The following is a 72,089-nucleotide window of genomic DNA, read 5'->3' on the forward strand; positions in this document are numbered from 1 at the left end:
AGGGCTAATTACTTTGGCCTGTAATTCTCCAAGTCCTCCTCTCACTTCTCTTAAAGATAGGCATGAAGCTACCCTTTTTCTAGTTTCTTTCCAGAAAACCAAAGAATTTTTCAGACAGAGTAGCCTGGCACTCACCTCAGCCTGCTCTTTCAGTGTCCTCGGGTCATAGCATATGGCCAGGGGGAAATTATCCTGAAACCATTGTCACTGTAAAGAGCACTAAATTAAATATATCTCTTAGTAAACTTATGCAACTGCCCAGATCTACAGTTGTTTATACGCAATGATTAATTTTATTTTAACTATTGATAAGATAAGGATGTGAATATTAAAAGACTATTAATTAGAACACTTCATTCTCACAACTTCTTTAATAAAATATCAGTGGTATGCATTTCTTTGAATAGTAAACCAAATAACATTAACGCTTTCAAAAATACAGAATGAAATTAAAAATTAATGTGATTAAAAATATTTTGAAGAAATTAAATCTAATACTTAACAGAAAGTGAAAAAAAAAAAAAAAGACAAATGATGTGATTGCTTCAGAATGCATTAAAAAACTCCCTTTCAACATAGGCTTAGAGGAATGAGTAAAGAAATCCTGGAAAAAGTCTCTCATAGCAATAAAGACTAAACCAAAACCACCATGGCTAATCTTTAACATCCTAGGACACTCCCTTTGAATGAATACTGTGTACTACTGTACGTCAAGGGTTTAATTCACAATGCTGATTTTATACCCAAGCTAAGTAAAATGGGATTTATGTGTCCTTTTTTTCTGAAAAGCCAAAAAGAAAATAGATTTCTACAATTATTCAATCTTTCTGGAGTTAAAGTGAAAAGGGATTGTTCCATTCCTAACTTATTATCTCTGGATCTGGCCTCACAAACGAGATAATCCCAGTGAGGTTTAGCTTTGAAAGCAAACGTGAATGATTTGATTTCATTTACTGTGTGAGTCAGTATTACCTAGCAATTAAAGAATTACGCTAGTAGTCCAGAGATAGTGGGTTTGTTCTTAGCTTCGCAACTAATGTATTTTGGTAATCCGATGCAAATAATTGAACCCACTTCTTTTCAGTTTACTCCTGCATAAGGTGACACACTTAAGGGTTTTGCAGGTGTATTAAGTACATGCCTGTACATGTAGTTTAGAATTCTCTGTGAGGTGTTTGAATGGAAGCCAATATGAAAAGACAGAGTAACAATAATATTAATCTCTACAGCTATGCTTACTCCAGTGCTAGTAAAACATGGCATAGTCGGGACACTGTATCTACATGATTCTAAAGTTACATCTATGGGTAACAATAAAAACAGGTCCTTTTTAAAATATTTACATAATTGTGCTTATGGTCTGAGGGCAATCTTAAATATAAGGATAAAGTTGTATCTCTTGCTCTGATTCACCAGGTCCTTTGTGTAATGAATTGACGCTCTTGTTCCCCATAGTTAGTCTGAGGAAATTCCCTAATGTGGGATGAGACAGAATTCTCTGAAGTTGGGCAAATCTGGAGTAAAAGATGGTATGGAAGGGAGAAGAGGACATGAAGAAATAGTGTAAAGAAAATAGACTTGTACTAGAGTATGATTCTTCATTCCTCATTGTCTAGCCTAGAACATCCACTGGGTTGCATATTTTATTTACAATTTACTTTTAAAAAATACTACAGATGTTTTTATTTACTATAAGCAACACTGCCATAATTGCCACAACTTTTAGGTTCAGCCTGCCTCCACTGCACAAAATTTGGAATTTGATAAATTCAATTCCATGAGCTGAGGGCTTAATATTTGTGTGATAAACCTCTGAGAACTAACCCCAGCTCCTTTCTAAATCTCCAGACCTTCTGGTGCTCTGGGAAGCATTCATTTTAGGGATGCAGTGAGAGAAAAACTTCAACTCTACAAAAGCAATATCTGACCTTCTTCTTTGATAGCCAGGACCAGGCTATCAAGGTATGAACATACCCAACTTCTCCTTATTTAGTCACAAAAGCTTCCCACATATTCATGATAATTCCTAAATCATAACTACTGATAAACATCAAACTCCACAGCATACTAAAACTTTGGTTTTGTCACTACATAAAATACACAAAAATAGAAGGAAGAGTAATGAGTGATGCAATGTCTTGAGGAGGAGAGACTGCTTTAGTGTGGCTGCTCAAAAAAATACCAATATATTGATTCATTGTGGGTTCTAATAGCACCCAAATTTATTATTTTATTTTACCCCAAAGTAACAAAATTATAGTCTTATTAGCTGTGTTTTAGAAGGCAGACTCTGTAACACAATTGTATGTGTTTCTTTGCTGAACGTACAATGTGATTGGGTACCTGAAAATTATATGTTTTGTTGAATTCTAAGGGAAATAAAATTAAAAAAAAGGAAACTCAAATAATGTTTAAAAGGCTTCTTTACCTTCTAGTTGCTGAGCCTGTAAAAAAGATCTGTATAATTAACACCAGTTTAAATAATTACAATACATGATTATTACTAATAATATCATGAATTGTTAAGATCAGTTACCTTAATGATATCTTTTTATTCTGTAATGCAGTCAAAATTATTGTGCTAGATAAAAGCTATTGGGAAATATATTGTTTTCTTCACCCTTCAAAATTCTGAAAATCAAATATATTTTTAGAGCAATCTACATTTAAATATCGCATTGAAAACCTGACATTATAGAAAAGAATACTGATTATAAGTCTTCAAATATTCTAGCTTGTTTATACATTTGGATTATAGTAGCCTGATTCTTTAAAAATTCTGCCCATGCTTGGGCTCACTGCTAAGTGAGGTTACTGGAGCTCTGAGCTGTCGTGCCAGAGCAAGATCTGGGGATGGATAACACTAACTGCAAAGGATAACACTAACTACATTTAACAGGAAAGAGAAGAACAAACAAACAAAATGTGAGAAATAGGAATTTGGGAAAAACACAGCTGAACCTAAACAGATGAATGGGAAGTTGAAACCCAGGAGGTAAGACTCAGGGGAACTGGGACAAATGTACCAAGTCCAAGAAGTGGGGTACGGAATGAAGATATTTTAAGAGAGAAAGAGAGAAGAGATAGGACAAGGTAAAGAATTATTAAAAAAATAAAAATAAAAAAAAAGGAGAGAGAGAGAGGAGAGAGACAGGACATTCATTGATAAAAGTAGACTGGAGGGGATAAATGAGGTTGGACCAAGTATGTCAGAAATTACAAATGTTGATAGGTCATGTTTTCCTTTGTAGAAAGGAACAAATTGTCTTCTCCTCAGTAGTCCTTTGCTGCCGTCTAATATCTGTAAAGTCTTCTGACAAAGTATGCCATCTTCCTTCAAGTCCTAATAGCAGAGGATAACATTTATCTTCATAGGCTTAGAGACAGCAAGTAGCGCAATGGATCTAAAAATTTCACCCCTGCCACATGTGAGCATGATATGATATCACAGAGCACAGGATGAAAGCTTTCATTTTGCAGTTTACTTTTTAAATATCTAATAAATAACAGGAAAACTGTTTTTAAAAATAATAATAATTTAAAATAATATTCCTGACTAGCAAAGTAATGAATCACATATCCTTAGGAGAATATAAAAAACAGAATCTAGCAATGCAGTCACTGATTCAGAGACTTGGCAGAGGGGACCCATTCTTTAGACATGAGTTTTAGTGTAAATCTCCTTGTTAGTTGCAGTAGCTACACCTGAGGATTATAACAGGTGAGCTGTTAATCTCTGTTCAGATTAAAAAAAAAAAAAAAAGCATATTCTACCTGGAATTTGTGCTATCAGTATCACAAGATCAAAAGCTGAGTAGTTCAAAAAGAAAAAAATGTCTCATTTGACCCACTTGACCCTCGCTAAATAAGAATGTAATCTACAGATACGTTTTTGGTAACAAATCTTAATTCACCATCATACATAGAATTTTTCTGTTGACACATAAAGTCTGTCAGCAACTATGGATCTCAGCATGGTATTTCCCTGCATTCTACAATTTTTGAGATATGGAAGAGAAAAAAGCATTAATTAATGGCTCTTGTCCACACTTTCATAATGATTAAACTAATGAAATATATTAACAATTTGGAAAACATCCAAAGTCCTAGGTAAACAATACACATTTTTATTGCATTCCATTTTCCACAAACAATATTTGTACAGCAAAATCAAGATGAAAGAGGTTGTGTTTAAATAACATTACATTTTTCATGTCCACTTTTAAAAAGCCAAATTAGGGATGACAATCCAACCTTAATGCATGTCCTGTCCTCAGTCCTTCCCACCCCCAAGGTTATGACTAAGGAGTAAAGTGTCATTCATAAAACCTTGCAAGCATGATGAATTGTTTCAGATCCTAACCACAGCTATTCATTTCATTTGTCTATGATTTACCCAAAATTGCCTTTTCAAACTTTTTCTTCATCATTTCGTATCTGGAAATAGCAGCAGCTACTCCTTTAAAATCTTCAGATGGTGTGTAATACAACTGTAAATAGAAATTAATGCACTTTACTGACAGAGTGGTCATAGTCTTACTAGGTTTCACACAAAACATTGAGTTTTACTTTCCTATTCCAGGGAGAAATGATGTTACTGAATGTCTTTTTTTTTTTTTTTTTTTTTTTTTATAAGGGAGAGACAAGTCATGAAACCCCATCTTTGTAAGTGGATGTTTGTATTCAGATTGGAGTCCTATTAAAGACAGGCTGTGACATGGTGATACATTCAAGCAATCAGTTACAGGTATGATCAGTGCCTAAAATTACTTCTGGGACCAGATTTCTCCAGCTTCTCTGGATATATTATGTTTTGAAGAACAGAACTGGTCCCTATGCCACACTAGTATTAATTCACATAAGAAGAACTTACTGTATCATCAATGTAAGGAAAAAAGTTAATTCTTACACTGCAAACAGGGTATGGTATTTGGTTGCAGAAAAAAAGGTTGCAGAAAATTCTTCCAGACTCAAATTCTGGGCAAATATATCCAGTTGCCTTTGTCTGCACACTCTGGATGTGTACATTACTGATTTCCTGTTTAGTATTTGTTCATAGACTCCTAAATCTAGAGCCAAGATTCATCCTGCAGGACTGAAGGTATCCAAGTTAGAAGCTAGTATCCCTAAGCTCTTTAGACAGTCTGTCTTGGAAGATACTAGGAAGAGACTAGCAAGTGGACTGTGGAATCCACTACAGATACTCACATCCCTGCAGGAGTTAGTGACTCCAGGATAAATCAATATCTGGGTAAGAGCAAACAGTTAGGTAATATGACTCCATTTTTAGTATCCATTGCAGTTTTCTTAACAGATAGAGTCAATTCTTTCAGGATGAGATATGAACAAGTCAAAGGAAGATAATTTTGTGTTCATACATTTTACCTGTACCCAATGTATCAAGTCTTTCCCAGCTGTTTCAACCATCAAGGCCCTTCTTCCTCTGGCCTACATTAACTTCAATTCTGACTTCAGCAGTCTTCCTCCTCTCCAGTTTTGTTACAAGCCACTCAAAACTGTATTGACCAATTCATCAAATACATTTTTTAAGCCTTCTTCAGCTTCACAACTGACTCAGATATAGACTCTTTGAATGTATACACTATCACAGCCCAATGTTCCCTGCCTATGTGATTTCATATTGCATTGAAACATCAAAGGTCTCCTTTACCCTTCTGGTGATACCACATTCAATCACATTGTGCTCTGCTTTCACCTGAATGCTACTACACTCTTCTACTGTGAAAACAACCAGTCTTCGGCTACCTTTACTTAAATGTATCCTTTCTGTATTAATTCTTCAGTGGTCTCCTCACTTGCTTCCTCTCCACCACATATTGAGCAAGTGTCAAGCTAAGATATTTTACAAACTCTGTTCATTCACATTCAAGTTTGTCCTGTCTTCACACATATACTCCACTGATCTGGTCCAGTCTGCCAGAAATGCAAACTGTGAGCTCAAAAGGGCAGGAAATGTCTTTTGCTCTGGGGTAATGAAGTCCTGATCCATTACCATAATTTTAGAGATTAACAACAAGATCAGACAGCTGCAATGTCAGTAAGTTGAAAGAGAGATTCAACCTGCTACATACTACATCTGTTTCTGTTAATCAGGCCACAGCTTGAGAATGATAGCAACTGTCTGGCTATTAATGGGTCAATTAAAGTAGAGAAGATTTGTACCATTTTACCAGAAAAGTGTATAGATACTGTTTCAGCTCAATATCTAGCTTTTTGTGGTTTCTAGAGCATCTTCCAGCATCTTGCTTGCTGAGTCATGTTTGTTGGACAGTAACACCTTAATTCAACATCCAAGGATTAATACTGACTTCCAATAAATTTTCTAGTAAAATACAGGTCTGTATTGTTAAAACCTATAACATGTCCATCAGTAATGCTAAATCATCAGAGCGGCTGTCTTTTCATGCATGATAATGTGAAAAATGATTATCACAGGCACTCAGAATCCAGAGTTAAAACAAATAAAACTATTTCCATAGGGGCACACTGAATTAAAATGCACATTTTCATAATTTCTGCTAGCACAAAGGGCATTGGATTTGTTATATAGGGAGGTATATTAAAAGATTTAGATTTTCAAAGTTTAGCATAATTGGTGTGGGCATAAGGAGATATATATGCCTTCTGATAGGGCTAATAGATCAGACGAGCTATTTATTATTTTTTGGGTCTTGATCCCAATCTTCATGATCATCTAGAATCATATTACAGACGTTTCTGAAGAAAAACAATTATGTAAATATTTGCAGAGAGGCTTGAAGGTGTAGCCATCAGTGCTCAGTATCGGTATGTATCTTGTGAGCAAAAAAAAAATGTGACAAAAAGTGAAATGAAAAGGTACGATCTAAATTGAAAAAGGTATGAAATCTAAAACACTGATCTAAGTACCTAATTTGTTCTGAAAACTGTCCTAGAATTATTTCAAATCATAGTTAATTGAGTTAATTATGAATAATTTGCAAACATTATTAAAAGAGAAAATTCAATATTTTAATAAAGGTAAGGGGAGAAAAACAGGAAACAAAACAGCAATGGGAAAAAATAAAATAAAATAAAATAAAATAAAATAAAATAAAATAAAATAAAATAAAATAAAATTAAAATAAAATAAAATAAAATAAAATAAAATAAAATAAAATAAAATAAAATAAAATAAAATAAAATAAAATAAAATAAAATAAAAAAATAAGCAGCTTGACAAGAGAATTCACCTTTGCTAAAAGTCTTCATTTGCTGCTACAACGCTCCAGCTGGTTGTAATCCTGGCTTTAGTGCTTCCTTTAAGGATCCAGAGGCAGGTACACCTCCTCTAAATCTTTTATGTCGTATTTTACATCTCTTTGCACAGCAATATTGACTCAGCAACCTTCTCCCTTTACTTTCTCGCTTCTCGTTTCAGTTTTCTTTGTAGTTTGTCTCCTGCAACAGTGTGAAACTAGAGATGTGAGCAGGAGTGTCTTTCTGAAAAGACCCTAGTGAAGGGCTGCTCTATCTTCCTCTAAAAGCCAGTTTCTCACATAACGAGAAATTCATGTAAAGATTGACACAGAGTTGACGATTTCACATTTCACTCTTCATTTGTTTCATTATCTGAAGTATTTGTATTTCCCCGATAACTTTGCACCTTGTGGTCACACACTTCTGCTAGCATATGCTCTTAATTTATACCTCCATGTCTTCAAACGAAATGCTTGCCACCTCAATTAAAGGGAGCTCAAATAAGTTACATCCCTTTGCAGGTCGATTATATTTATTTATTTATTTATTTATTTTCTATGCAGCCTTTTCGCTTAACAGTTAGCATTTAGAGCTCTCCAAATTAACGTTATCTAAGGATGCTCTCTAGTAAACATTTCTCCTAGCAGATGCTTTACAGCTCCCTTTTAATTCATTCACCGGGTGAACGACATGCCTGATAGATAAGCACATCTCCGTTTGCTAAGAAACCTTACTAAGAATACATGTAGAAGCAGTCTTCCTGCAATTTGCCTCTCTCCTTAGCCCTGGGCATGCCATTCCCCCCCTCCAGCAGTCACCACGCCTAGCAGCGGTGACGGTGGCGGTGTGATCAGAGGAGGAGAGGCTCGCACTGGCCCCCAAAACAGTTGGGGAAGGACGGTGCCCCCCCGAGGGGCTGCGTTACCTGTGCTGCCGCGGCCGCCGCCGGCCGGGCGCGCCTCCCCGGAGCTGTCCAATGTATCCGGGCTGCTCCGCATCGCTCCGCATCGCTCCGCATCGCCTGCCGGACATAGCACACGGAACTGGCAGGGAGGCTGGGGGGTCGTTACGGCGGCACTTTTCCCAGGGAAAACAAACAAACAAACAAAAGGGTATTTGGGATTGTCGCCGCGGTGTAAACGACGGCGGATCCTGGTCTGCCATCGGCAATGTTTGCGGTCCTGTAGGCAAACAGAAAGGGTTTTGGCGGAGGTTGATCCTTCGGCAGCCCCCACCCGTCTGCTTTCATCTGATGGGCTTTGAAATCCCCTTAGAAATTAGAAACTATTTTCTAATTAACTAATTAACTAATTTCACTCTAAAGTGAGAGTGGCAACAATGCATGACAGGGCTTACGAAGGCAGGGCAAGAGTAACGAGCAGCACCTCCTAAACGCGCGGTGCGCACAGATCGTGTGCCAAGGAAAATCGATCCAGTTTAACCTGGGTGCGACTAACCCTGCCAGGCTGTTTGCTTGGAGATAGTCTGTGATGTGGTGGGGTAAAGATACAACCCCTAACCTCTCCCAGCTTCCCAAGACAAAAAAGCAAACCAATCCCCCACGTCCGTCCCCAAGGAAACCCTGATCAAAGAAAGGTATTCGGCGGTGTCGGGTGTGCGGGTGTGTTGATGTGCATTTCACGGTATTTTGCGCCGTGTATCCAGCGTTATCAGGGCGTGGAGTCAGGTTGATTCATCCGTGCACCGCCGGTGACCGGGACGGCTCTGCGAGGGGTGTGGGTGAGAGCAGCCGCTGCCCTGAATAGGAGCAGCTTATCCTCGTCTCCTGGGCAGAAGGAAGGGGTTTCAAAGCGAATGCTTTGAGATCGCCCGAACCGAAATGAGCTTTACGAAGCAGCCTTTTAGTGCCACGCTGGAAAGATGTTTGAACTCTAGTTGAAGGGGATTTAGGGGGAATGGAGAGGACGATGCCAACAGTTACTACCGGGAATGCAATATCGGGTCCCCTACAATGCTTACTTAGGCTAATGGAGGTCCTGTCATTCAGCTCCCATTGCGCTGGGATACAGGGTAAACATTCCCCGGTGACCCTCTGCATGCAGGTCCCCTCTTCGGGACATCATTAAAAGCATACATGCACTTGCCTGACATCAATTGTCCGGCCGGCTCTCAGGGCTCAGAGATCCCGACAGAAAGCAGGAAAGCAAGCCCAGTGGAGACCCGGCTCTGCTGCTGTGGGCTTTAAAGAGGCTGAAAATCGTTTGGTTGCGGGTGTGTGAGAAGAGACAAAAGTGCTCAGCAGGTAAGAGCGGAGGGTTTTGCCAAGAAGGAACTGTCCTTGATCGCTGTGACAGGATTGACTCGCTGGGGACTCCTCTCTCGGGAGCATCCACGCGTCCCCGAGGGGGCTGCCTGTCTCCTCTCATCAGCATCACGGAGAGAAATTTTACAGCCGCTCTTTCTAGCCCTGCTAATCCTGTTATCTGGGGGGTTATAAATATTAACGCCGCTGGGGCTGGGGATGGGGGACCAGATTAAGCCCTGTCTGAAGTAAGATGTCAGCCAGCCTCTTCCCAACCCACCAGCGCCCGGGGCTGCACGGCAGAGCCCCGCAAGTGCCCTGCCCGGAGGGGCTGCTGGGCGCCTCGGTGCTGGACATCGTGGCCGACTTCTCCCTGGGAGCCCCTCACGGTCCCCCCCGGGCCGGGCCGAGCCTGGGGCTCTGCGAGGTCACCTCCGGGTCCCCGTTCGGGGACAGAGCCCTGTCCCTGCGGGAGGGAATGGCCCGGGGACTGCCCCTGGCTGCTTTCGGAGGTGGAGGTCCCGAAGACGAGGAAGAGGAGGAGGAAGAGGAGAGGATGCGGAGCGCTTCCCTCCTGGACAGACCCAGGAGAAAGAGAGTTATCACCTACGCCCAGCGCCAGGCTGCCAACATACGGGAGAGGAAGAGGATGTTCAACCTCAACGAGGCGTTTGATCGGCTGAGGAAGAAGGTGCCCACTTTCGCCTACGAGAAGAGGCTCTCCCGGATAGAGACCTTGCGCCTGGCCATAGTGTACATCTCCTTCATGACCGAGCTCCTGGACGGCTGCGGCAAGCAGGAGGCGAGCTAGGGAGAGCTGGGGACCGGCGGGACGGGGTTGGGGGCCGGCCACCACCCTCCAGTGGCGCTTGGAGCCGTGCCCGGGCACCCTGCACCGCAGCCAGGGCCGTGCAGGCGTGGGGCACAGACCGAGCAGTGCCTGGGGAGCGGGGGGAGAGGAGGGGCGGAGGGCTTCCCTGTGTGTAGATTTGGTAATATATACCATTTTTGTAAAGAAAAAAAAAAAAAGTCTGGGGCTTTTTGGTTGTTGTTGTTTCGCCTGCTTGCTTTAAAATGTTGCAAAGTGGCAATGTGCCGCCTTCGAGGCCGGGTCGGACGGGGCACCAGAGATTCTCCAGCCCGTGGACTGGCTCTCCAGCAGCTGCTGGCCCAGCCAGGGACTAGGAAACCCCCTCTGTGTGTATTTATTTATTTTTAATAAACACAAACCAACTCCTTTTTCTCTGAAATCCAGCCTGCCGAGCCCATGCTGTGTGTCACAGGGCGAGTAAAGCTGTACATCTGGTCGGAACCGCTCGGTGTCACGATTCTCTCCCAGGGATCAGCTTTGCCCTGCTTGTGGGCGGCCAGTGCCGGCACTCGCACCCAGCACGGTGCAGTGCGGGCGAGGTGTGGTGTTTGTGCCCTCCGAAGAGAGAAAAATAAAGCACGGAAACATGTAGGCTTTGATTTCGGGAATGTCACTCAGAGACTTTCTCCCCCCTCGCTGGATTTTCCTTTTTTGTTTGTTTGTTTGTTTTTGTTTTGTTTCGTTTGTTTTATTTTGTTGTTTGTTGTTGTTGTTGCTCCCAAGGGCCCACAAGTTTCGTTGCAAAATAAAATAAAATAAAATAAAATAAAATAAAATAAAATAAAATAAAATAAAATAAAATAAAATAAAATAAAATAAAATAAAATAAAATAAAATAAAATAAAATAAAATAAAATAAAATAAAATAAAATATCATGCTGAAAAAATGAAGGCAGAGGAGGGGGAAGCCCAGGCCGGTCGTACCACGGGGATGAGGATGAAAAGGGCTCCACCGCAGGGCCCCGCCTAAGGGAAGGGGCTAGGAGCTCCCTTTCCTAGGGGCCTGGAGTTGGGTCGGAGCTGGAGCCTCTCCAGCTCCTCCTGGTGTGTCTCGGTCACCCTCCCCTTCCCTAGTCCATCCCGCACTGAAATTAGGAGTAAATGGGCAGCGGACCTGCGAGCACTTTTGAGGACAGCTTTTATCTCCACTATATGAAATTGTGGTATTAGTGAAATCAAGATTTTCAGACTTGTATGTCTAAGATCTAAATCCCACCCTCTGATTTCTTCTCTCCTGATTTTGTCAGCTGCTGTTGTGATTCTTCTTTTTCTTGTTTCATTCACTTCAGTATTATTATCATGAGTGATCTAATATCCTGTTTTAATACTGCAATATTATTTCTCTTCTCACTTACTTCCCTGAATCCCTTTTCCACTTGTTTTCATTGACCTCCATGACTCCACACATTGCATCTGTTTTCTAGTTGTCAGAATGCTTTTTTCCAAGAAGCAGTTGGATAGTTAACGCAGCTGGATTCTCTCTAGAAACTGGGGTGTTTCACCTCTTCAGATGTTTTTTTGCTAAAAATAAAATGAGAAAAGGAACTAGGAATGAGCAGTGTTCCAAAATCAACAACTGTTCACATGACCCAGATGCATTTTACTGTTACTGCTGTGTCAAGCAAAATGATGAAGGCAAATTATTTAAGGATGTGCAATTCAATATTCACTTCTTATCACTATTTCTCCATCATCTCCATACAACTATGCTTTCCACAGCATGATTATGTATCTTTCCATATTTTTTCTTGCTCAAGTCACTGGATAAAATTAGAACTCTGTAGCACACAGAGGCTTTAAGAGATTCACAATGTAAACATGCCTGTAACAGGTAATTCAAAAATTATTGTTTTCTCTTCTTGTTTTAATAACAAAACATTGGAATTTGTTCAAGATCCAAGCTTTTCTATGCTTTTGTTAAAGACTAAAGAAAAGTGGAAAGAAAATGTTACATTTTATTTTTGAAGACAAATCAAAACCTGGATCCTACATTATGAATGCTTATTTTGAATAGATTACCAGAAACTTTGCAGCAGTAACACAGAACAGTAGTAACATTATTTTATGAACCACTGATTCTTAGAATAATATTTAAAATTAAAAATGCATTCGTGGTACAAGACAGTGAAGACTATATGCAAACAGCACAAAGTACCAAGACAGGTTTTGTATTGTGTTAGGGACTTCAGAGCTACCTCTTGACTGCATATTGATGTATAGGAGCTGAGAAGCTGATGAAGGGGCTTTAATTTTTTTGTTTCATGCCTTTCCAAAACAGGGACAGATTGACCAGAATGGTAGTCTTGGTGCAATTTGTTCTTACCACACCTGTGCTAAAACTAAAGCATACCCTTATATACTCAGTGAAACATCATGAAGCCATACAGACCCATCAGCTTGCCCACGTGGATGTGCTGAAGTCCTGGAAACTCAGTCTGCTAAGAATATGAACACATTTTGGAAATATTACAGACAAGTTTCTTGCTGGAGTGTGATCCTGTCTCACTGAAATAACGGGACTGGGGGGTCCATTCTCCCTTTATCCTCATCTTAATCCAAGATAGATGCCTCAGAGTCTGTGGAGTCACAGGGCAATAAAACAGCATGTCAAGCTTGGGAAGCCAGTGAAATCCTGGCCCCAGTGATGTGAGTGCAGAACTGCTGCTAACATCAGCAAGGCTTGGATTTCACCCACTGTATTTAAAGGACTTTCCTTGCTCAGAAGCACTGCTGCCACCAACGCCGAAGCCAATCACAGGCCTTGGTCTCCCCAGAGCACCATGCCATTATCACCGCATTAAGAACAAAAACTGACAGCGTCAATTACTTCTGGGAAAAGATAATAAGGGGTTTTCTAAAGCCTTAAAGCTGTTTGATCATAGCCCATTTTTAGATCCTGTTCTGAGACGGGTTTGTTTATATTCTCTTTGCCCACTGAAGGCTGCCTTATGGTAGAAAGTTGAGTTCCCTTGTAGCTATCACATTACGATTAGTATTCAGACATGTAAACCAGAAAATAAGTCTAAATGAAATCATATTTGAGAGACATTTCCAAGCTTTCTAAGAGAAGTAAAAATAATCAAATGATTTTGCAATCTATAGTCTTGTTTTACAGCTGTTCAACCTGAAAGTAGGTTTAAGCAAATTAGTGCTGGAAATGGAACAAAATATTATGATAGCACTACAAACTCCTGCATCCACGTTCTGACCAGCTACTATGGCCCCAATGTGTTTATTATCGCATTTGTCAGCGTTTCCATTATAAACACTCTAGTGTGGAGGGTTTATAACTCAACTATAAAAATTCCCTCCATGATGAAACTTGATAAGTGAAGTCTTAGTCCAACAACACTTCTTTTCCTTTACAAACTTTAAAATAAATTAGTTTTTGAAGTCATGGGGGTTCTAAGCAAAAATGGTGGAAAAGAGTTTTTGATTTATTTTTCTTCTCTTTCACATCAGTGGTGCATCTCAAAGAGATTTTCTATTAAACCCTTTTGGTCTCTTTGATGAACTTGGAACTTTTGGACTTTTTTTTAAATTAAAAATAGCCAAGATGCTTAAAATAAAGCTACTCTGCATGCTGAATCCCCATTTTTCATAAGACTCTGTTGTTTTCACTAGGCTTGAATACAACTAATCTGCAACAATGATAGCCACACTTATTACATATATACTGTAACAATTAAAAGAACAGATAAGTATGTTGATTATAATCTTTTTGTAGTACAATAAGACTTGTTCTAAAAATAATTAAAAATGCTAAACAGTCAGTTCAGAGTACTTTCTCTTAATCTTTACTGTGAAAGAGCAAGCTTGTTTGAGATATTTAAATGAATATCCATCACAGTAGTATACCCAGAGTAAAAGAACTGAATAAAAATGCTCAACTGTAATTCCTTAAAAATTTATCTGTTCAAGGAATGCAGCTCAGATTTATTTTTTTTTAAATTGCTTTAATTTCATTTAGATCTCACTTTTTCTCCATTCTACCCTAGATTAAGGGATAAGCTTTGGTCTGGTGCTATATATTTAATATAAATATTCAACCCCTACAATTTCTTGCAGCCATCATTCCATGGATCACCAGCCACAGCCCAGTTCCCTATACATTTGAAATTCCTGTTCCTTCAAAGAAGTCAAAGTAAGGAATCAATCCTGTAATCTTTACTTTTGAGTAGTGTAGTGTCAATTTTCACATGAATCTACACTTGTAAGATCTGTAATGTAATCAAATGTTTATATACATTACATTACCTTACTGTTTATACTTCACACAAGGGCTTCAGTGCTGTAACTGTGACTCAGAGCAGCTTCTCCCACACCATGGAGTTTTGAATGCTTCCCATGTAGAGTTGTTGTAATGCAGAAGGACAAGCTTCCCTATTGTTACCTGGAGCTTTAATTCTTTCCAAAGTGATCAGACACACTGAGATGCTTGGCCTGTTTATGCTTTTGGCTTACCTCTGCCATAATTTCAAAAGGAAAACTTAAAAGCCTCTGTTGATTTAACTGTTTCTTTAGCTCTGAAAGCAGAAGAAAGGTAATAATTGTCCATATTAATTCCAGTTACATCTTGTCTTGCTCCAAGCCTTGCTCCAAGTTCAAGGGAAAGCAGAGCATTTTATGATTTCTTCATATTACAATTTCATGATTTTTCAGCAAAGAAGAAATCTGGAGGGACTTTACCATAAATAAATGAACTAAGAGAAGGTGGAGTAAATTCTGATGTTGATACTTTTTTTTTTTCTAGTATTATTCACCTACTATAAAATCTTTAACATTTCTAATGAATTCTGACTATCGAAACTTACCCTGTTATCAAAGGACAGAGTTGTGAATATAGCACAAAGCATACAGTAATAATTATTCCACATCAAATGCCATTCAGTGCTTGAACATCTTGGGTTCAGGTGGGAGGGATGATCTCTCTGGTCTGGATAAAAGGTTGCTTAACAAAGGATTTACAGAACGACCTATTATTTAGGAACATTTACTTATTGCATGACAAAGATGAGATATAATATTAAGATCCTGATTTCTCATAGATCACTGTTGAAACTAAGGGAATTAAAACTTTTGACCTAAGGCCACAGCCATTATTTTGGTCTCTGATAGTGAAGTGAAGGTGTGCAGCTATGCTAGACCTCTTCTCTTCAGCAGTGGGTAGTGATTGTGGTGCATTTACTGCTCATAACCAGTATTTCTGGAAAACTGTAGTGCATTTTACATTGTTCTGAATTTTCTTCCTAAGCCTATCCATCTGTGGAAATCTGTGTGCAAAGTCGCCATTGAACAGAGTGAGAAAAGGCATTGGACCTCAAAGTGTCTCTAGGTAAAATGCCAGTTGCTAGAAGCATCCAACCTCAATAAACATAATGCATGATTAGAAGTATAAAGAGGAGTTTCAACATAGAAAATGTGCAGAAACTTTTGCAATTAAGGGAATACCCAACAAAGCCTTGATGTCCCTCTTCGACCCCAGGGCTGGTGGCCCTTCATATTTGTCTTCCACCTATCCACTGCTCTGCTGCTCTCTGTATTCATGAACAGAGGGTTCTTGAAACACACAAAAAAGTCTTCTTTAAAACACATTTATTTGAAAAATGAATATAAAACCCGATAGAGCTAGATCCAGCCACAGCACATCAGATTTCATGTTGCAACGGCGTGCTGCATTTTCTATGAAAGCTGGCGCCAGTGATCACATTTTGCCATTCAGTCCACTCCGTGTGGTTGTATATTTTCTTAATGAGGATCTGAAACCAGCCCCCTTCACTTAACTGACAGTCTGCCAGAATTATGCCATCTTTCCAAATGCAGAGATCATATGATCCATCTGTTGTCTGCAGCCATGCAGGGGAAACACTTTCCAAAGAGAAATGTGGGTTGGCCCCAAACATATGTAATTATCCAAAGGCTGAAGTGTTTCAGATGTTTCAAGGTGCTCTTAGACCTGATCTTGGCCATCTAAGCTCCTCTGAAGTCTTTTAGAATAATGTATATAACTAAGCCATTGAGCTGGCAGGAAATTTTTGGAGTAAAGGAATAATTTAAAAATTATTCTTGAATAACTTTGAGCTGAATCAGAGATTTAGGGCTCAATAATATCATCTGGGACTTTTGGGAGTGCTTACTCTTTTAAATAGTTCACATTTTTGTTCTTAATATTATCACATATTAAAACAAAAAGCAAAGAGAATTCAGTGAATATACAGAAAGATGTTTTAATCATATTTTAATGACATGCCAAGACACTACAGTAACTCTGCAGCATCCTTGACTCTAATAACTCTGCAAAACTACCAGATTCAAGAGAAGTTGTAGAATGATGGATAGTCACGGACAAAAATAAATAAATAAATAAATAAATAAAATAAAAAGGTGATTGAGAGACTGTGAAATGAAAGGCTATCTCCAATCTTTCCCTGCCTTACTTGAAGACGCGTGGAATTCATTTTGTACTACATCTGAGCCAGTTTAAATTTTCTCTGCAGATATCATGAATGTTGCCAAATATGATTAAACTGATAGATTAGGTCCTCATCAGGTGCCACCTCCTTGACATACAGAACCCAAATTTTAATCATCAGCAAATGGCGCTTTCACCAAAATACTGATAACTGTGCTTGAAATAGTAAACCAAGACTTGGTAAGATGGAACAGAGACCAATAGACAATCCTATTGCTGCAAACACCTTTCCCAGCCTCAATGTATTAAATTGGAGAGATGCACATGTCCATTACTTTATTCTGTCAACCATACATGGATTCACAACAGCTTAAGTCAATTCTCACCATTATATATTCCACGCATCCAGGAACTGAATTATTACAGCATCCCCTCTCAAATCATAAATGCCATACCTACAGGCTGAACCATGTTATACTCTAGAAGTTTTGTGATGTTAACAGCATGAAGTTTACCCACAGAGAGAAACAAGTTCTGCCAAATCTATGTTGTGAACATATGGTATTTGTCATATTTTAAATATGCAAGTACATTTCCTCCAAAATAGAGATTTCTCATATTCTCTGAGTGGTAAAAGCATGAATCTTTGATGTCCCATTGTCTAAATCCTTTGATGAATCCAATACATTAGCCAAGTCTTTGACTAGAGAGGATTTTGGAATATAAGGTCAGTTATTTTGCCTCCAAGCTGAAAAGATTTACCGTGTAGCTGAGAATAGTGCAGAAAGTGAAAAGTTCTAATGACATGTCTTTCAACCCTACTTCCCCTCCCAAATCACAGTTCTCCAGAAGGTATGGGTCATTAGCATTATTTATTGTGAGAGTTTCTGAAATTCTTCCATACCACACAAACACCCAATATCACCCCAAAGATGCAGTGTGACCTCAGGGAAGAAGAAAGGAGGCTTTATGACCAAAGCTTTTTCTTTTGCTGAAAACATCCAATGACACATTTTCAAATGACAGGAAGTCTGTATGGAAACTGGTAATGCTTGCCTTGAAGAGGTATGGTGGAAATGCTTAGCAGCACCATAGAGGTTTCCTAATCACTGAAAATCTAGGGAAAACAGGCTACATTTGCTGTGGTTTCTTTCCACTCTGTCTAACGATACTGCTACCTGTATGGCACTACTCTTCTGCCTCTGTATTGCAGATGGGTTGTTGTTATGTTATACACCATCTGACATGCCACGGGTGTTATTGGTGAGCCACTAATTCTTTTGCTTCAGTTTTGGTGTCCTTGCAGTAGCATTTAATCCTGTGTGGATGTGACATACCATGTTCAAATGCTCTTGAGCAAAGTTTAATGGCAACTTTATGTTGTATAATATTTTTCCAACCTCTGTGACATAAAGAGCAATGGATTTTTTTTTTCCTTCAATGAACAGTTTGGGAGGGGTATGCATGAAGAATTGCAATATATTCGACAACTACAAGGAATGGTAAAGCATCTTCTATCTCTTTGTAACAGTACTGCTTGCTGTTGACCTACACTAGGTCAGTGTGAATACAAAGAGGTGTTTATTGTAGTGACAGCTGAATGACTATATCATCTTCTTCCCTACTATCCATGTCTCTGAGTTGGCCCCGTACCTTTGATGTAAGTAAGTATTAAGTACCTCCTTCTTTCAATATGCATCTGATTTACACTCAAAAACTTAATTTCCCAACAGTGTACCTAATCTTTAAACATGTTTTTTTTTTTTTCTTCTTTTTCTGGATAAAAGTTGCTACCCACAATGAAGCCTGTGAGGAAACGGTAAGGCTTAGACAGTTAGCCTGCCAGCTACACTAACAAATCAGATAGTTTGACATCTATACCAGACTATTAGTTCCTGCAATGAACTGACAACATGAAACCACAGATGGAAGAATTTGGTGTTGCTAAATTTTACCTGCCAAATTGGAGTCTGTGTTGTCCTCTCAGAAGAGACAACCCATTCTGGGATGAGTCTTCAAGAAGAATGTGGGAGCTGTTTCGCTTTGTACAGCAACATGACACAGTGTTATAGGAAAGAAAACACAGAGAATTATCTAGGTTGATTGAAATTAAGCCAAATGACAGTGTGCCATACCACAGCCACTCAAATACATACGTTGAATGTAGATAAGGTTGTAGTTACCCATAATGGAATCTGGCCAGAAGACAGCTTCATGTGTCTTTCCAAGACACTAACGGATTTCCACTGACCAAAAGTTTAACATGTTGGCTGATAATAGCTAGGTTGAAGGCCATGTGGGGATAACCAAAATAGATCATAAGTGACACTGTAGATAGTATACGGCTGTAAGCAATTGCAATGTACTTGATCAAACTTCTATCTGTTTGAAAGGAATGACGACCATTTTATTGTCGTGCATCAAGTAATCTCCATTCAGAAAAAAAAATAAATAAAATAAAATAAAATAAAATAAAATAAAATAAAATAAAATAAAATAAAATAAAATAAAATAAAATAAAATAAAATAAAATAAATAAAATAAAATAAAAAGTCTGGAGGTATGCATCATTCAGAGTACCCAAACATCTGATACAATGGCTAAAGGGAAACAGTGTGGTAAAGACTGTGAGGCTGTAGTCTGTTTTTATATTTGCTTTCCTCTTCTTCTTCTTCATTTTTTTTTTCAAATAAAGACTGTGTACTATGTATCGTTGTAGAGAAAAGGATTAACATCTGAAGTTGTAAATGCCACTGAAAAGTAAGGAATTTCGTGTTATATTCCTTGCACATCTTCTGATTTGAAATCAATTATATGTGTTGTCACCAAGAGTTGCATTAGGCCATTTGCAAAGAATAACATTAGATCAGACATTACAAAATGTCATAAACTGCTTGAGTATGAACTGGGACATGAACATATTTTAAAGTCACGAGAATTTGTTGAAATTAAGTTTTTGCTCTGTCTTTGAAAATCTGGGACGTCTTACTGTTTAAGGTCCACCACATATATGTACCACTGAGCTCAAAACATCTTCGCACTTAAAAGGTCAACATATTTAACAACATTTCTACCATGCAACAAAATATGGGTGTTCTGAAGACTGAAAACAGATTACAACTTGCGTAGAAAGAACTATTTTTAAATCACAGAAAATTCACTAAATTCAGCTACATATTAAAGAAAAATTGTTCACTTTACTCCAAAAGTAACCAGTCTTAAGTATTTCTTTTTATTCAACAGTAATCTCAGGCTGGACTTGTTTTCATTTCTATTTTATTTAAAGTTTAATTGATCCACTTTAGGGCTTGATCTAAAGCCCACTGAAACACTCCCTTTGACATCAAAGGGTTTTGGAGCAAGTTCTTAATGAACGCAGGCATAAATGTTTTAAAAGGAGAAATGAATACTTCACTGCTTCTGAGATTAACTATTTTTAGTGCTGCAAGGTCAGATAGTACACTTTGTCATGAGAATATGTTTGGTATAGTTTTCAAGACAGAAGCAGAAGCAGTATGGTATTTTACAATACAGCATAGATACAAATCCAGATGCTTGTTTAGTGGTCAGAGTACGTAGACAAACAAATGGATGCCTGCATACATACATACATATGAACAGTGTGCATGTGTTAATTTACATCAATATCAATAACCCATGGACTCTTCTGGACAACTGCCCTAAAAGTTCAGTTACTTGTGCTCAGTAATTTTATGTCAGTAATTTGTGCTCTAGAGCAGCTTCCTTGTGTGACCTATTATATGGCATTGGGTCAGTGATTAAAAGCAGGGTATGGATCTATGAATAGATCAATAGTAAGCAAGGTGCCCTCAAAAATCACCATCCTGTTTTCCCGAGGCTGGCAAATAAGATTGAAGCTCTAAATGGTGTATAGTAGATCTTTAGGTATCATAGCAGACAGCCATTAGCACAAAATATATACATTAAAAATATATAAATACCTTTCCACTTAGAAAGAAATATGTAGGTTTTTTTCCACCATTTTTTCCACTTTTGTCTTCTCTGAGAGAAATACCTGACAGAGAAAAAATAAAGCCCTGTTCTCTCAAAAAGTCCTCTAGCTAGGTGTCCTTAGAGACAAGGTAACTGTGGAAAGAATGAGATGAGTGCTCATTTCTGTGAACATTTCCCATCCAGGCTCTTCTTCACTGCTCAGCCACACTCAGCTTGTGTGGTCCTACAGTGGGAGGAAGAGGAGGTGGATGGGTTCCAATTTCCAGACCTGGCATTCAATCTGGCTACCTATCAAAATAATAATAATAATAATAATACAATAAAAGGTATGCATTTGCCTAGAAGAGCATACACATATGTTAGGATGACCTTCCAGCCTTGAAGGCCTTTTCCTTCATACCAGGTCTTGCTGTCTACCTCAAAGGAGAGGTATAAGGAAGAGCCTTACACTAATAAATTACAATAATGCATTACACTAATGAATTCTTGCAGTGTCTTCTGTGTCGTGGTTGTTTCTTACATGGTCTTTTTTCTTCATCTTCTCTGAGATCCCAAGAGTAGCTGTAAGTCTAAAGCAGCCACACTGAGTAGGGAGCACAGAGAATCATTTCCCAGGGTGCAGACGTGGCTAACTTCAGCATAGCCCACTTCCATGCTGAAATTCTGGCTCTGGGACTCTGCCAGCTGCAAGAAGAGTCTGAGCATACCCCTAGGAAGGAGACTTAGTGGAATGCCTTATCCATCATCAGTGCCCAGGGTACACCCTCCCCCACCTTGGAAGAAAAAACAGAGTTTGTGGCTAAAAAGGCCTGAAGTTTTATGGAGCTTCCATGAGCCAAGTGTACTGAAAGATTGAAGATAGAGATTTGAGTAATGTGTGGGAGCAGGAAGAATACAAAAAAGATATATTTACATAGATCAGGAAAGATGGAAGAGATGGAAAAGCATTTTTTTTTTTAAATCAAAGGAGCTGAAATAGCAAATAAACTCCATTATTAATATAAATAACTATTATCCCCTGGAGTGCAGATAAGCTTGTTTTACTAAGCAGTCTTTTCAGATTTAGACATGAAACCACATAAACAAGACCCAGAGCCATAATTAGGTGCAGAGCTCCATCACAGCACCAAATATGTTGATCTCTTGTGATGGGAAGGACTCGTCTTCTCTGTGGTGCAGGATAGGCCTTCCACCAAGGTGCTCACTCCCTCCTTAAGGAGCAGGAGCCATGCATTATTTCTGGAGCCGAGCAAAGCATACGTAGATAAAAGATTTTATATTAGAAAACGTATGGCAAACAATTGCAGAGCTCGGGTCATCGGGACACCTGCCTCCTGTGCGGGCTTGCGTGCTTGCTACCGGGGCACAGGTTTTGCTTGGCGTTGCAGGGAGGCGGTGGCAGAGTGGAAGGGCCGATGCGGAGCGAAGCGGAGCCCCCGCGCGGAGCGGCGCAGAGCTGCCGGCCGCCGGCACAGCCCCGGCCCGGGGTCGCGCTCGGGCGCGGGGCCGGGGGCGCGCTGGAGGTGCTCGGAGCACCACGGGGCTTCTCTGCAGGGAAAATAAAAAGCAGCCCCCGGGATAGGAGGCCTCTAGGGGTTTTGACTGAGTCACCGCATCGCAGCTAGAGATTGAGGTTTAAAAACTAAATAAGAATAATAATAAAAAAAATCATTGTGGTCATTTTGATGATGAAAAGGCTTCGCTGAATGATTCCGAGAAACCTTTCTTCTCTTTTCCAGAGCTTGCAGACGAAGCGAGCTGCAGAGCGTCGGGTAGGAGCACACCCGTAGGAAGTCTCCGTGTGTCCGGAGGGGCCGTGTGCCCACCCTGCACGCCCCCAGCCCCAACCTCGGCTCTGGCTGAGCGATAAAAAAAGGGGGGGCTGCCTACGGCGGAACCCCCGAAGGAATCCGTGCCAAAGCAAGCGGGGAGCGGCCAGGCACCCCCCTACACCCACACCCACGAGTGTCAGGGGTGGACGCGGCGTGGTACACGGCCTGACGGGACAGGGATCGGGACAGGGACGGGGACGGGGATGGGGACGGGCGGGGAATCGTGCCCTCCGGTGGCCGCCGGCCGCACAGCCCCGCTGGCTGCGCCCACCCTGCCCGGCCCAGGTAGCCAGGCTGCAGGCACGGCCCCGGGGCGAGCGGCTGCCCCGGTCAGGGACAGGGGGTGGATGGAGGAAGGAGCAGAAAAGTCAGTCCCGCCCTGCAGGGCTTTGGGTTCTTCCTGCCCCTGTGCTGCTCTCGGCACAAGTCGGTGGCAGGGCACGGGGAGAGCTCCCAGGTCATTCACTCGATCACACTGCAGCATGGAGAGTTGCTGGGTGCTCTCTTGTTCCTTCTGAAGGGACTGAGTCTCAACCAGCCTTTCACCTAGCATCTGTAGGAATTAAAATCCTTGGCCACGGAAATTAGTGGGGAAACTGCACTTTAGTGGGCTTTGAGACAGCTCCTGAAGAGGTTCCATGAGTATGCAGCCAGGCAGCCTGTCCTGAGCACATACACATAACAGTTACATTGCTGAACAACCTGGGAAGCCCCCATCAGTGCAAGATCACGGTGTTTTGCCATAGTGAACAGAGCTAAATTACAACATGTGTACGTGCAGGCCATGTGCCTAACACTGAACAGCCTGTTGCAACCCAGTTGCAATTTGCACGCATGCAACGTAACACACATTGTGCTTGTAACCACCACACATACTTCTTTAACTATGCATACATAAGTTCTTAAACTTCCCCATTGATTTATAATCAGGCAAACAAAATAAGAGCTTTTATTCATTCTTATTCAAAAATCAAAGAAAGACACAAACTGATGGCCCGCTCCCCTCGAAAGCAAAGATGTTTCTGCTTGACTGGGGCAGGGTTTCTTCATCCCAGACTGAGAATATCCCAGCAGCTGATGGCTCCTACACAAGCATAGAGATATTGTCGGGGAAAGCTATCCAAGTGTCTCCCTATGATCAGCCATGCAAACTTCACTTCCAAAGACAGATGATCAAGACCACAAGGAGCATCAAATCCTAGCTCATTCAGTCCCTTTGCTAAGGCCATTCCTCATTGCACGTTCCTAGGAGCTTGTCCTTTATTCAGCTTTGTGTTCACACCACAGCTGTAATCTGGGATATTGTAGTTACTGTACGTTACTGCACTGGTAACAAAATGTTTTCTGTGTTTCTTCATGTCCTGACTGTGTCCTGTGTAAGGGCTGATCCAACAGCACACATTTTCCTGATCCAGGGAGGCCTGCACAGATGGGCAGACGCTGTCCTAGAAGGGCCCTGGAAAAGTTCTGGAGTTGCTTGCAGTTTTGCTTGCCACCTCCAAAGAGCGAAGCAGGGTGCCTGCCCAGGGTGCCAGGTGAGTCCTCACATCCCTCACATGCCACAAGACATGCCTCTGCATAGCAGAGAACAGGACATGCCACCCTCACCCCATGCTCCAGAGCAGACTGTTGGTCAACCTTAATGGCTTTTGGAGGTTCAAAGCAGATAGTTTAGCACTGTTTAAATACACAACATTTACTATTTTAATGCAGAATACAAAATGCCCAACCCCATCCCCACCAGAAGCTGTGCATTTCAAATTAAACCAGAGCTGAAATGGCTTTCTTTAAGCAATGTACAGTCCCAGCTCCCCTTCCCTCCCGACACACGGGTATGCATGCACGCTGCAACAGACCAGCTGTATGTGCACACACCCCCACAAATGCACTTAAACACACACAGATCCTTGGTGTATTCTTCTAACCAGTGCTGATTGCTTTTGCTGCAGTTGCAGTTAAGAGTAACTGACCCTAAACTCTACCATCTGCCATGCTCATCTCCTCTCCTTCCAACAACAGCTGCCCTCTGTACCCCATGTGCATTTTCTGTGTTTTCTTGCCTTCCAATGTGGAAAAATAGAGTTTGTTTAGGCTTCTCATGTATCGTTCTCTCCATCTTTCCTTTCCTCTTCTGCACACCCTTCCTCTGGCCAGTTGGGTGCAGGTGGTGTCCTGCGTCCCACTCAAAGCTCAGCTGACCCAGCAAACCCTCAGGAGACACTATTCCTCCTTTCAGGCAAGGGATTTCTAAGGGATTTCTTCCACCAGTTTTGCCAATGTGGGGCTTCACTGCCCAGGCATGGCCTCAGCATCCTGTTCCCTGCAAGCTAACAGGTACCTGGATGTGGATTTGCACTGATGTTTTTTTTCCTGTAAGAAGAAAGGGAGAGAGAGAGAGAGAGAGAGAGAGAGAGGAAGGAAGGAAGGAAGAAAGGAAGGAAGGAAGGGAACTCCAGAGCTGCCTGTGGATGCTCACCTTTGTTCTGTGATGCCACCATTCAACATCCTGGAGAAGCACCAGGGCTCTGGCCACAGAAAAAAAATGTAGTGACAGGGAGGTGGAGGAGAGGCAGCTCTTTTACCTTGTGGGGGGCAGTTATTGCCAGCAAAAGGGAATCCCCGGAGCTTCCCAGACAGGCTGTGGTGTCCAGGTGATGGCAGAGGCCTGTTGGTCACAGCACCCACGCCAAGGACAAGCCCAGCCTCGGGGAATTTGTGCCCACTCTGCGGCTCTGCATGCTGCTGTGCCTGCCCTCCACGCTGTTTTTCCTCCTATTTCCCTACAGAGCAGGGTTAGGGCAGGCCGCTATGTGCTCGCTTCTCCGACTGGAAGAGCGGTGCAGGAAAGCCGCCCTCCGGGCAGCGGGGAGGCAGCCCCTGACTGCTCCGGGTGGAGCCGGGCGCTGAAGTGCGGAGCGGGAGGGGACCGGGGCCATCTCCTGGGCAGAGCCGGGCCAAGCCGGAGCCGCAGCCCCTCGGCGGCTCCTGCTCCGTGGTCCTCGCAGCGCCCGGGGGGCTCCGGAGGTACCTGCCCCTAGCAGACAGCTCTTTCCCCCCCTGATCAGATGCCAGCACTTTTCAAGAAGCCTCGTCTTTTTCTCAGTTTTTTCATCCCTGGGATTTCCCCCGCTGTTATTTTGTTCGCCCTCTCTTCCCTCCCACCCCAAAGGTACTGCCCGCTGACCCCACGCCGGGGCTGCCCGGAGGAGCGGTGGCTGCAGGGCCGGTGCCGCAGGCGTGAGGTGCCCCGGGAGGGAGCAGCAGAAGTGCATCGCCCCTTTTATTGACGGCTGGCAATTTCTGGCTTTCTCTTCCAGGCTTCCCCCGTTTGAATCTGAGCTGCTGTTAAAAAGACACACCACCTGCTCGGGGCTGCCAGCGAGCGGGGACGGAGGCACAAAGGCGGGGGATGGGAAGAAACAGCTTTGGCTACAAACACAGAAGATAATTAAAAATAAATAAGCTCGGTTCCCAGGAAGTGCCGGCCTCTGGTGCCTTCAGGGAGGGCAAACTGAAACGTGCGGCCAGCGGGCACCGAGGGCGGGCAGAGAGACTCTGCACACCCTCCTTCCCGCCTGCCGTGCCCGGCTGGGGCTGCAGGGATGCGGATCCTCCCGGCTTTCTCTTTAAAGACGAGCTCGAGGACTAAGGCGTATGCACGAAGCCAGTGCTCAGTTCCCCCGCTGCTTCCACCTCTGAAGATGGCTTTCTCCGAGCGCAGTCCTACCGCTTGCCAGGACCAGGCTGTCCCATTCCCTCTCCCCAGCCCAAAAACGTGAGGCTGCCTCAGATAGCCGGACCCCGGGTGGGCTCGGAGCCGGGAGCGCGGGGTGTGCGAGAGGGGGGCAGGATTAGGATGTGTCTGGATGCTTCCCCTTCCTCCCTCTCGCTGCAAGCCGTGCCCGCTGCAGGGGAGGAAGTCCGAGAGATGCGGGCAGCCCCCGGCCTCCCCGGGGCAGCCGCCCCCTCGGCAGCCCCCGCCACGATGTGCACGGGTACCCCCTTATCCCCCCCACCCCAACACGGCCTCAGCACCCCCCCAAAAACCCGAGTGCGAACCAAGGGAGCCGGAGGGAGAAACCGCGGAGAGGGAAGCCGAGAATGGGGCTGGGGTAAGGATGGATGAGTGTCGCGGGGGGGGTAGGGTGTGGGGGGGGTGAGGCCAGATCACTTGTGAATGGCTTGAAAAAAAATAATTGGGGGAGGGCGGGGAGGGGGGGAAGCGGAAACTTTCCTATAAAACTCAGCAAAAGTCCCTCCTCTCCACGTCAGGCCAATGACACTGCTGCCCCCAAACTTTCCGCCAGCAGGAGCTATAAGAACCTCCAAGTCTTCAACTTTCTCCCAATCCCAGACACCTCGAAGGGGCTCCAAGGAGGGATCGGGAGGGATTTTTTGATTTTTTTTTTTTTAATTTTTTGGTTGGCGTGCGTGTTATTTTTTTTTTCTCCTCTTGGATCCCGATGCCATCCCCCCTCCCCCCAAAGTGAGGTCCTCCCTCCCTCCCTCCCTCCTCCTCCTTCTCCTCGCAGGCCAGCGAAGCAGCCGACCAAGGGGGAGCTGGCGGGTTAGGTGCCCCCCTCTCCTCCCTGCCCTCCCCCCCCTTCCCGGCCCGCTTCTCGCGTCTCCCCCCCAGAGATGATGCAGCAGGACGAGTCGAACTCGCCAGTCTCCCCCGCCGACGACAGCTTGAGCAACAGCGAAGAGGAGCCGGACCGGCAGCAGCTGCCCAACGCCAAGAGAGGGGGGCGCAAGCGGCGCTCCAGCCGCCGCAGCGCCGTCGGGGCCGCGGACGAGCCGTGCAGCCCGGCGCAAGGCAAGCGGGGCAAGAAGTGCGGGGCAGCCGGGGGCGGCGGGGGCGGCGGCGGCAGCAGCAGCGGCGGCGGCAGCCCCCAGTCGTACGAGGAGCTGCAGACCCAGCGGGTCATGGCCAACGTGCGGGAGCGGCAGCGCACGCAGTCGCTGAACGAGGCGTTCGCCGCCCTGCGGAAGATCATCCCCACGCTGCCCTCGGACAAGCTGAGCAAGATCCAGACCCTCAAGCTGGCGGCCAGGTACATCGACTTCCTCTACCAGGTCCTACAGAGCGACGAGCTGGACTCCAAGATGGCAAGCTGCAGCTATGTGGCCCACGAGCGGCTCAGCTACGCCTTCTCGGTGTGGAGGATGGAGGGCGCCTGGTCCATGTCCGCATCCCACTAGCAGGCGGCGTCCCCCACCCGCATCCCCCCGGCAGGAGCCCTAGGTAAGGCAGGGACCCCGAAAATGGGGGGATTAAAGGGGGTGACTGCGCCGTGGGCCGGCCACGCGTGGCGAGATCTTGAACCTCCTCTCCTGGCTTCCAGGCCGGCTGCAAGCAGGGCCGCTGGAGCCGCGGAGACGCCCCCTGCACCCCCCCCAAGTCCCCCCACCCACCCGCCTCCCGTCCCCGGGGGCGCTCCGCGGGGCCCACGCGTGTCGGGGCGCTGCCGGCGGGGGTGGACTGCGGTCGCGGGTGTGGGGCCGGATGGGGCCGGCCTGGAGAGGTCCCTTCCTCACCAACCGCTGCGAACGGAGCCGGCGGGGCTTGCCGGGCCGCTTGTCGGCCCGTGTTTCGAAGGGAATCCGCGGCCCGGCTCCCCCGGAGTGTCTGCCCGGCGGGGACACCCGCTTCGCCCTCCTTCTGCCGAGCACAGAGCGAGTGTTCACGGAGCCAGGCCGGCGGAGGTACTGCTGGGTCTATCTTGCATGTCAGTAACGAGTTTTCCGCCCTCTCTGGGTTTTTGCAGATGACATTGTTCCCACAGAAGGAGAAAATGGACAATCTAGAGACTCTGAAGTTGGATACCTTTTTTGTTGTTGTTGTTGTTCTTGTCTAAAAAAAATAATAATTGTACCAAGGATTTCTTGGAAATTAGAAGAGCAATATCCAAATTGAAAGCAGGGCGTGGGGAGCACTTAAGGAAAGAGAAAGAGACAAGGGCTTTGGACAGTGACTGCACGTTGGGCGTCGGTACAATCCACACATCTCTGCATTCTGATATAAGTCTGACTCGTTCGATTTTATTTTATTTTTTAATTTTGACGAAGAATGTTGGAATTTATCTTTTTTATTTTTTTTTATTTTTTTTTTTTTTTGCATGCATTCCCAAGAGGTCGTGCCTATGAGCCACTGATGAAAGGAAATACATTATTGTGGACTTTCTTCATTCTTGAATGAAACCAACCAACCAAAAATATCCCTGTAGAGATGAAAACTTTTTTTTTTTTTTTTTTTTTTTTTTTTTAGGGGGGAATAAGCTGGGCTCAAGCTGTTATATACCCGGTTCCTAACTTTTTTATTATTATTATTTTTCCTCTGAGAAAAAAATAAACATTTTATTTATTTATTGATGACCCATGTTAAAATGCAAATAGATCCGGTGTCTAAATGCATTCCTATTTTTATGATTGTTTTGTAAATATCATTGTATATTATTTTTCTGCAATAAATAAATATGATTGAAATTTTAATAACCTTAAAGTTTGGTCTCTCTGAGAACTCGAGGTTGGAACTGGAGATAAATACCTGCTTGTTGAGCTGTAAAGACACCCAAGAGAGAGGGGGCACTAGTACAAACAAACCAGGCGAAAAACGCAAATAAACGCGCTACTGACAGACACAGGCACGTTATTTATTGAGACAGCTTTATTATTCTGCGCTGAGGCTCGCTGGACTTGGGGGCACGGTGTCCTCCCTCCTCTGTCCCTCTCTCCTGGCTGTCTGTCTGTCTCTCCTGTCTGTCCCTCTCGCCCTATACCCTCCACCCCCAGTGCTGAGGGAGCCGAGCTCCCCGGCCCCCGGCGTTTTTGCTGATAACCCTTAAGAAGAGGCATCAGTTTTAAACAGGGATTCGGACAGCCACAGGCAAAGAGAGAGAAAGCGAGTCTGAAACAGGGAAGTGTCTAGCGAGTGGGGTTTTCCGGTGGAAGTGATGTTTGACTGCTCTGCTCTCCAGGGTTTTATATAATATATAGACCAGAGATCGCATTTGCCTTGTGCGATGCACGGAGGACACGCTAACCCGCCCTCTTCTCCTTTTCTACACGCAGGGCGCATGTTGCCTCTCTTTCTTCTCACCATACCTTCCTCAGGGTCCCAGCATGCGGCGAGACCCCCGTTGTAAGAGAGAGGAAACCTCCAGATCTGAGGGCTCGGGAGGAAGGTGAAAAGGGAAGTTGCTCTAACCAAAAAATAAAATAAAATAAAATAAAATCCCACCCCTGACCTTTAAACAGGACAGCTGATTCAGTTTCTGCTGTCGCTTGCTCATCCCTTCGCTTCGTAGCCTCTCCATGCCGGCTCCCCTTGCCTCCTGCCCCTCCGCGCCTGCGGAGGCTCCGCGGGTGCGCAGGGGCGCCCGGCCCCGGGGCTGAGCAGAGTCCCGGCGGTGCCAGGGCCTCTGCCGCCGGGCTTCAGCCAGTGTCTAGGGTAAATAGGATGGGGTGTTTTTGCAAAACAGAGCCTGTTTGCATAGCCCAGGTTGAGTTGACTTTATTGCCTGCGTGTTTTTGTTTCCATATCCCCATATTACCGCCTATTGCTGACATAACGGTATTATGAATTTAATATCGTGCATATTTTAGGCCAGTGCGCAATGTTTACAGTAGAGAGCCCGCAGCGCTTGTTTGCACTGCCGGATTAGCGAGGACTTGGAAATTGGATGGGGACCCTGGTGGTCGCGGCCCTCCACACCAGAGAGGAAGGGAAGCGGGGCGAGCCCCCGGGGGGGCGCTGCCCTCCCCGCCGCCCCCGGCCCCCGCTGCCCCTCGCTCAGCGCCTCCCGAAAAACCCCGCTGAGCTGCGCCCCGGCTGCCGAACAGGAGGTAATGCCTTGTCCGCGGGAATCTGACTGCAGCAAGAGCAAGGGGCAAGGGGAGCCGACTCTGGGTTTGGGGGCTGCTAAGGTGTGGGCTGGTTTCCCTTGTTCCTTTTGGGGAGACAAATCGCACCGGGGAAAGCGAGGGGTGGCTGCACGGTTTGGAGGGAAAGACGTCGGGGAAGAAACGAGCTGAGCTGCTTGATGTTGAGGGGAAGTCGCGTTTTGGGGATGGGGATACCTGCGAAATATAACCGAGGAATCAAGTGCGTTTTAAAAGCCACGGGCCAAGCTCTGCTCGCCCTTCGAAGCGGGCGGAGAAATCCGGAGCAACTCCGCATGGTGAACTCAAACCCGATTGACCCTGTCGCAACCAGCGCTTCTGGCCCAGCCTGTGCTCGCCCTCACCGGCCAGCTGAAACACCCGGGTGAGAAAAAGGCCCAACTCCTGCCCGTGGGGCCCATGCGGGTCTCCCCGCACCATCACTGGGTCCCCCCAGCCGGGTCCCTGCGGGCTCCAGAGCCCTCCCTGAGCAGCCCCGCCGCTGCTTTCCTTTCCCGGCTGCGAAACGCTACCTCGGCTTCATTAAAAAATCATAAAGAGGAGATAATCCTGATTTAAAAATACAAATGTGACCTTTCCTGCGTTGGGACTGGGCACTGCAGAGGCCCGGTGCTCCCAGGGTTTAAGCCAAAAGCGATTAAGTCAGAGTCGGGTTTACCGAAGGGAAAAAAAAAATATATCTATATGTATATTAATTCGTCTTCTGGGAATTTGAAACCCTCGTGCAATCAGAAAACTAACTCTGCCCGTGGAAGCCCTGATTGATTTTACTTCTTCCTCCGAGGCATCAGCCCTACCTGGTTCCTCGCGACTAATGAAACCCCCTCGGAGAAGAAATACGGGTCCAGGCAGCTCTCTCGCTGCCCCAACACGGCCCCGGCCGCTCCACCGAAGCCGGCGGAGCCCAACCGCGGACCTTGCGCGGGCGCGGAGCCCGGCAGAACCCCGCGGAACGGGGCCGCGGCGGGTGCTGGGCGCTGCGCATCCTGCGGGGCGGCGGGCGGGGGGCGCCGGCCGCGGGCCCTCGCACATTCCTCGGTTTGGCAGGGGCCGCCCCGCTGCTTTCTCCAGGCCGGTATCGGGTTCCTCCCAGGCGTATGATTTCACTTGAAGTCCTGCCCAGGAGCCCTTCAAAGTGCGCGCTTGTCCCCCTCTCGTATGATGTCAGGCGGTTTGCCCTGCATCTGTAATTTTAAGCAAAACAAACAAAACGCGCGGTGGGGAAGGTAGGGGAGCGGGGGGGATGGGGGGGGCACGAAAATAACGGAAACGCCAGGGGAAGAGCCGGGGGAGAGGGGCTCACCTGCGGCGGGCACCTGCCACCTGCGGCCGGCAACGGCGGGGTCGGCGCCCCCGGGAGCGGCTGTCGGGGAAGGGGCTCCTCTACCAGAGTAGAACCCATCAGAAGCCCCCTGTTTGGCTCCCCCCGGCTCGGGGGCTACCTCTGCCCTGCTCACACGGCGCTGCCTTCACCTGCCCCGCCGAAAATTGGCATCTTCGGGTGCTGGAGAGGGAGAGCCCGGGCCTCCCCACCGGGGGATCCGGGTGGCTAAGGCGCAAAACGAGGCGCAGGCACCCGTACGCCACCGGGACTTGTTTTATTTGCTGCACAACATAACCTGCCCGCAGTAAACATGGCACAGGATGTATTTTACATTAACTTCTGCACCAACTTCTTTCGGCTTCAGTCCACTTAATGTTCTTGGCAAATCAAAGCACGTGTCCTTTGAAGAAGGTGTGTAATTGGAGTTTAAGGCATGTATGGAATTCCCAGATGTCTATAAAATAAGAAGGAGCATTTGGCAGGTCACTTGAAGGTGGAGCAGGTTAAAATCACTTGTACAAAAGTCCCCCTTTCCTTTTTTTTTTTTTTTAAAAAAAAAAAAGAGCAAAGAGCCGGCCATTTATAAAGTGATAAAGATTGCGGGCTTTACAGAGCGGGGACAATAAAGCTCCGGAAACATAACGATAATGATAACACCCGTCCAAAAATGTAAAGCAAAACGCAAAACAAAAAGCATAACAAAACAAAATATTAAGGTCGAGAGGAACGCCGCCGTCCTCCCAGCAATTCCCGTTCTCAGCCCGCTTAGGAGCCTCCAGCCCCTGTTATTTAGGTAGCCTTCTTGCCAGGGGTAGCCGCTACATCCCCGCTACTTTCACAAGGAGGTGGCATTAAATTTACAGGAACTTTAGGAAAATTCTCTTGTGCCCTGTGTGGACACGGGCAACAGAGGACGCGTTTCACTCCAAAATTATCCTGACACGGAAACCAACTCGACTTTAATGATAACGGTAGCAGTTAATAAGGGCTGAAATAATAACGGAATCGGGTTTGGACAATTAGGGTCTCACCATCTAACTTTACCAGTGTTCGTGCAAAGTCTCAGCTCGAGCAAGATCGAGGCTTTACTTGGGGGCTGCTGCAAATCCTGCCCGCTGCAATGCAGAAATCCCGACGCGCAATGCTGCGGTGGGACAGACCGACTGTGCCCTACAAATGCGGGGAAACCTGGAGCTGGGACGGGGAGGTGGGGGGGTTATGATGCTCTCAGGAAGGGTCGGGGTCGCCCCATCACGTTTGGGGTTGCTTTGTTCTGTTTGGGACGAACGAGGCAGAGTCCTCCTGACAAGCAGTCAAAAGAGGAGCAATCCACACCGCCGCAGCCGTGGGGGAAAGGGGAGCTTCAGAGGGGAAGGGATTTTGACATGTGAAAAGTTAAGCAGGTACCTGAAGGAGGTTTATTTTGACCAGATGTTAGAGCTTTTATGAAAATGTCACGTGAAGGGAACAGATGTACAACTTGCAAATGGAGCCCCGCCTTGTAAATACTGGGAAGAGAAGGGCTCTCAGAAAATCAAGCATAAATCTCTCATGCCATTTTATATATGTGTGTATTTATGCATATATGCAGAGTATGTGGGTTCTGTTTAGACCGACATTTTTAATTGTTTGTTTGTTTGGTGAAAAGGAAACAGTCCTTCCTTCCTTCCTTCCTTCCTTCCTTCCTTCCTTCCTTCCTTCCTTCCTTCCTTCCTTCCTTCCTTCCTTCCTCCACCCTTCTTTCTTTCTTTCTTTCTTTCTTTCTTTCTTTCTTTCTTTCTTTCTTTCTTTCTTTCTTTCTTTCTTTCTTTCTTTCTTTCTTTCTTTCTTTCTTTCTTTCTTTCTTTCTTTCTTTCTTTCTTTCTTTCTTTCTTTCTTTCTTTCTTTCTTTCTTTCTTTCTTTCTTTCTTTCTTTCTTTCTTTTTCTTTCTTTCTCTCTCTCTCTCTTTCTCTCCTTCCTTCCTTCCTGCCTTCCTTCCTGCCTTCGTTCTTTCCCCCTCTCTCTCTCCCTCTTTCTCTCTTACTCTTTTTTTTTCTCTCTCTCTTTCTCTCTCTTTCTCTCCTTCCTTCTCTTTCTCTCTTTCTCTCTTTCTCTCTTTCTCTCTTTCTCTCTTTCTCTTCCCCTCTCTCTTTATTTCTCTCTCCTTTTTATTCTTCTTCTGCCCCCCAACCCTTTCCTTCTTTCCTGTCCATCGACCCCCCTCTTTTAGTCTCGGGGCCGTTTGATCCCACGGAAAGTATCGGATCTCTGCTGGGAGGAGAAACTGAGACTAATCAATTGCCTTCTTTTTGAAGGCGGGTAGCGACTGCTTGGAGCAGTGAAGGCGAGCCTGGGCCGGCAGCCCCGAGCCCCTCCGGCTCTGCCCGTGGTCCCGGTCCCGCACCCGGAGCGGGGCGCAAGGATCGGGGATAGGGGCACAGGGAGAGGCAGCGCCGCGGCTCCGGGAACCGAGAAGCTGTCCTCAGCGGGGCTCGCTCAGCTCTTCTGTCCTCTGCGTACGGTTACCGCTATAGCCCCGGAGGTCCCCTGGTATTGCAGTTTGAAAGCTCGGCGGTGCCCGCGGTTACCGCTGTCGCTGCAGGGCGGCAGGTAGGGGGGCAGTGCCCCTGCAAGCCACCAGCCTGCAGGAAGCGCAGGGCACCCAGACGCAGCCACCGCCAAGAAAAAGGACACGGGCTGGAGCGGGGGGAAGGCTGGGGGGGTCTCGGACTTCTAAAGGCACCTGCCTGGGTTCTGGGCTTTTTGCTCCCAAGGCATTTCGATGAGCTGCAAATACGCCCTGCTTGTTTCTGCGAGTGTATTTATACAAGCGGGTGTCTAACTACGTTTTCATATTTATTTCTGAATGGTGGTGGAGGCTTTAACAACAGGTATCTTCTTTAAATAACACACAAGTTCTCACTGAACTTCGCCAGACAGAAATTAATTCAGCCTTTTAAAAAATTAATTTAATTTAATTTATTTTAATTTTATTTTAATGCAAACGTTTTCAAAGGCAAAACAGCTGACATTACGCACACTAGTTTTGAGAATGACAATGCAGGCTTATATAATGCGGATAACTAGATTGAGGTGCTACAGTCTATAGCATCAGTCTAAAAATCCCTAGGGATTCTTAATGTAGATTTATTCTCTTTGAGTTCCAAACACGTGAGCTTGTAAAGACTTTTAAAGTGAATGCAAATACAAGTTTGTTGTTGTCTTAAATAAAAGACTAACTGGAGTTCCCTTTTTTTTTTCTTACCCATCAATGCGAGAAATGATGGATTTAGCTGATAGCATAATTTTCAGCAAAAGCCGATTTATTCTGCAGTCTATAATATAATGTAGAGAAATACGGGAGAATGGTTTCTACATTTGTCTCAGAATTCGAGAAAGAGTATGGCTTTTCTTCGCGTGTGAAAGTGTACATGTTCTGGACACACAGACACGCACAAACGTATGCACGCATGCACGCACACTCACTTCTGAACCCTGGAGCTATCAAACATGTTTAGTGACTGAGTGAGATGCTGTCTACAGAGGGGTTGTTGATGTAGGAGCCAAATTAGTGTTAATTTCAAACAGGCGGCTAATTCCTCCACGGAACCTCAGCACTTTCAAAGTGCTTTGCTGAGTTTCATATTTAATTACTTGCGATGGAAAATATATCCATTTCCCAAATAGACTAGCTAATTAATTTTCTTTCTTTCTTCTTTCTTTCTTTCTTTCTTTCTTTCTTTCTTTCTTTCTTTCTTTCTCTTTCTTTCTTTCTTTCTTTCTTTCTTTCTTTCTTTCTTTCTTTCTTTCTTTCTTTCTTTCTTTCTTTCTTTCTTTCTTTCTTTCTTTCTTTCTTTTTCTTTCTTTCTTTCTTTCTTTCTTTCTTTCTTTCTTTCTTTCTTTCTTTCTTTCTTTCTTTCTTTCTTTCTTTCTTCTTTCTTTCTTTCTCTTTCTTTCTTTTTCTTGTCTCTCTCTTTATCATTTTTCTTTTTCTTTTTTTTCCCTTTCATTTCTTTATTTTCTTTTTATTTCCTTTTATTTCTTTTATTTTTTTTTCTCTTTCCTGTTCTTTCTCTCTCTCTCTTTCTGTTCTCCCTCCTTCCTCTCCTCCCTCCCCTCTTTTCCACCCTCTCACTTTCTCTCTCTTTCTCCCTCTCCAAGCATCCTGGAACACCTTTCAACTTCAAGGTTTTTGCACCAATATAAACCAGATCCAGAACAGACTCCCTTCCCCCTTCCTCAGATCTGAACTTAAAACATATATCATAGATCAGTTTTCATCCAGCGAATTTAGGCATAGTCCTCGACCTGTATTTTCAAAGAGATTCTGGGCTGGAGTCTGCAATATTTAATCCAGTCAGCTATTAAATGTCCTCCGGCTTGAATCAAGAATTTAAACAGGCATCTGTGCTGAGGATAATGACAGTTAAAGCGGTTTGGAGCGTAGCGTGTGTGGCAGAGAGGGGAAATGGACAGAAGGACAAGGATTATGCCTTTGATTTTGGAAATTCCTGCGTTTCAGGAGTTCTGCCGGAGTATTAGTGGGGGGAAACATGAAAGAAACCCCCTTTTGCTCACAGGCATGCTTTTAATGGGGAAAAATAGTCCTATTAATACCTGACAGTGCCTGACACTCGCCTTTCTCCTGCCTGCCCTGAAGTAAGGTGATACCCGCTCCCCGCGGGGCACTGGCACCGGCTCCGGCGGCGGGGGGGTCCCCAGGGTCCTCCCCTCCCGGAGAGTCCCGGGGCCGCAGCAGGGGGGAGTCTCCGCCGATCCCCTCTCCGGGGCCGCTCCTTGAGGGCTGGGGGTGGGTGGGCTGGGAGTCCGGCGGGAGCTTCGGGCACTGAAGGGTTTAGAGGGGGGGCCTTTCTTGTTTGCTACTTCCTTTCCCTCTGTTGGATATTGAGCCGGTGGGCAGTTAGCTTGCAGGATGGGGCTAGGGGGTTGGTGGGCTCCTAAATCCTGCCGGGATTGAATCCAAGGAAGAGAGAAGCGGGGCGTGGGGAAGAGGCTCAGCGTTTGACTTGATGAAGCACGTGTCAGATTCTGCAGTTCAGGCAATTAAAACTCGCTTCTGATCAAAGGGCTTCATAAATCACTGGGAGAAGCAGGCCGGGCAGAGACAGCTGTCTGTGTGCGCAAGTGGGGGGCAGCTGCCTATCCCTACCTTTCGGACACTGTCCTCCATTCCCACTGCCTTCGAGGAGTCTCCCTGGGAGTGGGGTTTTCCTGCTGTTTTATGGAGGCCTGTTTTATTTATGGAAGTGTTTCAGCAGGAAAAAAAAATACTGGGGGTTCACGACCACTGATGACTATCCCGAGGGCAGAGGTGTCACATCTTTTTCTTTTCTGGTGAAAGAAGAAATGTTGCGTGCTAAGGAAAGAGCGAAAAAAAAAAAATCATTATCCTTATCCTTCAGAATGAGGTATGAGATATCTGATTATCCATGCTGGGCTCAGCCCCAGGACAGCCCATGGGCAGAGGCGAGAAGATTCATGCCCATGAGCTCCTGGCTCTGCCCTGTGGGGATCTGCTTCTAGGACCTGGCAGTGAAAGGGAGAGGTGGAAGGAAGGAGATATGGGTTTTGCAGTCAAGTGAAAGCAAAGCCCTTTCACTCCTGGAGCAGAGTACTGTTGTCAGGGAGATCCTGTGGCTCTGTGTGTGCCTGCCCTGTCTGTGCATCCTGGGGTGGCAGGGACAGTCCCTCCGTTCAACTCCCCCACTAATGAATCTTCTTTTTATGTCAGAATTGGTATATTAGAGGAGTTTACAGCTTGAGGGGCTGCTCTTTGATATTGGAATTTAGGGGTGAACCTATAAGTGGTCTCAAGACACTTGTCAGATTGGAGTGTTTTTTGGTGTGATTTATGGCAAAAGGCTCCTTTCTGACACTTCCAGATGCCAAACTTTTCACCTTGCAGAAAACGTGCTTGCAATAGCCAGGGTGAGTTTATGCCTGCTCTTGAAAGCAGCTGCTCTGGGGTAATAGGATGGGATGCAAGCCCAGTAAGAAACATTTTTTTTTTTTTTTTTTTATGAGATTTGCCAGTGGATCAAACGGTTTCTACAATAGTTTCTACTTCCTTCCAGCATCCAGGCTGTTCACTGCCATGCAACGCCAAACTTGCCCTACCCATCTGCAAGAATGCATAGCCCCACTTCTCCCTCCAAATCTTTCCTTCAGATTGGTTCACACTGCACTTTATTCAGGTTGTCAACCGTCCTCTGCCCCGTTTGTCATTTGGCTAGCTGAGTCTCTGGAGACTGTTTTACTACAAGGCTTTACAGAGATTTCTCTGGACAGAGGGCAACTATGGAGTGAGAATTTGAGACAGGAAAACAGAGGGGCACTCATCTTGGGAGCACATCAATCACTGTGAACTCTCCCAGGCTACTCCAACAGGCTTGGGATTCCCTTGCCAGAGATGAGTCACAGATAAATTACCAATGGCCCACAGAGAACAAAAGATTTGGCCAGCAACTCCAAGGGGATGGGTGCTCTCCAAGAAGTAGCGGAAGCCTTGCTAATGCATGCCTCACAAAGGATGGTGGAGCCTGATCTGCATTCCTGGTTCTCATGAACAGCAGGAAATAAAAATAGACCAAAATTCACTATGTGGTGACTTCTTCCTTGCGTTTCTTGGCAGGTGGACTCTGATGTTTGATCTCACTAAGAAACATGGCAAGTTTTCCATCTGAAATTGAAATAGCCCTTCTCCCAAATTGAATGCATCAGCAAAAACAACTAACATTGGGCTTGGATAGTACTATGAAGGGAGAAGAACATCATCATGTTAGAGTTAGCATTGCAAGAACAGCTAACTGGTATCTAATCACTTCCTTGACAGAATGTTAGTGTCATCCAGCAAGGTTGATTTTCTAAGATTTATTGCTGTGATAAAATTATGCCATATGGAATAAAAACAACAAAAGGGAGGGGTGGAGGAAGAGAGGAAGGGAGGGGGGAAGGGGGAGGGGGAAGGGGGAGGGGGAAGGAGAAGGAGAAGGAGAAGGAGAAGGAGAAGGAGAAGGAGAAGGAGAAGGAGAAGGAGAAGGAGAAGGAGAAGGAGAAGGAGAAGGAGAAGGAGAAGGAGAAGGAGAAGGAGAAGGAGAAGGAGAAGGAGAAGGAGAAGGAGAAGGAGAAAGAAGGAGAAGGAGAAAGAAAGGAGAAGGAGAAGGAGAAGGAGAAGGAGAAGGAGAAGGAGAAGGAGAAGGAGAAGGAGAAGGAGAAGGAGAAGGAGAAGGAGAAGGAGAAGGAGAAGGAGAAGGAGAAGGAGAAGGAGAAGGAGAAGGAGAAGGAGAAGGAGAAGGAGAAGGAGAAGGAGAAGGAGAAGGAGAAGGAGAAGGAGAAGGAGAAGGAGGGGAAGGGGAAGGAAGGAAGGAAGGAAGGAAGGAAGGGGAGTGAAAGAGGAAAATTAAATGAGAAGGGGGGACAGGACTTGCTACCTGTGTGTAAGGTTAATGGAAATGGGAAAATAGAACCCTCTACTTATGTCCACATTATTTCAGTTTACAAATATTCCTGATTCCTGTAGATGACAATGGGTCAAATCCATTTTTTTATTGTTTTGTGCAGCACTGATCCTGTTGCTATGAACCTAATCATAAGACAGCAGGAAGACTGACGCTTTGACAGTCTGCTCTTTTAAATAAAGGCAACCTTGCTCCTTTCTCCTATCCTATATTGGACAACCATATCGAAAGACTAAAAGATTGCCTTTGTCCTGCTGCATGCATATTTTCCATGTAATGAAAAGAAATGTCCCCAGACTTCAAACCTATCAAATGTGTAGCATCTGAAGGATATTCATCTTTAGGAGCCAGGCCAAAAAGTCAATAAAAATTTAATTATTTCTCTACCATATGGGAGCACTTACAAGACCAAAAATGTGATACTGTGTATTGGTATTGGGAGGAAAATTGCAACATATTTTCATATTTGCTAGTCAAGACTGCTGTGTGGTGTCACATCTCCCAACCCCCCAAAGGCAACACAAGCTGCTGAAGCTGCAATTAATCCTGGCAGTTTCTAAAACTAGCATATAAACAGGTCAGTGACCAGGGAGTGATTACCTGTGCCCCACTTAATGGTAGTGTAATAGTGAACTTCAATATGCGAGAACAACATGTGTTTATCATTTATTTATATGGTCAACAGGAAAAAGAATACTTCTATCAGTAAGATTCTTACTGTCTGAAATGAGTTATCTTCCTTTATATACATGAGTATGGGAAGAGAGTAAAAAAATCCCAAATATTTTCCTGCAGAAACAGAAGGGAAATCCCAAATTCTAAAGTTAAAAATAACTTCAATGTATCACTCACTGGTAACATCAAGGAGAGGAATGCTCCTTGTAGGGCCTGCTCTAATGGGATCAACTCTGTGGGAGTCTTTCTATGTACTTCTTGGGGGCGATGGAGCAGGCTGCTAATGAGTTGTTTTAGCATATCCCAAACTAGGTGTTAGATAAAGAGAAACTGAATCTGCTGAATGCAGGACACTGACATGGAACGCTCTGAGAAGTCCTTTCTGCTATTGTTAAATGTGACTCCTCTAGCACAACTTGCCATCAGTCCATCTCTTGGCAGTGACAGCTTCAAATGTGAGATCACTGTTTCAGATGATAGATACCAGAATCTGTTGAAATAAAAACACACATCCATGCCATTACTTTCATTAATTTAATTAAGAAGAATAAATATGTATAAGGTATCTAAACCAATATACATGCAAATTATACCCTATTTGTCTATCTAACTCAAACATATTTATACATTTAAGCACTCAGCCTTTCTTTACCCTCTTGGATAGTCTCACTAACAAGCTGCTCACCAATGTTTTCTCTAGGATAACTTGTTCCTGCTTTACTTGTGAAATAAATTATTTTCTGCTGCTGCTTTCCTTTTTTCTCCTATCCTGATACAAAACAGTTCTTGAAGCAAAAATCTGAAAAATAACTCTGAAGCAGAGGTAGCTTTAAGTTAGATGAGAGTAAAAAAATACATTTTTTTTGTCCAAATGCACCTCTTATTCCTAGCACTGGTAGGTACTTAATAGCAGGTAGTTAGTGATGTCTATCTGGAAAGGACATTGACAATTGTCTGGTTATTGAATCATAGAATTATTTAGGCTGGAAAAGACCTCTATGATCATCAAGTCCAACCATTAACCTAGCACTGCCAAGTCTACCACTAAACTATGTCCCTAAGCACCACATTTACATGTCTCTTGAATCAGGGATGGTGACTCAACTACTTCCCTGGGCAACCTTTTCCAATGGCTCACAACCCTTTCAGTAATGATTTTCCTAACATCCAATCTAAACCTCCCATGATGAAACTTGAGGCTATTCTCCCTAGTCCTATTGTTTATTGCTCGACAGAGGACACCAACCCCCACTCTGTTACACCTTTCAGGTAGTTATAGAGAGCAATAAGGTCTCCCCTGAGCCTCCTTTTCTCCAGACTAGACAACCCCAGTTCCCTCAGTCGCTCCTCATAGGACTTGTGTCCCAGACCCTTCACCAGCTTCGTTGCCTTTCTCTGAATATGCTCCAGCACCTTCATGTCCTTCTGGTACTGAGGGGCCCAAAAACTGAACACAGTACTTGAGGTGTAGCCTCAGCAGAGCCGAGGACAGAAGAACAATCACTTCAACTTGACTCTCAACTTTTTGTTCCAGGAAGACCCGTGTAGTTTGAAGTGGGGCAAGTAGAACATTTTGGCTTTATAGGAGTTTTGTTAGTCTCTGATGTATAAAGAATTAACTTTACATTTTAATTTTTTTTCCATGCCTTTTAAACACCTTCTTTCTCCCACTCTAAATTTGTCTGGTACTAGAGTGTAGCTTAAAGGATTTATTGATATTAATTAATGAATTTTTACCTTATTCATGTACAGCTGCATCATTGCTGAGTAATGCAGGCATACCAGATGAATGCCAATACTATCATTATACTCTGCCATAAGGTTATATATGTGTTATGCTCTATAAGAGCAAACACTTAACAATTAACAGGAAAATGAGGTAGTCCAACTTTTCATTTTCTGTAGTTCCTACAGAATGTTAACAAGTTCTTAAGAATTAGTAATACTTGCACACCTTACTGCATGATAGGAGGTTTACTTCATTGATCTCTAAATATTCTGAGAATATCAAATGGAAGTTGTTATCTATGTACAAGGTATTTAATTCTCTATTTCTATGTATAGTATTTTAGCCGCACACATTACAAATCTGTAGAATACATACACATCCACACTATTGATTATTATGTATAACACTAGTATAAAACATGAAGATGACTTAAGCCAGGCAGGCTTAACAAAAGTTCATAGTGGACCACAGAATAGAGTGTGACTGTCATTTTGAATATTTGCTTTTAATTCCCCATCACTGAAGTATCTGTGTAAACTAGATATCTCTATATTAATATTACATTAGCAATAGTAATCATGGTTGCCCTCTGACATTTGTAATATTTCATTATTACGAAGGGAAGGAAGGGAAGGGAAGGGAAGGGAAGGGAAAGGAAGGGAAGGGAAGGGAAGGGAAGGGAAGGGAAGGGAAGGGAAGGGAAAGGGAAGGGAAGGGAAGGGAAGGAAGGGAAGGGAAGGGAAGGGAAGGGAAGGGAAGGGAAGGGAAGGGAAGGGAAGGGAAGGGAAGGGAAGGAAGGGAAGGGAAGGGAAGGGAAGAAGGGAAGGGAAGGGAGAAGGGGAAGGAAGGGAAGGGAAGGGAAGGGAAGGGAAGGGAAGGGAAGGGAAGGGAAGGGAAGGGAAGGGAAGGGAAGGGAAGGGAAGGGAAGGGAAGGGAAGGGAAGGAGGAAGGGAAGGGAAGGGGGAAGGGAAGGGAAGGGAAGGAAGGGAAGGGAAGGGAAGGGAAGGGAAGGGAAGGGAAGGGAAGGGAAGGGAAGGGAAGGGAAGGAGGAAGGAAGGGAAGGGAAGGAAGGGAAGGGAAGGGAAGGGAAGGGAAGGGAAGGGAAGGGAAGGGAAGGGAAGGGAAGGGAAGGAAGGGAAGGAAGGGAAGGGAAGGGAAGGGAAGGAAGGGAAGGGAAGGAAGGGAAGAGAGGAAGAGGAGAAGAGAGGAGAGGAGAAAGAGAGGAGAGAGAGGAGAGAGAAGAGAGAGAAGAAGAAGAGAAGAGCAAGAAGAGAAGAGAAGGAAGAGAAGAGAAAGAAAGAGAAGAGAAGAGAAGAGAGAGAAGAGAAGAGAGAGAAGAGAAGAGAAGAGAAGAGAAAGAGAAGAGAAGAGAAGAGAAAGAGAGGAAGAGAAGAGAAGAGAAGAGAAGAGAAGAGAGGAAGAAGAGAAGAGAGGAGAAGAGAAGAGAGGAGAAGAGAAGAGAGGAGAAGAGAAGAGAGGAGAAGAGAAGAGAGAGAGAAGAGAAGAGAGGAGAAGAGAAGAGAGGAGAAGAGAAGAGAGGAGAAGAGAGGAGAGGAGAGAGAGGAGAGGAGAGAAGGAGGAGAGAGAGAGAAAGAGAAGAGAAGAGAAGAGAAGAGAAGAGAAGAGAAGAGAAGAGAAGAGAAGAGAAGAGAAGAGAAGAGAAGTGGAAGGAAGAGAAGGAGAAGAGAAGAGAAGAGAAGAGAAGAGAAGAGAGAAGAGAAGAAGAGAAGAGAAGAGAAGAGAAGAGAAGAGAAGAGAAGAGAAGAGAAGAGAAGAGAAAGAAGAAGAGAAAGAGAAGAGAAGAGAAGAGAAGAGAAGAGAAGAGAGAGAAGAGAGAGAAAGAGAAGAGAAGGAAGAGAGAGAGAAGAGAAGAGAGGGAGAAGAGAAAGAGAGAGAAGAGAGAGAGGAGAAGAGAGGAGAGGAGAAGAGAGGAGAGGAGAAGAGAGGAGAGGAGAGAGAGGAGAGGAGAAGAGAGGAGGAGGAGAGGAGAGGAGAGGAGAGGAGAGGAAGAAGAGAAGAGAAGAGAAGAGAAAGAAGAGAAGAGAAGAGAGGGAAAGAGAAGAAGGAGAAGAGAAGAGAAGAGAAGAGAAGAGAAGAGAAGAGAAGAGAAAGAGAAGAGAAGAGAAGAGAAAGAGAAGAGAAGAGAAGAGAAGAGAAGAGAAGAGAAGAGAAGAGAAGAGAAGAGAAGAGAGAAGAGAGAGAGAAGAGAAGAGAAGAGAAGAGAAGAGAAGAGGAAGAGAAGAGAAGAGAAGAGAGAAGAGAAGAGAGAGAAGAAGAGAGAATGGGAAAAAAATATTAATATCTGCAAGCAACTGAAGACTTTTGAAAAGGCAGAAGGGATTTCCAGGCAAATGAGGAAAAGGATTCACAAAGTAGAATGGGATTTGTGGAGTCAATTTGTACCAGATGCTGCAGTAATAATATGTCTTCCAGTCATAGCATGAAGAGAGTAATTTTTGCAAACTGTGATGTAGCAAGGGAAACTGTGACCTCTTTACCTTCTTTCCAGCAAAAGAAGTATATGGCTAGTCTGATTCAGTTAGTAACACTGGAGCTAATAGTCCATGAAATTAATTTTAAATTAACTGTTAATTTTTAATTAATCTAGTCATTTCTCTTGGAAAGCTTCAATAATTCAATGAAGCAATATTTATGTAACTTTCTCAACTGGACGTTTTGCAACATCATCAAATATAGTGAGTTTGCCTTTTCCAATGCAGACTATAGATCTCACAGCTGTATTAACAGAAGAATATTTCTCTCAAAAGCTGCAGCTGAGAGATATGAGCTGGTGTTTATTTGAGACTCCACGCATATTTTTATGTTTTAAACCTCTTCTTTCCATGACTACTGTTAAGGTCAAGAATATCTGTGCTGTGAAAAGAAGGATCGCAATCTTAAGGCAGTGTGCAGTTTTCTTAACTGCTTACACACAACACAGCTTTATTTTAATCAACTCCAAAGGAAAGCCTGACAGAACAGTGCAAACAGTCTCTTCCTCCATTCTGATCTCTCCTCCAGTTTCTGGTAATTCTTCTGTATGGAGTGAGGGGCCTACAGAGCTGCCCTTGAAGACTTTATTGATCTACTGGCATTCTTTTCTGCACCTTCCCACAGCCACCTTGAAAATGTTATGACAGAAACCAGCAAGTTCATTTTCAGTCCTGCAATTTAATGTTGGTATATTTGGTCCCCCTGGACATCAGGCAAGGTAAATAATGCCATCAGAAAGCTTCTCTTTCCCACGTCAGAAGCAAACAATTGTTTTTGGAAATCCGCTCCATGAGTGATGCAACCATTTTTTATTTTTTTTTATTTTTTAATGGTGCTCAGAACAAAGACGGTATGAATAATCCTCAATATATCTGTCTGTCAGTGCTGCCAAAGATCTTGCCTCCTGAAAACAATCTTGTTTTCTCAACACTTACTCTTCTTACCCAAACATTAACAAGTAAGGGAACAGAGACAGTGCTATTCCCAGCAAAATAAGCTCTTTCCTGGAGCTATGATAGTTTGTTCTCATTACACAAACCTGGCTTTGAGACACAGGTAGGAGGTCTACCAAGGCCACCTGCCCCAAGTCAGCTAGGCAAGCCCTGGGGACCTGCAAAGAGACGGCTGGAAAGGATGGCATGTGGTAGGTGTCACTTCTGTAAGAGAGAGTTCACAGGTCTAGTAGACTTCATGCCTGTGTGGTCATCCATCCCACAAGGGCTGTAACCAGTCCTTGCAAGTCTTGCAGACAAAATAGTTACTAAAGGAGACAAATATGGGATAATGAAACTAGCTATTGTCTAACCACAGAGATTGTGAATTCCTAAACTTTATGGATTTTATCTGAAAATATCAGTAAGCTCCTGACAAATTCTCTTTTCTCAGCTTGATTTCTACTGCAATTTCAGTGACCACCTCACCTCCCATTCCCCTCCATGAGAAAGGCTAAATAATCAATTACTAGCAGATTTTTGATGTAGTCTTATCTTCATTGCTTACCTGTTTGGGGACTTCTCCCCACAAGTTAGTATACATATTTTCCACAGCAGTTCATTCTTATGGGATGAATATATGGGAGTGGAGGCATTGTTTCAAAGTGTTTGCTCATGCTCCTAACAGCAGACGAAAAACTTTTTGTACTGATATGCAGAGATGGTGGACACAAGTTGTGTTTATTTGCTACTATGCTTCATGAATGTATTAGTCCCATACTGAACTTTCTTTTTTTCTGTGTATGACATCAAAGGGGAGGCTTAAAGCTCTATAACCTTTTCTCAAGAATCCTACTCTTGAGCATTTCTGTTTCTTGTTTTGCTTTGTGGTCACTAACCACAGGAGAAATTTGTCTTTTTTACATATGCTGGGAATGATTTACTGCCCTTAGAAATATTAAACCACAAAAAAACCCTACATTAAAGTAACATTAAGGGTCTGCCTAAAACCCACAAAAAGCCAGGAAATTGAGAGTTAAAGCTGAGACTCTGATCTGATACTCCAGCCTTAATTTACCTCATAGCTGGTGGAGCTGGTGGAGCTAGTGTCTCCATTGAGGAATGTTGCTGGGTGGAGTACTAAGTGTTCCTGTAGCACCCAAATACAACATCCTGAGTGAAATACAAATTTGCTAAGGTTAAATTCCAGTCCCCTTTTTGTACTGAGATTATTAGAATTAATGGCCACATTAGAATGAATGGCCACATGAAACATTTCCACAGCCACTGCTAACTTTACTTCTACAGCTCGTTGGCTAATTTTAGCCTTCCCAAAACATCTTTTTGTCAGTGTGTTCTCCTATCCATAGACATGGTCTGCTGGCCAAATGATTAGCTGCTTTGCACTCCTAAAGTTTTGTTCTTGTTTTGTTGTTCACAAGAATATCTCAGCAATCCCTTGGTGGAGTTTGCTCTTGCCTTGCTCTATCTTGTATTGGTTCCACTGATCTTTGCTTGCTCTACAAGCTTCCACCCACCAGAAACACTGCACACTCAAAAAAGAAACAAATAAAAAAATCAGATTCTTCTGGACCACAAATGTTTGAAAGAAAAGTATGCTGAAAATATATAATACACCTATGCTCTCATATATGCAGAAATAATAATACTCATCAAATCATAGAGTCATAAATTATAAGATTAAGGACTAAAGAGCTGTTAGAATGGCATGTAATTTGGAAATTAATGGAGGGCAGTCGGAGACAAATGTAAATATTAACCATGTTTTTTCTCACCAGCGAAGCGCCACTGTCAAGTCAACAGAAGGTACCTGACCAAGTGTGCCAAGTACTGCATTTAGGCATGTCCTTAACTTTCTAGCAGGACTGATGATTATTGTTCAAAAGAAGTTTTAAAAAATCAGTGTAATTTCCAGCTTATTTTCCCAGATATTTTCAGCTTTATGAGGGATTTTTTATTCATTACAACTTAACCTGACTTCTGGAGTGTTCTGGAACAGGAAGCTGTGGAAACAAACAGCATCACTAGGTTCAAAGAAGGATTAAACAGATCATAGACAATATATCAATAAACAGAAACCTGGGGAGTGGCATACTTCTAAGATCTCTAATTCAACAGCTGTGGTTGCTGAAGAAATACAAGGCACTTGCCAGATGGATGTCAGACTCACAGTCCCATTGTCTTTGACATACAGTGTGAGCTGGATGGACCTCTACTCTTACCTAACAGGGCTTTACTTATGCTGTTATTATTTGACACTCCAAAATGATGACAAAATACGAGTTTCATACTTAACTCTTATTTATTCCTCTAACTTCCTTTGTGAAAGGTCTTTCTTTTTGATAGGACAAACCTTAAGGAAATATTGAGTTAGAATTGCTGACCGCTGCTCTGTCTGAGGAGCTATGACAGAAGGAAAAGATCAAATTTTCTGTGCTTCTCTTATTCAGCTGAAGAAATACTTCCTTACTCAATCTACTTTGCATTTAGATCTAGGTACAACACACTCCTGGTCTGCTACATACTTCAGTTTTTCTTCTTATCAGCAAACAGATAAGGGGAAGAGGAGAAGAAAGACAGAGTAAAATTGGAGCTTTGCTTCTTTTTATTTGCCAGTCAGCCAGAGGAAAACTGAACTATTTTGGGAACCATAATCTGGACCCTCCATGGTACCTGGGACAGGTGTCTCTAAAAAGAAGTTTGTTTGAAAATAAGACAGTGCTGTTCATATTCATATTCATATATGGTTTAATGAAGGACTTGTTAGTATTAGGTCAGGTTGGACTAGGTGATCTTCAAGGTCTCTTTCAACCTAGACGATTCTGTGATTTTTTTTTTTTTCTGAATTATTATTATTATTCTTTTTTTCAGAATTAAAACCACTGTTTGGCTGCACGGTTCTGTTCATTTGAAGATGAAGAAATCATTCTGGGAATCTTGAGAAAGTACCAAACTGATGCCACCCTTCCCATTCCGTTCTGCTGAGAGTAAAGTCCCAGCAATATAAAAAGCTGCTCCTAAGAAACACTGATATAGGAAAGAAATATCAATGTGTAACCAACTGAGACTCATTAACTTCTTTTTTATTATCAACAAAAGCTGTATGTATCTATTTAGGACTGCAACCAGTTAAGTCAGGGGAAAATGTTATGTTGTGAACACAGTCTAATCCTGTGAGACATTATAATGCTAATAAACTATCCATGGACTAATTTCCCATGAAGGATGATTTTATTAATCAAGTGAGAATTGCAGGAGAATTAGTAGAGATCTAACCAAAATACCAGTATTTTGAAGCATTTGTCTTCTCTAGTTTATTTGTCATTATCCTTCACCAGCTCATCTGTGACAATCAAGTTGCATGCCACTTTCTCACCGTAACAGTGTAAATTTACCAGATGTTTGACTATAGTCCTTAGGCTTGTGCTTGCAGACTGCAGGTCTTCCTGGAAGTCATCAGGGCTGAGAAGATTTAATTGCTGAGATGAGATGAGATTGGTGTATGGAATTTAGCCAGACTAGGAACATTTATAATACCTTGCACTACCAATGACACTACCTCTGTACCTCTGTGCTCTCTTAGACTAGGAGTCTGCTCACTACTTGGTATTTACATTGTTAATGTGAGGCTTATACCTTTTGCCATATACCCATAATGGAGAGTATGGTCATACCAGTGCTTTAACTTGTCCTCTTGTCATTATTTTCTGCTTCTATTTTATATTTTTGAAGGCTTTCAAAGGGCAATAATCCTAAATACCTCGCATGGAAATGATAAACTGCTTGTTGTGACTTTTCTTTGAACAAGCTCTCCTGCAGAGTATCATATTTAAGTAAATTGCCATCAAGTACAGCAAGCAACACAATCATTCACATTCAAACAGAACCTTTTGATCATATTCTACAATGCAATCAAGAATCACATGAGAATTCAAGTACGCACCGACCTCATTCAATGCTTACTAGGTGAGAGAGAAAGGAGGATTAATTGTGGATGTCAACTAATTGGCTGATGTCTTAGAATGTAGAAACAAACACTAGTTATATGTGATACTGTATATAATTGTAAAAGGCTCAAGTTCATAGTGTTCTGCAAATGTATGGTTACTCACAGCTGAAAGATTATTAACATCATGTCATGTGTCATGTCATCTGTCTGTCCCACCCCCCACACTCCCACCCCCATTTTTCTCAAATCAGAGAAATATTTGGAGCTTTTTATCCACAAGGCACATTAAGGTCACCAATTGGGAATAGCTAACTGATGGGTTACTTGGAGAAACTTATAGACTCTGCTGAACCTCAGCCAATAATTTAGCTGATGGATTTAAGGAGGGCAACAGATGTGGAGGTGGATCCTCTCAAAGAATGCATAACGATGACAGAGCACTATCTCTGGCCTTATTTAAATTACAAGTGGAACAAATATAAGGAGGTGAGAACTAATGTCTGAAAATATCCCTTGGCTGAAAAAAAAAAAAAAAAGAGAGAAAAAAAAGAGGAAAAAAAAAAAAGAGAGAGACAATATTCATCCAGAATTCATGCAAAAACACACCCTGCAGCTGTAACCTTGATCTCTGTTACTGTCACTCCTACACAAATAGCTTTGTACACTCCTCCATGAAGTCCCATCTTCTTCAGGTACATTATTTGAACTTTCTTGTCAGGTAATTCTCTACCCTTTTCCAAACTCAATCTCCAACTTGCCTTTTTCAAGGCTGGTTGATGAAAAATAACCAAATAATATTGGTTTTCTTAAAGCATATGTGGTAATAACAGTTGCATCTAATGTCCAAGGTAAACACTTTTTGACTACATGGTTTGATTTTCCCTACTTTGTACTTACCATCTCCAGTTCAGCAGGCTATAGATGAGATCCTGAACTAACAAGAGTCACTAGTAGGACTCCCATTGACTCCAAGAGCTGGCAGACTTTTACTCTGAATTTGAGCAGCATGAAGCTTTGACTAATATTTTAGTACAAGGAAATATTACTAATGTGCTCTGTTTTCCCTTCTTTTCCTTACTCTTGGATATTTTTTGTGCCAGTTTGGGAACATCGTGCTTTGAGCTTTATCCTTCAGGGGATAGGATGGTAGTTTCTACCATCCTGAATCCTAAATGAAAATGAAGAGAACAGAAGGATATATTTCATAAAGTATGTTTCCTTCCAATGAGTATTGAAATACAGCTGTAAAGGAAAGTACCCATCTAAGAATCCTGGGCTGAAATACCTCATTCCCTTAAACCTGCTGGAAAATCCACTTGCTATGATCCAAAGAGTTTCCTGAAAGAGATAGATATCCACTACTTCTTTCCTCACTTGTTCTTTGCTTGCTAGTGTACTTGCTCTGTGTAAGATTCCTCACAGTGGAATATGCCTGGAGGAAAAAGTAATCACCGCCTGAAAACACCACAAAGTTCATTTGCCACTTCCTTCTCTTGTTGAGAGAAGGAGGAATTGAGGTGGAGTGACCCTCCCCCTGCTAGCCTGGCTCTTGTTTTTCATCCCTAAATGAGATTGGCCACACTGAGTCTGGGCATAAAGGGGACAACTTCATAAAAGCGGTTCCAGGACTCCCTTCTAGCAATGCATAATTAGCTCTAGCTGTGGGGATAACAAAGTCTCTGCTTTTGCAGAAACCATATATAATCATTTTTAGGATGACTATATGTACATTCCCTTAACCATTTAGGAGTGAGAAGCATGGTGTGGAAAGACTTTCCAGTTTTGCAGTACTTTGAACCACTCTGACTGTGACTGTGAATCTCTACCTCATTTGAGGATTCATCTCAACTTTACTTTATTGTGTTTGATACGGGCACTTTTGGGCAGGGGAGGAATGCAATATTTAGACTGCAGTCAGAGAGGTGGTCCTGGCTGTGGCTGAGTAGAGCCACAGATTACCTCTTTCTGTTCATCTTTGTCCACTTCTCCCAGTCCTTACTGTATTCTCATTTGCTTCTTTATCACAGAATCACAGAATCACAGAATTTCTAGGTTGGAAGAGACCTCAAGATCATCGAGTCCAACCTGTGACCTAACGCTAACAGTCCCCACTAAACCATATCCCTAAGCTCTACATCTAAACGTCTTTTAAAGACCTCCAGGGATGGTGACTCCACCACTTCCCTGGGCAGCCTGTTCCAGTGTCTAACAACCCTTTCAATAAAGAAGTTCTTCCTAAGGTCCAACCTAAAACTCCCCTGGCGCAACTTAAGCCCATTCCCCTTCGTCCTGTCACCAGTCATGCAGGAGAACAGGCCAACTCCCACCTCGCTACAGCCTCCTTTAAGGTATCTGTAAAGAGCAATAAAGTCTCCCCTGAGCCTCCTCTTCTCCAGGCTGAACAAGCCCAGCTCCTTCAGCCGCTCCTCGTAGGACTTGTTCTCCAGGCCCCTCACCAGCTTCATCGCCCTTCTCTGGACCCGCTCAAGCACCTTGATGTCCTTCTTGTAGCGAGGGGCCCAAAACTGAACACAGTACTCGAGGTGCGGCCTCACCAGAGCCGAGTACAGGGGGACGATCACCTCCCTAGCCCTGCTGGTCACGCTGTTTCTGATACAAGCCAGGATGCCGTTGGCCTTCTTGGCCACCTGAGCACACTGCTGGCTCATATTCAGCCGACTGTCCACCATCACTCCCAGGTCCTTCTCTGCCTGGCAGCTCTCCAACCACTCATCTCCCAGCCTGTAGCTCTGCTTGGGGTTATTGCGCCCCAAGTGCAGGACCCGGCACTTGGCCTTGTTGAACTTCGTACAGTTGACCTCAGCCCATCGGTGCAGCCTATCCAGATCCTCCTGCAGAGCTTTCCTACCCTCGAGCAGATCGACACATGAGCATAGCTTGGTGTCATCTGCAAACTTACTGAGGGTGCACTCAATGCCCTCGTCCAGATCATTGATGAAGATATTAAAGAGGACCGGCCCCAGCACTGAGCCCTGGGGAATGCCACTAGTGACCGGCCTCCAGCTGGACTTGACTCCATTTACCACGACTCTTTGGGCCCGGCTATCCAGCCAGTTTCTAACCCAACGAAGCATGCACCAGTCCAAGCCAAGAGCAGCCAGTTTCTTGAGGAGAATGCTGTGGGAGACGATGTCAAATGCCTTGCTGAAGTCAAGGTAGACCACATCCACAGCCTTTCCCTCGTCCACCCAGCGCATCACTTTGTCATAGAAGGAGATCAGGTTCATCAAGCAGGACCTGCCTTTCATAAACCCATGCTGACTGGGCCTGATCACCTGCTTATCTTCTCTAACTATACTTGGAGAAGGTCTAGCAGGACTGGGATTAAAAAAAATAAAAAAAAAAAAAGAGCAAAAGTATCCAAGTGACACAATAGTTTATTTAAAGCTACATCAGTGAGACTATATATATAGCTGAGCTAGCGTACTTCAGGGAGCAATGACCTCTGGGGAAGGAGAGGAAGACAAGCTGGGCATAGGTTCAGGAACAGCTGTAGTAGAACACTTGACTACAGCTTCATTTCCAGTCTCCAGTTCAATAGGCTATAGAAGGCACATTGCACCTATACACTGGTACTGGGTTTGTTCCTGATGACATCAGGGGAGCAGAAGCTGATCTGTGAATGATGCTGGCTTCATGTTGAACTCTGTTCTCAAAAGCTAGGGAAATCAAACTGCTTTCTTGGAAATCAATGCAAATAAGATTTTAACTGAGATTTAAAAAGTGATTTTTCATAAATAATAATTTGTGAATTAAAAGAAAGACATGTTTCACATCATATATATATATATGTGTATATGTACATGTATGTATGACAGCTAAAGGAAAAGAGAATATAATTGTTGTGCAACTTATTGGGTGGCAAAGAGGGAGAACAAGATTTTGATAATTCTTTTATCTAACAGCATTTTAAATGTTGTTGTCCCTGATGTATGCTTTGCTCCCACCTCTTTACATTTACATTAGGTTCTGAGATTGGATACATTTAAAATTTCATCCATATTTCCTTCACTGTGCTTAGAAATTTTTACCAATTTTTATTTAGATATTTTGTTCATTTTCTCCAACTGCAAGATCATTTTCTTATTATCTACACCATCTGTTTAGAACTTGTGTAAGTAAGATCATTATCCCTACCTTTCTGTTGTGATGGAAACGTTTATTTATTTATTTCTTCTGAACTGAATGTCAGATTAGTTATGAGTAGTCTAACAGTCCTGCTCCTGCTGCTGGATAACATCTCAAATCATTTGTGTTTTTGCTGCCGGCTTTTCCTTATGAGCAAATTGAATCCAAAAAGCAATTAGGTATCAAAAGATGTAGAAATTCTTAAGAATATTTATAAAACACCTGAACTAAGTATGTGTCTAGTACATTTACAGTCTTTTAAATTGTAAAAAGCATTCATCTGCAGGTAAGAACTTTAAAGATTTAATCTGGCTTTAAAGAGTTAGCCATAAGATATCTATCTAAAGACAATAAAAAATATGTGGAGGAGTAAAAAGCCAAACAAAGCTGAATGAAAACCTTGAGAAACACCCTCTGTGGAGCAAAGATGGTGTAACTTTGACCCCACTATGCAAAGGTGTGTTGAATACAAACTCCTGCATGCAGATTCTCTTTAGATGCCCAACTAGCATCCTTGGTATTGGTGTAATACTGGTATCGGTGTGTTTTCACTGCCTATAGAGGGCAAAAATTAAAAATAATAAATATATATATATAGGTATGCTAGGGCCAGGGTGCATTTTAAGACAGTAAAGGAGACTGCTGAAAAGACTGGAAAGGTCTGGTACCTCTCTTTCTCCAACTTGGCTGGGAAAGGGTTCAGCAACCCAGGATGCCAAATATTAGACTTCCGTCTTACTTTTTCAAGCATTCTAGGTTCAGTGACGTTTCCCTGAAGAGTGGGACTAGCTAGGGTAAAGCCTTGGATTCTCTGCAGAGCCAGTGTTTGTTTTTTTGGACCTATAAAAAAGGAACTTAAAGAAATTAATGAGGCTTCTTGACTTTTCTTGCTTTCCCTTGGCTTGGTTTCATTTAGTTTTGGGAATGTTTTTCCTGAAGAGTTGTATTTGCATTACTGTGGCTTAAATGCTGCCACATTTTGATTATTTACCCTATACTGAACCTCTGTGAGCATCTCAGATATCAAAGAAACCTGCCCAAATATACTTAATTTAGAGCATATAGAAGAATCACCCTTTTAATAAAATAAAAGATGACTTAGGCGTGAAAGAGTCTATTCATTCTACTGGGTGTTTGAATTCCTTGGCCCTAACACTAATAATTTAGGGTGTCTACCATGCACTGAGGAAGCTTTTGCTCCACTCCTCACATGGAAGGAATATATAATAGCTTAGCTGTGGTGAGTGGATAAAGACCGCAAATGTTTTCTCTCTGCAGTTCCTTCCTCCCTGAATCCTCTGTCCTAGCTTCAGAGAAAGGTAAAGGCATAGAAAGAGTGAACAAAACCCTCTTCAGATCTAAGAGATGGTGTCAGACAACAGAAATCAGTAACACTTTGCTGAGCAGAGCTCCAGAACTCATATGAGATGGAGTACATAGAGCCACAAGGAACAGAGGTCTTGCACTGCAAAAAGAGGAGAGGAATAAAAATGTTTGCCTCAACAATAAGTAGTGGAGCATGAACCTTTCATAACATAAACCGATGGAGCAGAAAGTGAGAGAGATCAAAATCTCCTCTGAGTAAGGCATTGCCCATAGGATGGAAAGAATGTTAGGCTGACAGCTATCAGACCTCATAAATTCCCTGTTCATTAGCTATTGAACCTTGGCATCCTCTCACACACCCTTTAGCCTTAATCCTCCCTGCCCTACCCTGGGTTGCCCCAAGTCCTCTTCATGTCCCATTTATCCTTCTCCCTCTTTTATATTTGCTTCAAGCCCTCCTTTAAACTCTTGACTTGCTGAGGGGCAGTTACATGCATCATTTATTTTCCTTTCATCCTCCAAATTTTTGCTGTGTTTAGATGATTTTAACATTGTAACCAATGCCTTCTTTTGTTCAGACTTCTCCCAGTCTTCAAATAGATTCAAACAGACCCTGAATAGGTAGCAACTGTAAGCAGTTTGTACTAACTATCCCTCTGAGATGCACAGTACCCATGGATGCCAAAGACAACAGCTTGCCTCGTCATTTTGCACAGGGGCAAGGCATAACCTCCTAACTCAATCCATACTGAGACCTAGTTTTTCTGGAATACCATTTTTTCTTTCCCTCAGGAAGCTGAAGGACCAAAGGACTACATGAGATAAACTGTGAATGGCCTCAACCATTTTCAGGGCAGTTGGTGTGACTTTCTCCTCTAGAGAGAGAAATGGACTTCTAGAGAAAACATGGACTCTATCTCAAAAATCTGGGTTCACATTAGATTTCATAGTGATTAGATGAAAACCTCTAAGAAAAACAGAAATAATTTCACAACTCTGGAGCACTGCTGTAATATCCGTAGTCAATGTTCTGCATTGTTTTCTTTGTGGTATAGGAAATTTCTTGGAGAGAGAGGAAAAAGCCAAGCAGGCACTGAAGGCACTTGAAACATTTATCTTTTAAATCTGGGGTATCACTGGTGGTCAGCTGTGATATTATGCATAAATCCACTGCAGATGAAACTGAGAAAAGTCTTTTCAATATTATTTTCAGCTAAAGTGGTGACAGAAAACATTATGAATGCAATAAACAGAAAGAGAGGGAAATGCAAGCTTATACAGCAAGGCAGATTTACATTTTTCCCATCTCTTTGCCAGCTAACAAAAGTACATCTCTGACTCTAGGGTCCACTTTTATTGGAGATTGCTGCAGCAACCTCACTCATGAATCCGGCTAAATGTGGAGGTTGCAATAACCTTTTCCCCCTTGATATTAGAGATGCTAGAAGCATTCTGGAGACTCTCTTTAAGCAAAGGAATCCCTCAAATGAAACAGGTGTTGAAGATGAATCATTTTTCTTGACAGTTTATATCCCTATAGCCCTGGCTGGAAAATTTGGATCCAAGTGATGAGTAATAAACTTTTATATTCTTTTTATCATATTATTTTATTGATCAGTCTGTAGTTTTGTTAGTTTGTAAATCTTAATGTTTTCCTACCAAATGAGTATGCTAAGAGGAAATCTCTCGTGTTTATTTATTTATTTTTAATGGGAATCTTGATTAAAACTCTGTTCCAATTTTTCTTTAAAGTTCTCATTTCTTCACTCCATCTCTGCCCCTTCTCAAGTGCCCTTCTACTCCTCTCACTACTGTAAATACATACCCAGAGCAGAATGTTGCAATTTCCTTTAACGTTAAAGTCAAACTCCTACTATTTACCTAATGTTTATAATTTTCAAAGCAGGCCAGGTATGGAAGGATCATTGCCTCAGCCTGTACAGGATCCATTAGTGGAAAGCAACCACACTTCTGAACAACTAAATGTCCAGTATGTGAGGAGTACAGATACTGAGCTGTGAACACAGGCAAAGCCAAATTGAATGCTGATGGTGAAGTCATATAGGAGCATCATCACTACTGCCAATCACCCCCCATCCCAGCATCACATAACTGCTGTGAGGGAATATAGCCTGAAGCACACACGGATGGCCCAGAAGCTGAGCTGTAGCTGTGTTCCGTCACAGGCAGCCGTGTGATGAAGCAGCTGCCAGGATCTGACACCTAAATGTGAGCTAGGCATACGTGTGTTTAAGAGGGTCGAAAACTTCTCACAGGATTTCTTTCCATAGTCCTGCTGAAGATGCCAACACTTTTCTAGCTAGTCAAGGGGTGTGACCTTCTATGAGATCCCACCCAAAATTGCTTTCATTTGGCCTGTGTCATGAGTCTGGAGACTCTGTGTTGTGCAGCAGAGCAGCAAAGGCTTTGATCCACTGCTTGCATGGGAAAGAATTTGAATGCATTGAACTCTTTGTAGAAATGAAGTTTTCTTGGACCAGCCTGAAGGTTTGCTGGGCATAGCTTCTTCCCATGGGGTTTTCTCTGATGTGAACCAGAACCATCCCAGCCCCAGCTCTAATAACCTAGTATATTTTACTTCCTTCTGCACTTTGACTTTTAACACAATCACCTTCTTAGGCCCTGAAGCTGCATCTGTATCCCTGCTCACTAACCCATGGAGCAGTTTCACTACATGAAGTAACCTTGAGGAAGAGCAGATCATATTCTTGCCACCTGGGGTATTTCTAATCTGAAAAAAACTTTCAATACCAGTTTTGAAGCTCTTCCACTGGCATGGCTTTGTAGGGACCATCTCACAGACACCTTAACTACTGCTGTAAGAATTCATGGCATGCTACTTTTGCATTGCTAGCTACAGTGTGTCCCAGCAAAAAACACTGTTTTTCATACAAGAAAACACAGAAGAAATATGCAAAACAGATTTGTATAATTGGGAGATATAGAATGGAAACTACAAACTTCAACAGAAACACTTCTTTGTGTTTCTAGGTGTCTTATATAACAAATAAAATACATGAAATGGGCTCAAGACATTGTGGCTGACTTTGAAACTTTAATTTAATTTTTTAATTTAGCTTTAATCTTTTTAAGAAAAACTCTGGGTACTTTCAGTTAGTTCTTTCTTTCCTTTGAAGGGGTTCAGGGAACCTCCAGGGATTCTTCTAAAAGTACAGAAAGCATCAGAATGACTAAATTAAGGCAACTTCTACTACAGAGAAGTTAAAACACCAGGAAGAAAGATTATTTCAGCTTCTGCAATAAGTAAGGGTCTTTCTGGTAAGATAAAACATGGAGTTTTTCTAAAGGTCTTTAACTTGTATTTGGAATTAAATTTTGATTGGAGAAGAAATCTAAGAATTAACTTTTTTTTTTTTTTTTTCTTGTACAAAAGAGAGTTCAAAAATTTGAGATGTCTGTGTCAAAGTTTAACTTCACAATAACAATATTTTTAGAGGGGCTGGGGAAGGTTGAAGGCAGATGGGGAAAGAAGTGGTTTTGGCTCTTAGGGTTTCATGTGATTCAGATGAATAAGAACCTGGACTACTTCACTGTATAACATAAAACCTAGTTCTTCCTTTTACCACATGGCATACATCCCAAGCTGCTTAGAAGGTAAGTGAAGGGAGTACAGATAGTGTAGAGAGGTCAGGAAAGGCATCTAAGGGGATGGAAATGTCAAATGAACAAATTGTGTGTATTTTCCTTTATGAAGTACGTGCATAAGGTAATAAATAAATAAATAAAATCTTCCAGCATGCTTTGTTTCTCGTATTTGGCTTCAAAGCCAGATTCAATTGTTGGCCAAAGAAAGTACATAAATTTTGGGGCCTGTTCAATGGGAGTTAGTGATCCTTTTCAAATTCATAACTCCAACAGAAAACCTTCACTCATGGAATGCACTCCATTTGGTGAAAAACATTCTTTCCAGCTTTACTGCAGAAAAAAAAAAAAATCAAAGCAAAATCAAAGAGAGATAGCTAAGCCATGTTGTACTAGCATATGTAGATAAAACCATAGCAGAAGTGGAACTAACAGCAGCTCCATAGCTAAGGGGTAACACACTAACTAAGGTTATCTTGATTTGAGTCATTGCTTGGCTAGCAGGTTCTCACGGATTTGCATAAGTAAATTTAAAATATTCTGTTATATTTATTTTGGAAAGTCATGTTGAAGAGAATGAATTTCTCTAAAAGAAGTGCATTTTGGGTACTATTGTTTTCATCAGATAAGGTTTTTCTTGGCTAAACCAATGTAACACAATAAGCATAGCCACAATGACTACCACTGCCTAACCTGGTTAACACCATTGCCGCTGTATTTATTTAATTATTATTCTTACTTTAAGGAATTTTAATTAATGCTAGCAGTGAGAAAAATCACTACCCATTGCCAGGGTCAACAGTCATTTATGAGGATTTGGTCAGCTTCTGTGAGTTAGTGTTTGGCACACATTTAAGAGTGTTTTCCCCCTGTAGTTATCATCACATTTTGACATTTCTATAGAAATTTTCTTCTAAAAAATCTCATTCTCTTTGGATATCATTTACTGATATCTCAAAACTGATAACTCAAACTGAAAGCTTTAAAGAGGTGTGGGAAATGAAGATGAGTCAACTATATCATGAAGATGGACCAAAAGTTAGCTATAGGAAACAGTATGAAGAATTCACAAGTCTCTCTAGCCAGCTCACACATGTTCAAGGAACATAAACCCCTTTGTGATTTTGGAATGTTTCACTTCATAGAATAAATGGATTACAGACTGGATTAAGAAATGAAATGCTGAAGTGTGAAGTCATGGCCTCTGTGCTGATGCTGGTTTGCTGAAAAGTTCACAGGGGCTATAATCTTGCCATTCTTCACACCTGCCTGCCTCTGAACAGCTTCACGTATAGTTGGTGGCATGCTAGACCACCAGGAGAATTTGGGTGAAGAAATGTCTTCATCTTCTAGTTTCACCACATCCACCCAGCAGCTGAGGACGACTATGTCTAGCTGCACATCTCAAGAGTGTGGTTGGACTCTCTCAAGGTTGATGCATGCAGTTACTGAAGACTGACTTCAAGAAGGCCAGGATTTGCCCTGGAGGAAAATCATCATCAGGCTTCAAGTTCAGTGAAGCTAAAATACAGCTAAGAATCAGCACCCCTATTGTTTCTAATTCATGATGATACATATATTCATAGCTGTGGTATGTGCAGAGCTGGAGATAGACATATATGGAGCATTATAGCGCTCTAGGCTTCTGTAATTTGGCATTTGAATGGGTAGCTAACCTAAATACAGACATGGCAGTAAGGCAGATATCCATCTAAGCTATCTTAAAATACAATTCTGCTTTGTTAAATGACTTCATAAAAGTGGCATCTTCTGACTCAACAAGCTCATTCTCTGTGGGTACTTGGTGCCTTAGCTGCTTACTTTAAGTACTGAAGTTCATTTTTGTCAATCACGCTCTTGACTTTCCTGTACAGAAGGAAATGATACTGTAGAAGTAGCATTCTGGGAAGATCTCTGCAGCTCAGCAATCTCCAGGTTAATTCAAAAATGATCAGAATGTTATCCACATACATCATTACCTCAGAGGGTTGATTATTTGTGTGAAAACCAAACTGTTATTTCTTGCATATGGATCATATGTAGGAGAAAAAACAATTAAGAACAAAAAATATTGTAATAAATTTCTCACACAAGTAAATTACTCATGCTCTTGCTCTCTTCAATGATATTTTTCCTTTAGGAAACTACTCAGCTGGAATAAAATGATAACAATCTAGCCTTTGGATAAAACACTTCTAGAGCTGTATTCTCCTTTGCTCTGAGCACCATTGTCATTTTAAACAATGCTCAAAGGAGCAGACAATATTGCTCCATAATTCATAGGTGTGTTTGCCACAAGCAACAGTGGTAAATGTCTTCTGAGGAAAGCTGTGCAATGAGCAATCACTGAGACTCTGCAGAACAGTATAAGTTGTTTCAATAATCAGAAAGGACAAATACAATAATCCATCTTCTTTTTAAAGCAGAGAACATTTTCCAGAACATCTCTGTGAGTTACCGCTGTAATATCCCCGAACTCTCCTCTGACCTCATGGTATGCTTTGCATTCCCATCTTTATTTTACATTTCCAAAACAATTGCAAGGTGATTTGAGTTGAGAAGTAACATTTGACCAAACGGAAAATGGCTAAAGTCTGCTCTTAAGATTTGCTGCAATAAATTGTTGAAGCCATTCAAAATACATTTTGGAGCAAAATGATGCACAGAAATATAAGCAAGAAACAAACAAACAAACAACAACAATAAAAAACACATGCAAATCTGGCTTATATGGGAATATTTATCGTGGAAGACACACTCTCCATTAGGTCAGATGAAGAAAGCAGACAAAAAATTCAGCCAATAATTATGCGAATAGTGTAACTACATATATAATGCAAGCAATAGGATGACAGAAATAGAGCAAGAGAAATATGTATATAGAAATACCAGCAGCACTGTTCAGTCAAATCGTTTAATTTCTCAAGGAGACACACTTCACATGCTACCAATGTCTCTCCTACATGCATTAAAAACCCTTGTTCATTACAGACAGAGATATAACAGCAGATCAAACACCTTTGGAAATAAATCAGGCATGTTAATGTCAGTGATAGCTGTGTCAAGTACTGGGATTTTGCTGCAGTAATAAAACCCTGTGGGACAGAGAGGCATCCTCAAAGAAAGGACATTCAAACTCTGAATCCTCTGGAGGTCTTAGCCACAGCTGACTGTAATAACTAGAGAATTATTTCTATTTCAGTAGGTTTTGGTCAGGCTGCTTACATACTGCATAAATGAACATTAATTCTAACTAAAACATGGTTTCTTTAAAATTTATTTTCAAGCAAGTTATCCTATGGAACGTAAAAGGTCTGTTTGGGTAGGAACCTCCTAAGCTGTATCCAGGAGCTAAGGCTGCTGTGTTGTTCATGGTGAAAGCACTCCAGAACTGCACAAATGCAGAGATGCTGGGTTATTGTGCTGTATCAGCACTGCAGAAGGCAGCAGTGTGTGACTGTACTCCTTTTTCAGACGCTTTCATTTTGCTGTTTGCTTGGCTGCCCTTATGTGTGTGTTGCCACACACCATTCTGAAGATCACTTTGCATAGTTGTTTTCTTCCTGTTGCCTGCTATTGATCATGTAATTATTGTTTATTATTATTATTATTATTATTTGAGGCAGGATTCTTTCTTTCTTAACATTAATGGAGTAAACAGAGATCTTTCAAATCTCTCTCTCTATCCAAACTTGGAACAAACTGTGAGTTGAGAGAGAATAATCAGTATTTTCTGCAACTATAGAAATGGTAGCAATGGACAAAGCTGCCCTGATAGAAACAGAGATTTTGTAGTCAGGCTGTATTTATATACATATATATATTTCACTGTCTGAGTAAACGTTTGATTGTCTCATTTTCTGGTGCATATTGAAGTAGAATAAAAGTAAGGAAAAATAACCTCTGCTCCTGGGCTGTATAAGTTGATAGATAATTTTTCTACCAGCAGATAATTGTAGGTAAAATATGAACAGATCTCTTCAACTTACATCCACATAAGTCTGCTTATTGATTTAAACCCTACCTTTCATTAGTGTTGGTGTCAAGGTTCTGGAGAAAAAAATGTAACTTTCCCTTCATGGTTCTTCTAGAGGCAGGATGATGGATTAATAACAAACCATTCCACCTCTATTCCTACAGATATTCTGGGTTGTTGGAGGAATAACTTTGGAGCAGCTAATGTAGTCACCCATGTGGAAAAAGAAACATAGTCATAAACCCCAAAACCAGAGCCGATCTTCTAGTCTCAATGGGTGAGGAGGTGGCTCTAAAAGGAAGTCAAATGCTTTAGCTTATTGCAAGAAGTCCTTTTAACTTCATGCTGAACTGGGATGGAGACATATACCTAACTGAAATTGCAGGGCTCTACATTTAGAACAATGTCTTATAAAAAGAAACCAAATCCCAAACCTGTTGAAGTTAATGTCAACATTTCTTCTGACTTCAACGGAAACAGGAGGTAGCCCATGATCATTATTGAGTTGCTAAGAAGCTAAATTTATTTAAACCCAGGTATGACAATCTCTTGTTTGTGATAGCTTCTCATAGAAGAGATTCTGGTAAAAATATGAGCTGACTTTGGTATTTCCATTCTAGAAAATGTATTAGACAGTTAGTCTATATAGCTCAAAATGTGCTTAAGTCATTAAAAAAACAGGATACCACAACCAGTTTATGAAGCACAGACTCTTATTGAAGCCACTCTTTAAGGAACTCAGACTGATTTTTCACATAGAGTACTGGTTGCTAGAAAGCCCAGACGTGAATCTAGAGAGGATTTTGTTGCAAAATGTATAATATTTAAGAAAATGAATGCAATAGTTTTCCATTTTCACACCACTCCGTTGCTGCTAGCTTTGAAAGATGCATGTAAACAATAAGAAAATATTCACAACTTTAATTTAGGGATTTTTGTTAAGATTAAAAGCTGCAAAAATTCAACACTCAGTATTGCTGAAAGGATGGACAACCTAGTCTTTCTTTTTGGACAGGCAACATAGCATTTGAAACATAACATGTGAGGTAGCTTGCCCTAGAGCTCTCATTTCAAATTTCACACATAAGCAGCCTAGTGGCAAATGAACCTAAGTGGTGACATGATAAAGAGTCCTTAAAAGGGGATCTAGATAGATTGGAGCACTGGGCAATCAGCAAATGCATGAAGTTCAACATAAAAAATGCCAAGTTCTGCACCTAGAATGGAGTAATGCCAGGCTGGGAAAGGAGTGGTTGGAGAGCAACTCAGCAGAGTTGCAGACTCTGGGATTGCTGAGGAAGCAGGCTTGGCATGAACCAGCAGTGTGCCCTGGCAGCCAAGAGTGAAAACCGTATTGTGTGGTGCATTAGCAAAGCTGGTTGAAAGAAGTGATTCTCCCACTATATTTAATGTTACTGTGGCCTCACCTTGAATATTGTGTGGATTTGGGGGCTTCAATATATCAAAAGGATGTTAAGGTACCTGAAAGTGTCCAGAGGAGGGCAACAAAACTGGTAAAAGGCATGTCCCATGAGGAGAGGCTGAGGACACTTTTGTTGTCTAGTCTGGAGGAAGGAAGGCTGAGAGGCATCCTACTTGCTCTCCACAACTTCCTGAGGAGGGGAGGTGGAAACAGAGGTGCCAGTCTCTTCTCCCTGGTAGGCAAATATAGAGCACAACAGAATGGCACAAAGCTGCACCAGGGGACTAGACAACAGGAAAAAATTCTTCACCATGAGGGTAAAGCGGCTCTTGTGCTACTACTTCCTGAAAGGATGTCACTAGGACTTCTGTGCAACCCGTAGAAGCAGCTCATTTCTGGGTTTCAGGTTTTTTTGGTAAGCTTTTAAATTTCTCATACGTTTCCCCAGCCAAAGTATAGATTAAAGTAATTTCAGTACTGCAATTTGAGGGATGCCATAACATTAAATTACACCCACTTAAATAATTACATCTCTTTAGCTACAAATGATAAAATAAACGTATCATGTTTAGTGTGTGTACTTTGCATGCAGTCATATAGCAGTTTACATGCAGAGCTTTTCCCAAAGCAACTGAGGGGGGGAAAAGAAAAAAAAACCTTCTGGAAATCTTTACCATTACACTAACATATTTGATTGTGGGAAACAATAATTCAAATGAGGCAAAGGTTATGGTAGAAAAATAAATGGAATCAAATGGGAATAAAAGCTATAGCTAGAAGGACAAGTTTCTATCACTGTACTTTATTGTCATTCTTAACCTCAATTAATTGTTAAGAGGGACATGACTTAAATTATATCTTTTCTTGGCTTTACAAACTTTTCTTTTCATACTTGCCCTCCCAGGGCACATGGAACTAATGCAACTTTATTTTTAGTATCTTGATTCAAGAGGGCTATGACACACAGAAAATGTGTGAGATAAGGGGGAAGATGATGCTGCAAGGGAGAAGTAAGAGAATAATTCTGCAGATAAAAGAGGCTAATGCAACAACAGGCAGTGAAGGCTTTTCCTCACATTTTATTATTTAGCCCAGGGAAAGCAGAGAATATCTCTAGACTTTTAAGATCTAGCCAAAATGTCAATGGGAATCCCACCTGTTACTATTTTAATCCACAGCACAGGACTGTTCCTGTCTCTCTTACCTCAGAAGCCAGGGCTCATCTGTCCAGCCTGATGCAGCTCATGTTTTGTGAGTTCAAGCCTGCCTTGTAGGTGGTTATGCACATCTTCACAAGTAACTCCCACTCCTCTCTGGCTTCTCTGAACTTGGCTGCTTTATGAAATGTATTGAAAAGTATTTCTGAAAAGAAAAGAGACCACTGGAAGGGTGGTAATCATTAGGTCCTCAGGGTCCTTGCATATAGCAATTTTAGAAATGCACTACAGTTCAAATGCAACTCTGAATTTGGATCTGAATTCCAATCAGACAAAAATCTAGTGGGTTACATACATATTAATGTGTGGTTCATATTGGTGGTAAATCTTGGCACTGAAACTTAGGAGGAAAACTTGTCTGTTTCTTTAAAACTGCCTTTGGGCCTTCCAGTCCAGAGTGACACCCTCCTTCAGCACCCACAGCCCCACACCAGTGATACAAATCCACATTATCCACTGGGCCCAACCTGTCAGATTTTCTCCTAGCATGCCTCTGGCCATGTACAAAAACAGCTGGAGAGATGTACATCTTCTTTTTCTCCTATGTTTATATCCATCAGGCTTTGGGAAAGACAGGTTTTTGGTCCTTAGCTGGAGTGGGATGATAAAGCAGCCAGGAGGGATCTAAAAGTGGTGGCACTGAAAGCAGCACCACCTTATATGTTAGCTAAATATACGCTTCTTAAATATTAATTGGGAGAGAGAGTAGGCATGACTGTATAGCTCGGTGGTCAGACACTGCCTTGGGAGATTGGGGTGCAGTCTCACAGCACGCAGACCATGGCTATGAACAGCAGCTGTGAAGCTGACAGCACCATTAGACATAGTCAGCAGCTGACAGGGTACTGGGGGATATATTTCATCCTGGGAATAACCACACGGCCATGTTTCCAAAACTAAGCGAAACAATAACAACAAAAAAAAAGGTTGAATATTTCCCTTTGTCCCCCTTCCCTAAAGTTTTCCTCTCATGGGATTGAAAAAGAAAATATAAAGCAATTTGCTCTGAAGAAGAATGAAAGCAGGATTTGAAAAACTGGCATTTCCCATCTCCTGAATTCTGCCCAGTTCTGCTCCATGTCCTAGTGATTAGGGCTGCCTGTGGGAATGGGAGCGACCAGGCAGGAGAAGAATGGATGTTATCTCCCAAATCAGACAGACTAGGGATGAGAATGTCTTAAATTGCCATATGCACATGTACCCAGAAAAATGTTAGAATGCTCAAACCATGAGGATACAAGGGAAAGTGCATTTCACAGAGGCCTTCTCTGTTTCATGGAATACCTAGAAATGAGGTAATTATTAATCTTTTATGACTGGTGAACTAAGGAGCAGGGGAGCATTCATCACAAAGTTTATGAAGCTCAGCACCAGGAGATACATGTACTGATCTCTAATTTTAACAGTGGCCTGACTCTGATTCTGCAGGTCGTATTCCTCAATAATCATACTGGTTACATTTTTAGGATTGTGACTCCAGCCAGTCTAATAACATAATAACTATCGTAGAAAAGTATTTTGGATTTGTGTGGTTCTGTAGGCATAAACAGACTTCACACTTGTTTGTTCTTTGTAAAATAGAGAAAAAAATATAGTAGGTTAAGATACTATAGGCATGAACACAGATAAAAGAAGAAGCCCAAGAAATAAAAAACAATACCAGGTAAGAAAACATAATACCGTTGTCTCAAATCTCATAGCAAGTTTCTAGGGCTGTCAGTGTAGCATCCTTCACATGCACATTAACTTATGTCTAAAAACCTGAAAAGCAAACAGATGTGCTACTGGAGCACACCTGCCAGCATCCCAGCTACCTCACCTCACTAACCTGCTGAATTGTGACTTCCATGTGCAGTAACTCACAGCCTGCTGCCAGAGAGCTTGGCAATAGCATGCCACTATATATATGATTACTGCTGTATGGAGAAGAAATGGCAGATCTGATATGATCGATGTGTCTGTTCCTTTCTGTCACTTTTGTTTGACTTAGCACACCTCCTTTAGTAAACTGTTGTGCCATTTGTGAATCAGATCATGGAATTACACAGAATACAGTGCAGTCTCTCTCTGGAGTATATTTTTGTGTCAGTGTTTAAACATAGCTCCTACAGTCCTTAAAATTCCTTTCCTAGGAATATGTACATGTGTTGGGTCTTTCTGAGCTGGAGTCACCTTTTCCCTGCAGCAGCCCACACAGTGCTGTGCTCTGCACTCGTAGCTGGAACAGCACTGATATCACTCCAGTGTTGTGTCTATTGCTGCGTAGTGCTGGCACAGCATCAGGACTCCTTCCAAGCCCCCAAGAGCCAGCAGGCTGGGGGTGGGCAAGTGATGGGGAGGGGACATTGCCTGGGCAGCTGACCTAAACCAACCAAAGGGATATTCCATAACACCTGATGTCGCACTCAGCAATAAAAAGGGGGGCTCTCATGGGGGAGCGGGCTGTTCCTCCTGAACAACCACTACGCGTTTTGAGGCCCTGCTTCCCAGGACGTGGCCAAACATCGCTCGTTGATGGAAAGTAGAGAATATTTTTTTTCCCCTCTCTCTGTGCTTCCGCGCGGACTTATTGTTTCTTTTGTTTCTTTTTCTCCCCATTCCTTTTCCCTTTAATTAAACCTTTCTCATCTCAAACCTCGAATTCTCTGTGTTGTATTTTCTCTCCCTTCCTCTTTGAGGAGAGGGGGAGTGAGAGAGCGGTTGTGGTGGAGCTCGGCTGTCCACCTGAGTAAAACCACCACAGTGCATAACACAAGGAGGTGATAGGTGCTATACAGTATAATTCTGCCTATATTGTGATCTTGTGTCTTCATTCTTTTTGAACTAAAGACAGGAGGAGCTCAGCAGACACTGTCTGTTGTGATCTCACTTTTAAATTTCCATACAAGTTGCTCAGATACCACTTGGTGTTCATATCATGGTTCACAATCCATTTTCAGGTGCAACTCTGAAGTTTTCTCATCCTTCACCAGTGACCCTGATATTCACAGCATTTGAACATGGACCTTCTGAGTCTTCATAGACTCTCACAGGATTGTTTGCAACAGCTTCTTCTGATTTGCAGTGGGATGAAGGATATCCCAGATATTTTGAATCATGTCCTAGTGCTCTTTGCTGTGAAGGCCCCACTCAGCCAGCTGGTGCTCACACAGTTCTCACTCCTTATGCTTGATACACACACATACTTGTCTCCAGCCTCTTGGTTGCCTCTAATGAGGAGCATGTATTTTGAGCATAGCACCTCAGGCTTTCTAAGACTTCCGGTGTTACAGGAAGACATAATATAAAGTTACAGTCTAGCAAGGGTAATCTCATGACTGGTGTCACACTGCTTCCTTCATGCATTAAAAGATGGTTAGATAACTGCACGTAGGAGGCTTAAGCAAAATACATCTTAAAAAGTCCCTAATGCTACTCAAAGGAAGTCTAAGTAGACAGAAAATAGAAGAAGTTTTGAGAAATCACCTGTTTAGCAAGAAGCATGTTTTTCCAGAATTCCCAACTCTACTTGCAGTGTGAGTTAGGGCTTTGCTTTTCATTCATTTAGGAAGGTTTGGCATGCATGCAGCCTGTGCCTATTCTGGTTATCCATTTATTGAACCTCTAAGGTTACTGTGGGGCATAAGGTCTGTGGCAATATGTCTTTGTTTGGTAATAAGAACCACAATCTTATGTTTATAGACAGTGATAGTCTTGAGATAACTTCCTTTCAAATCCCCTGAAGCCTGATTTGAAGTTGTTCAGTTGTTATTTCTTGCACAAGTGCGTTATTTACTGATATTTTTGTGTTCCTTGTCATCTGCCTTACAACAGCAAACTCCTCTAGCAGGATAAAAGAAAGGTCTAGTTCTTGTGCCTGGATTTTTACACAACCCAAACAATTCTCTCTGTTTTGTAAAGGTCATTGAATAACAAAGAGCAAGTAATTAAAAAAAAAAAAAAAAAAAAGGGAACTACAGGATATGATTCATAAAAATCCCACGTCTCCTCTATATGCTCATACTGTCTTCTGTGAAAAAATAAATAAATGTTTTTGTTCTTTAGCAATGTTCCACATGCCAGAGAACAAGCAAGCTCAAACAATGAGCTAAAATTAGAAGAGGCAGATTCAGCATCTAAAGTCACAAGTACACACACACTTACTTTATGGTGTGAAGGCATCTGGAAGAAATATAGTCACATGGACTGCCTGGGTGCTGGCATTAGGACTGCTCAGGAGACTCTTCTATCAGCTACATTTTTTTTTTTTTGTAGTTGCTCAAAAAACTTTTAATCCTGTCTGTGAAAAGAGGCAAAAACTTGCTTGCTTTTGTGGCTGTTGTGAAGATGAAACTCTAAGTGTTTATAAGGGTCTTGGGTTTTCATGATGAGTGCCACTGTAATAAAAAGACCTGTATAATTTACTCAGTTTTACAAAGTACTAAAATAAAATAGTAATACAGTTCAGGATATTCTGCTGTTCAGAATATGTCTAATTCCTATTTAAAAGAAAGAGGAAGAGACCTGGTGTACAGTAGTACTTAGCATTCCTCAGCACTTCAATACTAATCTCAATATTTTTTTCTTTTCCTGCATAGTTTTCTCCTAACTGGAAAAATAAAAATGCCCATGCAGAAAAATACTTGTTAGCCACCATCAATCCTTTTTAGATCCTCTCAGCTCAATTGATAAAACACTTATTTTCCAATGAGATTCATGATCAATCACACCAAGAAAAAGAAACATCTGCATGAGAGCCCAAGGAAACATGGCTTGTGGCTAGTACCACTGCTTCTATGTTGGGCCATCAATTAGTAATCAGAGACAGTGTTACATGCACCTACACTGGAGGAAAGGAGAGCAACCATGGGTACATGATTGTCCACGTGTGGTTAGCATTACAAAGAGGGCTCAGGAGGGGCTGACACCACTCCAGATCTACATCCCCATTGCAGATACTGACTCTAATGAAAGCAGCATTGTAGGTCAATGAAGATGGAGTAGTTTTTCATGATCTGATGTTCCTGGATATTCCAAAAATGTCATGGCAAAGCAATACTATACTGTGATGTTATTACTCATGAAATATTGTGCTGGACATTTTAAAGGATAATTGGAGTCCACATAATTTAAAGATTTTTTCCTCTTTTTTTTCTTTCTTTTTTTTTTTCTATTTTTTCCTATCTCTCTTTTTTTGTTTTGTTTTGTTTTGTTTATAAATGGTGTCACAGCTGTTCTAAAGATTGTTCTTAAGATACATACTCAACTTTCAGTACAAACCCAAACACCCACTGCAGGCAATAGCTCAAAGGGAGATGGAACCAGTTCCTACTGGCTGAGGCAACAAACAGATTTGTTCTATGTCAGCTCTAGTGAGAGCCGATATACTTTTGCATTTTGTTTAACATCATAAATATTTATGCAAAATGGTTATGAAGGAAGGATGAGAGATAGCTGAGACTGAGAGAAATCCATTACAGAATACATTTGAGTTTTGTTTACTAGGAATCAGTTGTGATGTTTCCTGCCACACCTGGTAGCTAGAACAGGAAATCATCTAATTTAGCTCTGCTCATAGACTAAATTAACTATAACAAGTCTAGATTAACTCTAGATGTTCCAGAAAGATGCCCAAAACTATATTAACTGTAACACTGAGAAAAATGATAGACTTTTACTGGTTGTGTTACCCTACACATACATTGGAGAGTTAGATTGTGTCTCTCTATATTCATCAAAGCTAAGATCAGGTACTGTGAATATGGAAAGTGAACCTGTAGTGAATTGAAGGAACATACATTTGTAATGTATATTTTAACCTGGATTGACTGATTGATTGATTGGTGAATATGTGTTTTCGTAACTTTAGCACAGGCTAATATTTAATTAGAAGACAGTCAAAAGCCAACATGTTCAAATGATATAATGAAGTTAATAATGTAATATGATGTTGACTATAATTTAAACGTATCACAAACGAAGAAATTTGGGATCTTACCAGCAATGTTCTATTTGGCTATTAATAACCTACGAAAACATTAATGTGGCAGCCATAATGGGAATTTTTCAGTGACATGTGGATAGAGAAGCCCAGCTTGAAGCAGCATACAAGCTAAGAGCTGTAAATAAGCTAAAGTTTGCACAAAATCTTGGATCCATATCTTTACTCAAATTCTGTTAAAGTACAGAACTTCACTTGCGGTTTTCACTGAACCTGCTCCCATTTATAGGCAAACCCAGGGAAACTCCTTCATTTCCAAGAGCCCAGGAGGGGTGTATGAATGAAGTGTTGTACCCAGTGCACTGTGGTAACAAAAAGAAAAATAAAAGCCTTCTCTGATTATTATTATTATTATTCTTCTTATTATTCTTCTTATTATTCTTCTTATTATTCTTATTCTTATTCTTATTCTTATTCTTATTCTTATTCTTATTCTTATTCTTCTTATTATTATTAAATAATAAATTTTATTATTAAATTAAATTATATTAAATATTAATAAATATTATTAATAATAAAATAATAAATTAATTATATAATAATAATAATAACAACAACAACAACAACAACAACAATAATAATAATAATAATAATAATAATAATAATAATAATAATAATAATAATAATAATCTCAATACCATTCTGAATCCACAATTTTGACATCATCTTTCTCTCATTTGGATGGGAAAAGGCAGAAATAAAGAAGAAAAGTAATGGTTCAACACATCCATCCAGCTTTTATAGATTTAGCCTTTCTGACAAGGAGCCATCCAACTCATGCTACTCCTTTCAGAGCTGCCAGTGGAAAGAAATTTTTCCCAGGGAGGAGGATCTCCAGGGGAAGCAGTGAAAAAGCATGGGAGAAGGAATCTGGAAGAATTCACTCCCACCCACCTACAGGAGATTCCTAGAAGCATTGTTACTCTGAAGGTTTCCAAAAACCCTTCTCAAACGCAGGGTCATATCTGTGGCAGGTTGATTTTAAAGCAGAAATAGCGTCTATCTGAAACCTCTCACAAGGCTGGAATGTTAGAAGTAGTCCCAGGAGAGGTGGTTTAATGTACAAAATGCAGGTGAGGCAGCCAGAAAGACATGATGAATGCAATTTATCAAGGGCTCTGCAATTTATCACAATGGTATCGCAGGAAGCAAGCAAAGCAGAGAAGCAGATAGATAGACTGGACAGATTAAGCTCCTTTGGGCATGGAACTTCTTTGAAATATGCCAAGGAAATTGCATGCTACAAGTCCAAATTTTCAAACAGTATTTTATTGATTGGAATAGAGAGATGGCTTTCTGGGGCTGGAGTCCTTTTCCCC

General features: G+C 42.4%; 2 protein-coding genes across 4 annotated transcripts; both read left to right on the forward strand.

Moving 5' to 3' along the window:
* Positions 1–9,755: 9,755 nt before the first annotated feature.
* Positions 9,756–10,313, forward strand: FERD3L (Fer3 like bHLH transcription factor). The gene has a single exon (XM_005015155.4). The coding sequence runs from the start codon at positions 9,756–9,758 to the stop codon at positions 10,311–10,313; it is 558 nt and encodes a 185-aa protein (XP_005015212.3).
* A 16,480-nt stretch (positions 10,314–26,793) lies between these two features.
* TWIST1 (twist family bHLH transcription factor 1) lies at positions 26,794–48,015 on the forward strand. Of its 3 annotated transcripts, none has more exons than XM_072033559.1 (2): positions 26,794–27,837; positions 47,998–48,015. In XM_072033559.1, exon 1 carries the CDS (start codon positions 27,231–27,233, stop codon positions 27,792–27,794), a length of 564 nt encoding a protein of 187 aa, XP_071889660.1. In that variant the 5' UTR covers positions 26,794–27,230; the 3' UTR covers positions 27,795–27,837; positions 47,998–48,015. The 3 variants fall into 3 exon arrangements, with proteins under 3 accessions (XP_071889660.1, XP_027306708.2, XP_027306707.2); XM_027450907.3 differs by lacking the exon at positions 47,998–48,015 and adding an exon at positions 27,938–29,094 and having other exon boundaries at positions 26,795–27,837; XM_027450906.3 differs by lacking the exon at positions 47,998–48,015 and adding an exon at positions 28,361–29,094 and having other exon boundaries at positions 26,797–27,837.
* Positions 48,016–72,089: the final 24,074 nt, after the last annotated feature.

The sequence above is a fragment of the Anas platyrhynchos genome, chromosome 2 (assembly GCF_047663525.1).
Source record: "Anas platyrhynchos isolate ZD024472 breed Pekin duck chromosome 2, IASCAAS_PekinDuck_T2T, whole genome shotgun sequence".
Classification (NCBI taxonomy): domain Eukaryota; kingdom Metazoa; phylum Chordata; class Aves; order Anseriformes; family Anatidae; genus Anas; species Anas platyrhynchos.

Coding starts and splice junctions, on each gene's coding strand:
- TWIST1 (XM_072033559.1), top strand. CDS start 27,231: ATGATGCAGCAGGACGAGTCGAACTCGCCAGTCTCCCCCGCCGACGAC.
- FERD3L (XM_005015155.4), top strand. CDS start 9,756: ATGTCAGCCAGCCTCTTCCCAACCCACCAGCGCCCGGGGCTGCACGGC.